The sequence below is a fragment of the Astatotilapia calliptera genome, chromosome 18 (genome assembly GCF_900246225.1).
Source record: "Astatotilapia calliptera chromosome 18, fAstCal1.2, whole genome shotgun sequence".
Taxonomy (NCBI): Eukaryota; Metazoa; Chordata; class Actinopteri; order Cichliformes; family Cichlidae; genus Astatotilapia; species Astatotilapia calliptera.
This window is the reverse complement of record NC_039319.1, coordinates 654226-715721: the sequence shown is the minus strand read 5'-3', so window position 1 is coordinate 715721 and position 61496 is coordinate 654226. Positions and strand designations below refer to the sequence as shown.

At 46.1% G+C, this 61496-nt stretch overlaps 3 protein-coding genes and 1 pseudogene across 11 annotated transcripts in view; all 4 read left to right on the top strand.

The window, feature by feature from the left end:
* Positions 1–6678: 6678 nt before the first annotated feature.
* On the top strand, positions 6679–30475 carry LOC113010228 (25-hydroxycholesterol 7-alpha-hydroxylase-like). 5 transcript variants are annotated; one of them, XM_026149211.1, is made up of 8 exons: positions 6679–7126; positions 9607–9969; positions 14764–14900; positions 19667–20263; positions 20803–21266; positions 21882–22193; positions 22289–22482; positions 23246–23943. In XM_026149211.1, the coding sequence occupies exons 2-6, from the start codon at positions 9896–9898 to the stop codon at positions 22173–22175; spliced, it is 1566 nt and encodes a 521-aa protein (XP_026004996.1). In that variant the 5' UTR covers positions 6679–7126; positions 9607–9895; the 3' UTR covers positions 22176–22193; positions 22289–22482; positions 23246–23943. The 5 variants fall into 5 exon arrangements, with proteins under 5 accessions (XP_026004996.1, XP_026004997.1, XP_026004999.1 ...); XM_026149214.1 differs by lacking the exon at positions 6679–7126 and having other exon boundaries at positions 20803–21009; positions 21088–21266; XM_026149212.1 differs by lacking the exon at positions 6679–7126 and having other exon boundaries at positions 8245–9969.
* Positions 30476–33525: 3050 nt separating this feature from the next.
* LOC113010295 (gastrula zinc finger protein XlCGF8.2DB-like) lies at positions 33526–46249 on the top strand. The gene is made up of 2 exons (XM_026149314.1): positions 33526–33581; positions 44789–46249. Exon 2 carries the CDS (start codon positions 44810–44812, stop codon positions 45902–45904), a length of 1095 nt encoding a protein of 364 aa, XP_026005099.1. The 5' UTR covers positions 33526–33581; positions 44789–44809; the 3' UTR covers positions 45905–46249.
* A 1255-nt stretch (positions 46250–47504) lies between these two features.
* Positions 47505–54807, top strand: LOC113010374 (zinc finger protein 570-like; annotated as a pseudogene).
* A 4079-nt stretch (positions 54808–58886) lies between these two features.
* Positions 58887–61496, top strand: part of LOC113010249 (zinc finger protein 391-like) — a 33008-nt gene continuing 30398 nt past the window's right edge. For 2 of the 5 annotated variants that reach the window (XM_026149244.1, XM_026149243.1), the window contains exons 1-2: positions 58888–59296; positions 60088–60369. In XM_026149244.1, coding sequence (XP_026005029.1) covers positions 59125–59296; positions 60088–60369 — 454 coding nt within the window. In that variant the 5' untranslated portion in view covers positions 58888–59124. Of the gene's footprint in view, positions 59297–60087; positions 60370–61496 lie in introns of all 5 variants that reach the window. The other 3 variants (XM_026149242.1, XM_026149241.1, XM_026149245.1) reach the window with 3 other exon arrangements.

Here is a 61496-nt window from a genome sequence, read left to right as displayed (position 1 = left end):
CCCTGAGGCGGCCCGGTGCTCAGGAGGATATTGTTATACAGGATATACAGATGTGTTACATTTATACAGATGTCACAGTGTGAGGTGAACATCTACAGAGTGCTGTGAGTGCATCAGTGGGAGCGTGGCTCTCTGGACTATCAGTGTGGGCAGTGTAACAGAGACTATGTCAGTAACCAATGTGAGCGTGTGGTGAATGTTGAGAATGAATGACATCATGGTCACTGGGGGGGATAGGGGGGTGTGGATGGAAAGGTTCAGTGGGGTGACAGCTGTGGGGAAGAAGATCTTCCTAAACCTGCTGGTTTTAGTCTGAAGGGTCCTGTAGCGCCTCCTGGAGGGGCGGAGCTGGAAGAGTTTATTGGCAGGATGAGAGGCGTCCCTGAGAATGATGCGTGCTCTGCGTAGACATCTCTTCTTGTGGACATCCTCAATGGCAGGAAGTGGAGTCCCTGTGTCCCGCACAAACTGAGGTGTGCTTGTCAGGAAGTCATGGATCCAGTTTTGAAGGGGTGGGTTCATCCTGAGTGGGCCCCGTCTGTTTACCAGCTGCTGGGAGATGTGGTGTTACATGCTGAGCTGAGCTGTTCCGGTGCGGTGGATAAGGCATCCTCGGTGGATAAGGCATCCTCGGTGGATAAGGCATCCTCGGTGGATAAGGCATCCTCGGTGGATAAGGCATCCTCGGTGGATAAGGCATCCTCGTGGAGCCGATTGAAGAGCTGAGGTGATGTGATCCTTGATCAGTCTCTACCTTATAAAGCATGTAAGTGCTACAGGTCGAAGGTCATTGCCTGAGCTGACTGAGGGTTTCTGTGGCACTGGGAGGACGGCCGACCGGCTTGAATATACCTGTGAAGATGTGAGTGGGCTGATCTTCTCCACTCCACCGTTTCAGGATTCACAGATTTCACAATGGGATTTTCTGTGGTAACGATCCAGAAACACAAAAGTCTGCCTGAGTTTGTCACTGTTCCTGTTTCCACACCTGCTGTGGGCCAGTCACCTGGAAAACATGCCCATGCAGGGCTTTCCCACAGAAAACATGAATAAGGACCCAGAGGAGCAAAGCTGCCGTGGGGCAGTGTGGGCACACCCACCTGGGTCCTCTGTGGGATCGGTGTGGGTTGCCGTCTGTGGGCCTGCACAGGCATGTTTGCTGGCACATGGTTTATAATCAGGCAATAAAAGGGAAGCATGTCTGCTGTGGAGATGATGAAACACAGAACAGGTCTTATTACAATATCAGGTGTGAGGCAGAGGAAGGACTGATCCAACACCTCCATGAAAGGAGAAAAGGAAGGAAGGAAGGAAGGGAGGAAGGGCATGTCTTCAGGCCAGATTCCATTTTCTGAATCAGAATAACCTGTTTGGTTTTTTTCATTCTGATTAGTGATGACTTGTCTCACTGAAGCAAAGATCCCTGCTTAGGGTGTGGGAGGAGGCATGAACGCCGGGGGAATGTCAGGAAAAATCAGCTCTGGATGAGGGAGCAGAGCCCACTGTGGGCCCAGTACTGGTGTGAGGCGTGGGGTTGGTTTGCTGTGCTCCAAATGTAAGAAAGATCCAAAAGTGAGAAGAGGCAAATGAGACGAGTCGACACGTCTCTGCCTGCAGGTCGTCGGCGCCACCTGCAGTGGGCTCAGAGAGGGGCGGCGGCTTCTCTGAGTGTTCTGGCTCAATGCGGCTTTGACTCGTCCGCTGAGAGGAAGCTTTTGTTAAGCTCTGTGCAGAAAAAGAAAAGCTGCTGTTGTTCGTGCTGCTGAAAGGTTACTGCAGTTCACGCAGAGGAGGCCCGGCCGTGCTGCGTCCAAAAACACGAGCGCGATGAGCTCACACAGAGTTACACAATCGTAAACACCACACATGCTGTGGACAGCTCAGAGGCACAGACGCAGCAGCAGCAGGCGAGAGGGTCGGCGAGGGTCGCCGTCCTGGTGTCTTTGGCTCGTTGAACTCTTTCTGAACCGCGTCCAAATCGTTCATCAGCAATCTGAATGCATTTTAAAGTTTGTCAGCCAGCACTGAATGTTCTGCAGCACACAACACGCTCCTCTTACTGTCCTAAAATAATCTCACTGCTCACCCTGACACGAGCCTGCAGAGAGACTTTTGTGGGATATTTCCACTCAGCTGAAGTGTTCACCGTGTCTCATCTGGAAATCTGTTTTTACCAGCAGCGTGCAAACCTCAGCGTTCTTCTGCTGCTGCACTGCCTGCGTTTGCTTTCCCTTCAGTGAGCGTGTCGTCCTCTGAGAACAGCAGAGAACAGTATCTCCTGCAGTCTCACCTGCACATTCAAATAAACATGCAGCTGTTATCCAGCGGTCCCATCGTAAACAATGAACTCAGCTCCTGATGGGTTGATGGGCAGCATTCACTGTGAGGGAGAGACTAACACGCTGACTGCGGGACCGGCTGCTGCAGTTATTGTGAAAGTTTATCAGCTGTATTTACAAATATTTGTCATAACTTCATGAGTGCATATCATTTGTGTTATTTCTGGTAAATGACCCTCAGCACTCCGTGTGCTTTGGTTTATTTTCCAGCAGAGATTTTGGGCCTGACACCCACAGCGTCAAACAAACACTGAGTTTATCGTACACTGTGGGGTCTAAGTGCCATGAGAGTACTGCAGCGCTCCAATCTCACTTCAGTTTGATTTACTTAGCATTAACTGCTGTCTCAAGGTGCTTATTGTAAAGTACAGACCCTACAGTAATACGCTGGTCACTTTATTAGGTACACCTTGCTAGTGTCAGGGTGAAGCTCAGAGCTGGTTTCATTCTTCATGGCTCAGATGTTCCTCACAGATTTTGGTCCCTGTTGACATGATATCATCACGACATCATGACACAGCTGGTGCATCCTTGATGCAACTCTCCCGTTCCCCCACATCCCAAACGGCTCTGCAGGACTGAGATCTGTGGCTGCGGAGGCCGTCTGAGTGCAGTGAACTCACCATCCTGTTTAATTCGAGCTTCAGAAGAAGCTCCAATCAGCAGCAGCCTGAACACTGAAACAGGCCAACCGAGGCTCCTCAGACCAGGAAGCGCTTTCCCACCTTGTGTTGTCCAGTTGTGCGAGTCTGTGTGAGCTGTAGCCTCAGGTTCCTGTTCTCACTGACAGCAGTGACACTGACGTGGTCTCCTGCTGCTGTAGCCCGCCTGCTTCAAGGCTCAGAGATGCTCTTCTGCAGATCGTGGTCATAACCCATAACCCCTTATTTCAGTGCCCGTTCCCTTCCTAGAGGTTGGAGAGTCCCAGCTCAAATCAAATCAAATCAAATCACTTTTATTGTCACATCACATGTGCAGGCACACTGGCACAGCACATGTGAGTGAAATTCTTGTGTGCGAGCCCCACAAGCAACAGAGATGTGCAAACACAACAACACAAACGAGCAAAATACAAGAATGGCCAACCTGAAACTAATAAATATATGTACAATATATAATAGTGTATGCATTTCTGGATGTGTATACTAAATATTTTCCTACGTGTGTGTGTGTGTGTGTGTGTGTGTGTGTGTGTGTGTGTGTGTGTGTGTGTGTGTGTGTGTGTGTGTGTGTGTGTGTATACACATTTTTACAAATTAAATAGTAAAAAAAAATAATAATAATAATAATAAAATATATAAAATATACAGAGTTGAATATGTGCAAAACAGTGGCATTACTGTACAGTAGGGAGTGCATAATGTTGAAGTTCCAGTAGTGAAGCTGAGGTGTCTATGACGTGTTCAGCAGTCTGATGGCCTGGTGGAAGAAGCTGTCTCTCAGTCTGCTGGTACGGGACCGGATGCTGCAGAACCTCCTTCCTGATGGAAGCAGTCTGAACAGTTTATGCTGGGGTGACTGGAGTCCTTGATGATCCTCCCCGCTTTCCTCAGGCAGCGCTTCCTGTAGATGTCTTGGAGGGAGGGAAGCTCACCTCCAATTATCCGTTCAGAGCACCGCACTACTCGCTGGAGAGCTTTGCAGTTGTAGGCGGTGCTGTTGCCATACCAGGTGGTGATGCATCCAGTGAGGATGCTCTCAATGGCACAGTGATAGAAGGTCCTGGAGGTTTGCTGGTGGAGGTTTGCTGGTGGAGGTTTACTGGTGGAGGTTTGCTGGTGGAGGTTTGCTGGTGGAGCTTTACTGTTGGAGGTTTACTGGTGGAGGTTTGCTGGTGGAGCTTTACTGGTGGAGCTTTACTGGTGGAGGTTTGCTGGTGGAGCTTTACTGTTGGAGGTTTGCTGGTGGAGCTTTACTGGTGGAGGTTTACTGGTGGAGGTTTGCTGGTGGAGGTTTGCTGGTGGAGCTTTACTGTTGGAGGTTTACTGGTGGAGCTTTACTGTTGGAGGTTTACTGGTGGAGGTTTGCTGGTGGAGGTTTGCTGGTGGAGCTTTACTGGTGGAGGTTTACTGGTGGAGGTTTGCTGGTGGAGCTTTACTGTTGGAGGTTTACTGGTGGAGGTTTGCTGGTGGAGCTTTACTGGTGGAGCTTTACTGGTGGAGGTTTGCTGGTGGAGCTTTACTGGTGGAGGTTTACTGGTGGAGGTTTGCTGGTGGAGCTTTACTGGTGGAGGTTTACTGGTGGAGCTTTACTGGTGGAGGTTTGCTGGTGGAGGTTTGCTGGTGGAGCTTTACTGTTGGAGCTTTGCTGGTGGAGGTTTACTGTTGGAGGTTTGCTGGTGGAGGTTTGCTGGTGGAGCTTTACTGTTGGAGGTTTGCAGGTGGAGCTTTGCTGGTGGAGCTTTACTGTTGGAGGTTTGCAGGTGGAGGTTTGCTGGTGGAGCTTTACTGGTGGAGGTTTGCAGGTGGAGCTTTACTGGTGGAGGTTTGCTGGTGGAGCTTTGCTGGTGGAGGTTTGCTGGTGGAGCTTTACTGTTGGAGGTTTGCAGGTGGAGGTTTGCTGGTGGAGGTTTACTGGTGGAGGTTTGCTGGTGGAGCTTTACTGGTTTTCGGACATTCGAGGATTCAGATATCCCAGGAATCGAGCTACCAACCTTCTGATTGGCAGATTCCTGCTCTGGGCTACAGCCACAGCTTTCTTTGCTTGAACCTCAGGTCAGAGTTAATGGCTCAATAAAAAAAAGCTGCTGTGAAAATGCAGCCAACTGCTGATGAAGAGCACTGTCTGGCTCCTTTTTAAAGATGAGGAGTGGCGCGAGACTTTTGCACAGTACTGCAGGGTGGGGCTAAAGTATTGACAGGTCAGAGGGAGGATGTGAGAGTAACGGACGCGGGTGTTTAATCATCCAGTTTCCTCCTCTGAGCGTTCGAGCTGCGATCGAGCGTACAGTCACACAGACTTCTTTATTCACAGGACTGTGTTGACTTTAAGCCTTCAGCCTGAAAGTCTGTGACGCCGAGCAAACGCTGACTCATCAAAGACTCATTCCAGCCGAGAACCTGAGCAGGAGCTTCCTGTGACGGTGTCACGGTTCTGGGTCGTTTCTTGTGTTTCGGTTTGTTTTCTGATGCTCGTGTGCTCTGCTGGTTCTGTTTCTGGTTTTTGTGTTTACGGATTTGTTCTTCGGTTGTGTCTCATGTTTAGCATAGTTTGAGGTCGATGTGTTATATTCTGTCTGCCTCTCAGTGTCGAGTCTGCGTCCTTGTGTGATGGTTTCTTGTTTCCTGTTTTATTGTGAAAGTCCGTGTCTTATGTGTGTATTCAGTTTGCCTTCCTTGTCTCGTCGTGTCAGTTACTTGCAGCTGTGTTCCCGACCTGTGTGTAATGTCCCTGTTCTCTGAGTGTATTTAAGCCGTGTCTTCTGTTGTTGTAGTCGTTGGGCCGTCTGTGTATCTGCTGTGTGGTTTCCCTGCTGTCACCATCATGTACCTTTGTGTGTATGTTTGCTGTTCAGTAGTTTAGTTTGTCTCAGTACAGATTAGTTTTGTTCCGTTTTGCCATTTCCACTTTTGTTCTACAATAAACCACATTCAATGAGTGCCTGCAATTGGATCCTCGTTCATTTCCTGACACAGTGTCATGATTCATCGTCCTCACATAGTTAACGATGACTGTGCTGAGAGCCACACGAAGACATCAGTGACGTCTTTTCAGTGTAATCCAATTTTGTGGAAGTCTACGTGAAGCTCGGAGCCGTTAATGAGAACCAGACGGCTGCTTTCCCAACAAGAGCCGGCCTCCTGCGGGAACGCTCGGATTACATCAGATGTGATGTTGAAGCTCACAGAGTTTTTTTTTCTCACACTGTTGCTCAAGCAGAGAGCTGAAGTCCTGCATCTATTCAGTGAGTCCTGACAGAGCTCCAGCCCCACGACGTTTAACGCATCTCAATAAACGCCTGACGAGGCTCCAACTGGAGACCTCAGCCCGCCTCTGAGCGTAACGGTTTCAGAAAGAATAGAAGACGCTTCACAGAAAAACATCTGGGAGGTCGCTTTCCAACAAATCCTAACATCAAGGAATGTTGTGTCGTGGTTATGTCCATCTTTTATATACAGTCTTCAGAAAAATGCAGCACAAAGCACTGGCTACACATTAAACTCCTTCTGACCTCCATACAAACGTTTCTGTTTCAAAAATAACCGAACAAATTGAAAACTGTTGCTGAGAGTATTTGGGCTTTTATTTTGAAGGCTGAACAGCTGTAACTTCCTGCACATTGATGGCACAGGAGGAAACGTCCTCTTTCCTTATGCTCTCCTTTCTCACAACCCAACCCTGATCCGGGTTCTTAACTTCCTGTTGGAAGGGAGTTTTTCCTTCCTGCTGTCGCCTCGTGTCGGCCCACAGGGGTCATCCCTCTAACACTGCAGGCTGTTGGCTGCACATACACGTGCACTGAACTCAACCCGCTGCTCGCACACTTTCACTCAGCAGAATCAGGTCAGACAATCACAGCGTGAACCCCGATCCCAGCCCAGAGGCCCGGCGAGCCGAGGGTTTGAGTCCGTGCGCCCACGCTGGCACTGTGTGTTTCTGCAGGTCATCGCTGACGTGCTGTAACTTAACAGACATATTCTGGATCTGTTGTGAACAGTGACAGTTTGTCCGCGTGAGGATGAGCACATCTAGTGCAGAACTCGGCGTTCGCCTCCAAAATAAAAGCCGTGCAGAGCAGAAGAAACAAATGTTGGTGTAATCAGAGGACATGCAACGTGAGTTTACAGGTAACAGTCTCTGCACAGGACCAGCGTGACATGACTGCTTGTGTTTGTGCTGGCAGCTTCACACAGGCTCTTATCAGCGTTTTCACTGATGTGAGTTAAGCTTCCACGTCGGGTTTCGCTCATGTGTCAACACAATGTCTGGAATTTTATCGATTTCCCACTAACTGTTATTGTCTTTGTGTTTCATTAACGCTGATAGACAAACATGTGCTGCTTGTGGCCACGGCTCACTTACAGACCTGACCCTGGTTAGACGACAAAATAAAACGATAATAACAGAAACATTTAAGAACAGCTGTTTCACTGATCGTTAATGTTTTTATTTCAGGTGGCAAAGTTCCTGATCTGTAAAGAGGAGCGGCCGATCTCCAAACACATGAGCCGCTAATGCCAGAGACATGTTAAAGCGTGTTTCTGTCTCAGAAATGTTTGAGCAATGTCTCTTTACACAAGCCGGCACTGGTCACCCATCACGCTGGGATGCCTTCACTCTCAGATTGAGATGATTTCTTTCCACACTCGTCGCTGACAGACTTGGTGGGAAACAGTCGAGATGAGAATGTCTAAAGTGGATGTTCAGAGACATTCAGCATCGGCGCTCTGCTCCTGATTCAGTTTCCTTCTGGAGTGATCGTCGAGCATCAGTTCAGGACCAACAAAAGCCTGCCTTCAGTTTGGCTTCACAGACTTAAAAGCTGAAACCTGTTCGGTCATCCAGGCTGTCCAGTACTGAGACGCTCCAAACTAAAAAACAGGGAACAGTGTCCAGATTTAGAGTCAACAGGTGAAATCTGTGAGCGAATCCCAGCGGCAAAGTTCACTGCAGAAACATGTTCCAACAAAGTTCTTCCTGTTAAAAGGAAATTCTTCTCTAAGTGTTCGTTGTGCATCGTCTGATCTGATTGGTGGTTTCTCTCTAATGTCAGAATTTCTCAGTCCGTAGAGCTCAAAACTTGATTTTGGGGAATAAATGTAATTTTTGTCTCCAGCTGAGGAGATTTTGGACTTCTGCAACTTCCCTTTAACCTCTTAAGCCCCAACACCCACCCCCCCCCCCCCCCCCCCCCCCTCCAGGGGCAAAAGGCAGGAGATCAGGTAGACTTGGCTCTTAAGAGGTTAATTGAATTATGGAGCTGTGCTCACAGGTCATCTGACCGGTTTCTCCTGCATATACAGGGAGGGCTGCCTTTGCACGCTGGACTCATCTAAAACACATTTACCTGCGCAAACACAGGTGTAAGAGCCATGATTTGTAAAGCTACGTTATCTGAGATCAGAGATATTACAGAGGCTCTTTCACCAAACTGCAGTCTCTCTTTTGTGCCCTGCAAAAACACGTCCTCCTGTTGATACTCGGTGCAGCAGTTTCATGAAGTCGTGGCCTTTGTTCTTCTCCGCTGGCGGGTGGAGCACAGCTCGCGTGTCTGGCAGGCAGAAGGTACACAGCAGGGACTCGCTGCTTCCTCTGTGAGTGGACTTTGACTCTGTGAGTGTGCACTGAGCAGGTTTACACTTACATTATGTCACGCTGCAGAACCAGAGCAGCGCCTCAGCTCGTGTTCTGTCTCCTTCCTGTTCCTAGATAGTAGTTTTCATGTCAGCACAACACACACGCACACACTCGGCTGTTTGCAGTGCTCGTTTCCTAGGCTTTCAGGAGAGGCGGTGTTTTATCAGGTACACGGCAGTGCTTCATACAGAGACAGAAAAGCCATGAATGTACCTCCAGATATCTGGTTTCGATTGGCTCGGCCTGCTTCCTGTTACAGTCTGCCCGAGCACACAGACTCACAGAACACTTAAAATGATTGTTTTTGGTTTTTATGTCACAAGTATTCTTATTGCACTTCAGCTAATTTTACAGGAACTTCTTTGACTGTTACCGATCATCAGTAACACTGTGGCGCTTTCCCCGGCTGAGAAGCATCACTTCATGAAAGCCAGTTTTCTGTCCTCTCAGGATGTAACTCGGTGTGTTGGTGCAGGCGGTGCGGACTCGGCCGTCTGACTTCTGCATGACTTTAAAGCCTTTCCTGGATTAACTGTGTGGAAAAACAAAACCTGCTGAGTCTGCAAATCCAAAGTTTGGTTAATAATGGATGCTGTTGTTCTCTTAGCTGGTCTCTGCCACAAACAAACTCTCATTGAAATGAATCGACAGATTTTATTGTCATTTCAACCAGACATGTAACACACAAACACAGGACTACGTAAAGTGCAATGTGCAAACAAATGCACAAATAAACAAGATAAGACAGAACAGGACGACACACACAACGCTCTGCAGTGTTGTGACAGCCATGAAACTCGTTTTACTTCCCAGAGACTTATTTATTAGGTCAGGTATATTTTGGTCTCATGAAAGGAAACACCCTGATCTGCCTTCATCCCTTCATCAGACACGGTGATGTGATTAGAGAGAAAGCTGCCTGAGCTCTTTTCACGGTCCCTAACAGTGTTGGTGGTCTCCGTTTTCACAGGCGTGGACTGCAACTGTCCCAGCTGACAGCGAGCTTCCACTCCAACCCCACATCCACGAAGAACACGCACTCAGTGAAGGAGATTTGAGTCTTCGCGGCCTCGTTTTTATCTTTGTTCTTATAACTTTGTATTCTGTGTGTCACATGTGGCATCCATATGATCGATAAAAACAAACTGAAGTTGGTGTGTTTTATTTTGAAAGCTTCCGGTGATGTGCGCGTGTATATGTGTGTGTGCGCGCTCCCGCAGAGTAGCGCTCCGGTGTGAGTCCCGGAGAGAGGTAGGATCATGTCCCCGCTGCTGCTGCTGGTGCTCGGCCTGCTGCTGCCGCTGCTCCTGCTGGTCCTGCGCGGCAGGACGAGGTGAGTCCGCCCGCATCTCTGTCCGGCTCGGCTCGGCTCGGCTCTGATTTTTCGTGTCTGTGTTGATGAGAAAAGTTGTTGCACGCGGAGCTCCTGGTTGGCTCTGAAACGTGTCGGTGATTATCGGCATTGTAACATTTTTCATGAACGATGTTTTCGTGTTTGTTCTGTAGTTTTGACCCGGGTCACGTTCACTGCTAGTCCGACTGTAATGTTTCCCAGCAGCGAAGCAAAGGGTGGGGTAGCCTGGGGTCACTGCGGGACGGAAGTGCTCGTTGTCCCGTTCCAGACTCGGGCACATGATGGAAGTGTGTTGAGATCGATGCTGCCACAGGAAGTGGAAGAAGATCAACACGCACACGAAAGGAAACAAAGAGATGGAGGATGAGGTCACTGAGTGAGAGACGACCAGAGGTCAAAGTGGGGAGAAGCTCAGACTCACGCACAGACCCGGTGCATCACAGAGACGCTACAGGAGCTGCGCTGAAGTCTTAGTTTGAGTCTTAGAGGCAGCTTAAGGTGGATGGTGACCTGCCCCTACCCCAGTATCGCAGGCTGGTCAGCCGTGAATCTCCTCAAAACCTCCTCCTCAGGACAACTGTAGCTGAAGGAGAGGCTTCTGCTCCCCTCGGGAGACTCCGGGTCTGATGAAGAGCCCAGAACTCGTGCAGAAGGACTTCAGGTCTGTCAGCACTGAGCTTTCGGGTATCGAGCTTCATCTCGATGATCCTCGGGTGACAGACTCATCGATAAGATGAATGAAGCAGATCAGAGAGACGATCAATGCAAAAGAAAAATACAGGCAGCAAATCAGTGAAAGTTAATGAACCACAGAAGAGCAAAACAATCAGCTGAGGTGGAGAAACCCGAGGGCCGCAAAACTCCTGCAGTGAGGGTGTGAGGACGTGTCAGCATTACCAGAGGGGCAAACCGTCATCGCCCTGCAGAGGGGAAATCGGTCCAGCGTGGTCATCCCAGTTACTAATGACAGGAACTAGGGGTGGGGGGAAAATCGATACTGTGTAGTATCGTGATATTTTGTTTGCTAATAATGTATCGATACAGGGACAGCAGAAATCGATATTTTGTTACAAAAAAGGTTTTTGTGCTCTGACTTCAGAGCATGTTGGTCCTTTTTCTGAGCAACAATCCTGACACTGTCCAAATGTGTTTAACTTTTCTTATGGCAGCAATAAACATGACCGTTTACTTATTTTAATTTAAGACATGTTTTATTTTAATTAAGTTTAAAACTTTTTTATTTAATGTAAAATTATATTTTGTTTTAATTTACTTTCAAATTCTTCAGTTGCTGAAGGGGCTGCATAGTTTTCATATTGCATAGTTTTTATAAATAGCTGTAATTGTACCAGATGTTTTCAGTTCAGTTGGACTAGACTGTAATACAAACCGTTCAGTTTGTCAACAATAAAACTGAAATGAGAGAAAGACTGAGTGTGAGACTTTGATATTAGATAAAATGAATATTGATAAAGTTTAACTTTATGGACAGAATCTGAATATCGCAAAATATTTTTAAAAATTGCAATAACATCGTATCGTGCGTTAAATATTGCAATAATATCGTATCGTGCGTTAAGTATTGTGATAACATCGTATCGTGGGATGTATGGTGATTCCCACCTCCAGCAGGAACCATGACATCACCCTCATCCTTCGCGCCGCGCCGGGCGACTGCAGCGAGTTACAGCTGTTTGCCCTGTAGACGGCGATCACTGGTTAAGTAAGTTGACTCCTGCCGCTGGAGGGAAGGAGCGTACGGTGAGGGGGAGAAATGCAGCCGTGATTTATGGGAGCCACCTGTTTCAGCTGACCCCAGATCAGCAGGTGAGACGGCTGCTTTTTCCAAAGATGAGAATGAAATGGGATGCATCCCGTCTCTGATGCAGCGTGACGTCATCCCATCCCTCCTGCTCAACACATGCTCAGCGTCCTGAGCAGGAGCGCATGGTTCTCAGCGCTGGTGCAAGGCGGACCATCATGGAGGACAGCAGCACGCCACTCACAGCCTTTATCACACGTTTTGGGAACGGCTGGCTTCCCTTCGGCTTGTGCTCGGCTCCAGCGCAGTATAGACGAATGCTTTTGCAGGTGGGACAGGTGAGATCTCTGAGCCACGTTTGGATGAATTTGGTCGGCACCGAATCATTCGAGGAGCATCTGATTGATGCGCCTGGTGTGAAGCTGACTCCAGAACAGTGTGGGGTGTTTGAAGACGCCCTCGGCTCACGAGTGACGTCGTTCACTCAGCGTTTGAAGCGAGCGGCTAACCCTGAGAATCCTGCAGCATCGACAGAAACTCTGAAGGCAGATTTCTCTGGTTTCTTTCTTCTCGCAGCAGATTTGTGGTTGCACATCCAGAGTTTCCGAGCATTTCGAACGACTGTAAGGACTTAAACGCTCAGGCTTCAAACTCTGCTGTTCCAGGACAGTGCCTCCTCAGACTGCACGCTCCGTCCAGCTCTGTCCTGTTCTGGATCCTTATGCTGGATTCCCACAGCTGAGTGGGAGCGCTGATGTCCATCTGGTGGGATGTTCCAAATATTTCTGTCTTGCATTCTTGAACTCTTTGTCCCCGCGGTCGTTCTCAGAGCGCCGATCGCCTCCACGTCTTGGTCTCTGACACACTCGGCGTCTCACAGCGGACACTCGGTGTCTGGACCGACACACAGCGCGTCATTCCTCAGTTTCCACACTTTGCAGTCTGACACAGCTGCTGCAGGTTCATCTAAACTGAGCACATGAAACGGGACGATGTCTCTGAAATATCAGTAACCCGGCTTCACGGGTTTCACCTGGATGAGACAGACGGTGTGGTCACGTGGCACAGCGTGGGATAGAAAGGCACGCAGGGATCTCTCTGCAGGGAGTGACTGGAGGTGGGAGGCTGATGTTTGAGCATGTGCAGACACGGCTTCGTTAGGTTTGGCCGCACGTTAGTGCACACACACCGGCTGTTGGTCAGGTGACTCGTTCTGCAGATGCACTCATACTTTACACCCAACCAGCTACCGGGAGAGACTCACACCCGGTTCTCTGGTCTGATTCAGATATCTGTTGTGTTTTAACCTCGTTGTGAAGCACTTTAGTTTACCTTTGGTTTTAAATGTGCGATAGAAATAAAGTTGTTTTGTATTCAGATGACGTAATGAGAGCAGATTAACTGATGGTGTCGGCGATGTTTGGCTGTCTGGCCCCAATGAAAGGCTTCCTGTCTGTGTTTGAAGACAACTGGGCCGCCTCCAGGGTGTCCCGTGACCTTTTGCTCCCAGGAGGAAGTTCCTCTCAGTGTGAGGCACAAAGACTGGAAGTGCAGGGGAACACTTAGCAGCTCAGGAGGAAACTCACAGCGGGAACCTCAGATTGGTTAAAGGGTGGAACGTTTCCAGCCGCTGCGCATGAATGCGGCGCAGTAATGACCCTGCTGCTCGGTCCTTTGTACAAGTTGTTTTCTCGAGGCAGTGAGGCGCCCTTCAGCTCGGACCCGGCAGGGCCGCGTTTCTCTTTGTTCCCCCGGAGTCACGATTCCTCTCACGGCCCGTGGGAGTCGTGCGGAGTCTTAGTTTCACTCCTTGGTTACGTTTAAAGACATCTGTTTACATCTCGTTATTTTCTGCCTTTGTGTGCGTCCTTTTTACCTGAAGGTCAGGTGAAGGTGATTAAGACAGATGTAAATGTAGGAATGAGTGAAGGAAAGCCTCGGGTTTGTGGACGTAGCGAAGGAGGACATGCAGTGACAGAGGAGGACGCTGGAACAGAAGATGTGACTCCTGGAGGGAGCAGCTCGGAGAGAAAGGCCTCACTTTGCATCGCTTTCAGAAATGCTGTGTTTGTGTTGCACTTCTCTGGGGTCACGTTGTGTGTGCTTGTTTGTGTACACGAGTCCATCAGTAGTGTGAACACAGAGCATCACTGTGACCGACGACTGCTTCGAGGTGATCCGGCTGCAAACGCTGGCAGAGAGCTGAAGTCATTCTGTGTCCTCGTCCCTCGTTAATTCAGGGTTTCGTTCCCTGTTTGCTAATTATGCAGAACATCGGAGTCTTGTTGAGGCATGAACCCTGTAAATGTGACGCTTGTTGTGATAGTTTGTTTCCTGCTGTGTTATCAAACTGAACCTTTCTGTCCAAACGTGGAGCTGGGTGGAGTGTTTCTGGCTTTCTGCACTCGCAGCTCGTTTAGGGTTTGTAACTCGGATCAAAGTGGAGACTCGGCGCTTAAACCGTTGATGTTAGGTCAGGAAGTTGAGCTCAGATTGTGACTGGCCCGGACACGTTTTCGTGTTTCCTGAGAAATGCCTTCACGACATTCGGGCTTCCACGGCAGAGCTCTGGGTAAACACCGGACTGCTCAGGATTACGGCCATTAATCCAGGGAATGGGGCACAGTGCACACACGGGCTGATGCAGCATGTTAGGCTCCTTGCATTAAATCAAACTGCACTGACTGATTCTCTGTTTAAAAGCAAGTTTACATGTGAGCTGACCGAACAGCAGCGAGCCGATAGAAAACAGATCCTGAAGCTCACAGCAGGCAGACGTCTGTTTAATAACCGCAGCAGACTCTGAAGGTGTTTTATAGGAGGGAGTGTTTTTCTGCCTGAGGTTACCCTTTATTACAGTTTCACAATCTCAGTGAACAGGAACACCTGAGCCTTCGTCCACAGGAGGATTCAAAGTTCAGATCAGACACGCTGTGTGACGCCAGATAAACTGTTTGATGTCAAACTCACAGAGGTGAAATAATGTGGTTTCTCTTGTGTGTTGCTTGCAGACGAGAAGATGAGCCCCCTTTAATAAAAGGCTGGATTCCTTTCATTGGAAAAGCTCTGGAGTTTGGGAAAGATGCCCACAAATTTCTGAAAGAACATAAGAGGAAGTTTGGAGATGTGTTTACCGTCCAGATAGCAGGTTGGTATTTCCCGCGTCCCTACCAGCCCCATTAAAGAGAGACGGCCTGTCTGCACGTTAGCAGCACAAACTCGTTAAAACAGTCCAGGGCTGCACTTCAGTCATTCATAAAAATCAAAATCCTGTAAATTATACAAGTGTGACGCACAGATTATTACGGAGCAGGTGACAGGGTGAGCCTGTGTCCATCTTTGCTTTTGACTAGGGCTGCCACGATTACATCGACTATCAAAATCGTCGATGGCTAGTTTAATAGTCGACGCGTCGTTTGAAGCTTTGTAAGATCCCAAAAGACGCAGGAATAAGTAGCAGGATTTAAGAGTGTAATAACGGACTGAAACAGAAGATGGCAGCACTGCATGTACAAGGATGCCAGCTGCCGTTAAACCCCGAAGAAGAAGAAGCTGTGTACCAGAATTCATAGCACCGCCCAGCTCAGTAGTGATGGTAAATTTGATTCTTTTTGCTGAATCGAGTGTTAATGAGTAACTCACCAAAGTGAATCGGATGTTTTGAGTCATTTGATTCACTGAGTCAGTTGACCAGAGAGTGCAAAAATTTTACATTTTCACTCAAACTTAATTTGTTTCCCTTTTCATGTAAATCCCACTGCTAAGATGAATGATTAAAAAAAAAAACCAAAAAAACCCCCCAACTATTTTATAGAGAAAAAAAGAGCAAAAACATTTCTAAAATTAAGCAATTTCTTATCAAAATTGCTTAATAAACATTTATTTTGTTTATTTGTATTTTATTAGTATTTTCCTTAAGTGTGTCAAATATACATTTTCTCATCTAAATGTCCACTGCGCTGTGAGCCAGGGGGCGGTAATGCGCCTTAACATTGGTTGCCAACCAAGAAGAAGAAGAAGAAGAAGAAGCAGCTGTGAGCCAGGAGGGAGGGGGTGAGTGAGTCCTGAGTGATTCGTTCGCTCGCTCTTTGATTCAGCACAGGAGGGAGGGGGTGAGTGAGTCCTGAGTGATTCGTTCGCTCTATGATTCAGCACAGGAGGGAGGGGGTGAGCGAGTCCTGAGTGATTCGTTCGCTCTATGATTCAGCACAGGAGGGAGGGGGTGAGCGAGTCCTGAGTGATTCGTTCGCTCTATGATTCAGCACAGGAGGGAGGGGGTGAGCGAGTCCTGAGTGATTCGTTCGCTCTTTGATTCAGCACAGGAGGGAGGGGGTGAGTGAGTCCTGAGTGATTCGCTCGCTCTTTGATTCAGCACAGGAGGGAGGGGGGTTAGTGAGTCCTGAGTGATTCGTTCGCTCTTTGATTCAGCACAGGAGGGAGGGGGGTTAGTGAGTCCTGAGTGATTCGTTCGCTCGCTCTTTGATTCAGCACAGGAGGGAGGGGGTGAGCGAGTCCTGAGTGATTCGTTCGCTCTTTGATTCAGCACAGGAGGGAGGGGGTGAGTGAGTCCTGAGTGATTCGTTCGCTCTATGATTCAGCACAGGAGGGAGGGGGTGAGCGAGTCCTGAGTGATTCGTTCGCTCTTTGATTCAGCACAGGAGGGAGGGGGTGAGCGAGTCCTGAGTGATTCGTTCGCTCTTTGATTCAGCACAGGAGGGAGGGGGTGAGTGAGTCCTGAGTGATTCGTTCGCTCTATGATTCAGCACAGGAGGGAGGGGGTGAGCGAGTCCTGAGTGATTCGCTCGCTCTTTGATTCAGCACAGGAGGGAGGGGGTGAGCGAGTCCTGAGTGATTCGTTCGCTCGCTCTTTGATTCAGCACAGGAGGGAGGGGGTGAGTGAGTCCTTAGTGATTCGTTCGCTCTATGATTCAGCACAGGAGGGAGGGGGTGAGCGAGTCCTGAGTGATTCGTTCGCTCTTTGATTCAGCACAGGAGGGAGGGGGTGAGTGAGTCCTGAGTGATTCGCTCGCTCTTTGATTCAGCACAGGAGGGAGGGGGGTTAGTGAGTCCTGAGTGATTCGTTCGCTCGCTCTTTGATTCAGCACAGGAGGGAGGGGGTGAGCGAGTCCTGAGTGATTCGTTCGCTCTTTGATTCAGCACAGGAGGGAGGGGGTGAGCGAGTCCTGAGTGATTCGTTCGCTCGCTCTTTGATTCAGCACAGGAGGGAGGGGGTGAGCGAGTCCTGAGTGATTCGTTCGCTCTATGATTCAGCACAGGAGGGAGGGGGTGAGTGAGTCCTGAGTGATTCGTTCGCTCGCTCTTTGATTCAGCACAGGAGGGAGGGGGTTAGTGAGTCCTGAGTGATTCGTTCGCTCTTTGATTCAGCACAGGAGGGAGGGGGGTTAGTGAGTCCTGAGTGATTCGTTCGCTCTTTGATTCAGCACAGGAGGGAGGGGGTTAGTGAGTCCTGAGTGATTCGCTCGCTCTTTGATTCAGCACAGGAGGGAGGGGGTTAGTGAGTCCTGAGTGATTCGTTCGCTCGCTCTTTGATTCAGCACAGGAGGGAGGGGGTTAGTGAGTCCTGAGTGATTCGCTCGCTCTTTGATTCAGCACAGGAGGGAGGGGGTGAGTGAGTCCTTAGTGATTTGTTCGCTCGCTCTTTGATTCAGCACAGGAGGGAGGGGGTTAGTGAGTCCTGAGTGATTCGTTCGCTCTATGATTCAGCACAGGAGGGAGGGGGTGAGTGAGTCCTTAGTGATTCGTTCGCTCGCTCTTTGATTCAGCACAGGAGGGAGGGGGTGAGTAGCTCAAATGTGATGTTAGCATGTTAGCAGCACGATGCTACTGTGAACGGAGGAGCTATTTTCTTGATGTGAGCTTCTACTCAGGGGTTTTTCTTCCAGTTCAGAGCAGAAATGCTTTTGTTACGAAACTGGCTGTTGTTCCCCCCCCCCCCCCCCCCCACAATTTTAATTATAAGCTAGATATATTTCTACTAATGGAATTAGTTTGCTAACAGCAACAGGGATGAGTCAGTGAGTCAGTTGGGCTTGTGAATCATGATTCACGAGTCAGTAAAGTGATTCTTGAGTATTGAACGATTCGTTCACGAATCGAACATCACTACTGCTCAGTTTCCAACAATGGCGGCAGCTAGTTAGTTTTAATGTTACTCTTATTATTCTTTCTGGGTCACAAAATAAATGTTTAACATATTTTCAGGCTTGAATGTAGCTGTGTAAACCTCAAATATCTGCTCAGTTTATCAGGACACCACATATTTTCAAAAGCGCTCCGACGTTTTCGGAGACGTCTGTTACCCACTAGCTCGATAGCTAGCCGGGGGCGAGGCTCACTAGAGCCGTGAGAACACCGGACTCCCGGCACATCGTTTTCAAACCCACCGCCATCTTTCGCTACTCAGGTTAAACATGATATATGAGTCACTTAGATAACTTAAAATGTTATTGTTTGGCTTTTTTCAGTATTTTATTTGTTCCTGAGTAAATCGGTTTGGCTGAGATTAAAGTTTTTACACAGCTGAATAAACGTCAAGCAGACAGCTGATTATCAGAAGTGTGAGATGCTCCAGAATTTACTCCGGTGTCCTGTTATATTTTAGATAGCAAGGAGTTTATTAAACTTCACCGAAACAATCTGCAAACTTCATTAAAATTGAATAAACTATCATCTTGTCTTTATTGTTAGTTAGCACCTTAAACACTTAAAGCTGTAAGCTAATGATAGTTATATAAGACCAGATGCTGCTGGTGCAATAAGCTGTAATGGATGATGATCTGATTAGTCGACTAATCGCAAAAATAATCGCAGACTAGTCGACTCAAAATAATCGTTTGTGGCAGCCCTACTTTTGACACACTCCTTCTATACCCAATCACCTGAGTGACCACGAGCCAGTGAAGCTGTGCGCTGTTTCCAGGTCATTATACATATCAATGTTCAAGGTTTCTAAATAGTCAAACTTTATATTATTTACTTGTGATACTAATATGTTTTTTCTGGGAATGATTCTGAGGAACTTATCAATAATGTAGGTGATGAATAAGACAGAATTAAGGTGAATGATGGGACGCAGACACAAGTAGAAAATGAAAAAGCTGAAATGGTAAAGCAGAATAAATTCTTAGGATTGATAATATCAGACACCTAGTCATGACCAAATTAAAGATTATAACTGTCTCTGCAGACGTTTTAGTGTCGAGCTGTGAGGAAATAATGATAAAAATGCACAAAATTATCTTTTCAGGACACTTCTTATAACACACAGATGGGTATTTTCATCATACAAATGTCTTATTTTTACAGTCAAAATAATTAAAACTTCAGGGCTTTGTTAGTTGGTGTTCGAGCTGTTAGAGTTAGATAATGTTTAGAGCACAAAGTAATCTATTACCAGTTGATATTTAAGATCCTTTGGACCACAGAGATGGTTGATTTTAACGTGCTCGTGGTGAGAACGTCTGGGAATGGTTTTTGTGAGTCTGTGTTTGGGTTAAATCGTGTATAAAGACGTGGTTTAAATGCAGTGATGGGCTGAGGCAGCATGATAATAGAACATGTTACGTACACTCAGGAAGAAGCTGCATGCCTGAGCTGAGCTACGTTACTTCTTCCCACTGCTCTTTGAGCTAGAAGATAGTATTCTCCTTCCTGTATATACGCGCTTGTATATACAGGAAGGAGAATACCATCTTGTGTATATATGTACGCACATGCTCAAAGTGATCAGTCGGCTCCTCCAGCTGTTTCTCTTCGGGACCACTGATCTTTCCAGCTGTTTTTTTTTTTTTTTTGCTCTGTCCCAACATTTTATAGACTTGCTGACCTTTTATCTTAAAAAGCTCCAGTCTGAGATTAAACACCTGATACGGTTTGCATCTTTTATAAATACAGGTAAATACATGACCTTCATCATGGATCCTTTACTGTATCCCAACATCATCAAACAAGGCCGGCAGCTGGACTTTCACGAGTTCTCCAACAGGGTGGCATCATTTGCCTTTGGCTATCCACCTGTTACTAGCAAGTTCCCCGGCCTGAAGGAGCAGATCACACGCGGCTTCATTCTCCTCCAAGGGGATAACCTCACGCCCCTGACAGAGAGCATGATGGGTAACCTGATGCTGGTATTTCGTCAGGACTACCTGGACCAGGAGAGCAGCTGGAAGACCGCCTACATGTACAAGCTCTGCAACTCGATCATGTTCGAGGCGACCTTTCTCACCATGTACGGCAAGCCGCCATCCGCCAGCCGCCACAGCGGGATGAGCGTCCTGGAGACGGACTTCATCAAGTTTGACAAGATGTTTCCGCTCCTCGTCGCTCAGATACCCATCTGGCTGCTGGGACGGACTAGGGCGATCCGCGAGAGGCTCATCAACTACTTCCTGCCGCACCAGATGTCTTGCTGGTCACATTCTTCAGAGTTCATCAGGACACGATTCGAGATGTTTGAGCAGTATGACACGCTGAGGGATTTCGACAAAGCAGGTAGATAATTAGCTGCTGTGCAAACATGTTTCTGCTGCCCTACAGCCCAGACCTCGAGTGGCTCATGTGCAGCTGTGGTCGGAGGTTAACATCCACCCATCGTGGGCGCGAACTTGTCTTGGTCATTTCAAGTTTTGAATCACTTCTTTGAACGCTTCTAATAAATGTCCCTCAGCAAATCCCACCTTGACCAAATGCTTTTGGTTTCCATCATCAAGCTTCTACCAAGTTTGGCTCTATATGATGATGTTTATTTAATGGTAGAGTTCATCTAAATTGAACTGACTCGGCTTTTAAGCACAGTCCCAAATACTTGACGGGGGTTTTGTGGAGGCTGTTGCAGAAGCGTAATGTCGGCCTGCTTTATGTGTTTGCAGCTGCTGATGGATTTAGGCCTTTCTTCCCTCCCTGTGCAGTGTACCAGTGCCACTGGCAGCTCAACAGCCCACAATATAGACAATAATTGTTTTTGTGACCTGAGTGTAAATGCTGCGTGGAAGCTTTTTGTGGATGACATTCTGCATCCTGCTGACTTTCAGCTCATCACTTTGCCATCCTGTGGGCGTCTCTGGGGAACACGGTTCCTGCTATTTTCTGGGTCACGTATTACCTGGTGAGTCACCCTGAGGCGCTGCAGTTCGTCCGTCGGGAGCTCGAGGACGTCCTGAGACTCAGCGGGGTGGAATTCAGCAGAGATAAGGATGTGATGCTGACCCCAGCGCACCTGGAGAAACTTCTCTACATGGGTACGTGCACACAGAGATTCTGCATTCGTACACTTAGAGATGTGAACCTGAAGATCATTGACCCGACTGTCTCCACAGAGAGCGCCATCGAGGAGAGCCTCCGCCTGTGCTCGGCCTCCATGAACATCCGGGTGGCTCAGGAGGACTTCAGTCTGCGTCTGGATGCCGAGCGCTCGGCGGCCGTCAGAAAGGGAGACATCATTGCCCTGTACCCTCAGGCTATGCACCTGGACCCCGAGATCTACGAGGACCCACAGGTACGCTGGACCACTTTTCAACTTAAAAGGACTCAGTGCACCTTAATACATGCATTTGTTGTTTTGAACTGATTACATACCTGCCTTAAGGTGAGACTTTAAAAAATCCAAATGACAGCGTGGCATGTCTTTCTTTGCGTTTGTATTCAGAGGGGCTGTTACCCCTGAAGCCTTGAATCCCTGCAGAATCACAGTTCTGGTTTTTGTGTAACTTTAAGGTGTTTTCATCCAGTCATGTGATCAACTCCAAATTAAGAGGAAAGTCTGGAAACCTTTGAAATCCACACAGACTGATTATCTGCTGTTGGGGGAAATGATGGGTTATTAAAGCAGCACAGGGAACAATAGTGCCATCTGTTGGCATTTTAGTCAAACTCCATCTTCCATCCATTTTTCTTCCGCTTTCCAGCTTATCAGCACCCCAGCCTGTCCCAGGAGTGACGGGGTGAAAGGTCATCATTCTGTGGCAGGGCTCCATCTGAGCCCAGGTTTATTAAGTCGGTGGTTTCTTCCTCTCAGGGCTTATAGCCGAAGCTGTAACAGTCATTTGCAGTGAAGGGATGCCACGTTTGACTGTTGTTCGTCACGCTGTCGTTCTTCTCTCTGTGCCGTCAGACGTTCCGGTTCGACCGCTACGTGCAGAACGGCCAGAAGAAGACCAACTTCTACAAGCGTGGCCAGAAGCTCAAGCATTACCTCATGCCTTTCGGCTCAGGTGCCAGCAAGTGTCCCGGACGTTTCTTCGCAATCAATGAGATCAAACAGTTCCTGTCCGTGATCCTGCTTTACTTGGACCTGGAGTTGGAGGAGGGCCAGAGCAAAGCCACCTTGGACCTCAGCAGAGCCGGCCTGGGAGTCATGCTACCAGCTGAAGATGTCCGCTTCCGCTACAGGCTGCGGCCTGTCTAACGGGGACCCCCCCAGCAGGTGAGGCTGCTCTGCACGGGCATATCCAACCTGGTGTTCGTAGAATTCTCGATCACGTTCTGCTCAGATTTTTCTAATTTCTGCTTCATTTTCAGTCGTCCTGGTTCCCTGTGAGCGCCGACCTCGCGGTGTGCACTTCTGTGCACAGCCTGGACAGCGAGAGACCAGAAAGAACCAGACGTGCTGCACATGAACGGCTGTGGAGACGCTGGACAGGTTGAAGCTTCCAGCCTGTCAGATTTTTTGCCTTAAAGCTTCGTCAGTTTTAAAAGAAGACCGAAAGTAATTAGTACGTATTTTTGCACCGTGGTTATTGTCCTTGTTTTCTGTGCCTCGGTTCTGTTTGCCAGTATGTACCTTTATGTAGCACTGGGGTGTAAATACTGTATGAGCCAGGAGCTTCAGGTAAACAGTGTTGCATTTGCATGCTTTCATATTAACACTCCAGCTCTCAAAGTTAAAGGAACAGTCCACACTGTGCAGGAAGTCTGGCCGCGGTTAGCTTAGCTTTGCGTAAACACAAGCGTCCACAGCGTACTTCAGAGTCGGCTGTGAACACCGTTAGATTGAGAACTTCTACAGTGGCGGACGTGGACAAAATGCTGTTAATTTTACTCTCTGCAGTGTTTACATACTTACACAGTTGCTGTGCCTCCACAAACAGCACTCTGTTCTGCTTCTATGCCCCGTCTTTGTTTACTCTTTCCCACCCAGGCTTCTAGGCCTCTGATTGGCCAACACGGTTAGGAATATATCGCCACCTGTTGCTTTGGCATGTTCATAGCAGCGTTTTGCTTCATTTTTGCGTCTGTGGATGGGTTTTTTATTTTTTTTATTTTTTATTTTTTTTAAACGAGAACGGAAAATCTCAGTTTTCAAAAATACGTGTGGACGTAGCCTAAAGCTGTCAGCAGACTGAGAAGGAAACTTGTCAGATCAGGAGGGTCCGACTCCAGGCCTCGAGGGCCGGCGTCCTGCAGGCTAAATGATGACCTCCTTACATGTCTTGAAGGTCTCCAGAGGCCTGGTGATGAACTAATCATGTGATTCAGGTGTGCTGACCCAGGGTGAGATCTGCAGGACACCGGCCCTCGAGGCCTGGAGTCGGACCCTCCTGTGTTTGTCCCACAGGGTGCAGCGAGTCAGTGCCACCTGCATGTAACGAGGTCAGCCGTTAACGGCACGCTCTTAGTCAGAGCGGTGGCGTGGCCCTCTGAGGAGCGTGTAAAAACAGCTGATGATAACCCTGCACCGGACTTCCTGGACAGTGAGGCTGTTCCTGTAGCGCCACCTAGTGTCAGCACGCTGAGCACGTCAGACTGCAGGTGGAAAACGATGTTTGAGATCTGTGGTGTGAGTGCACAGTGAACCAGCTGACAGATTTAATGTGAAACTGTCCCACTTGTGGATGAACTGTGCGAGGACCTGCAGGGCGCCGTTAAAGGAGCAGTTCACCTCAAAATCAGGTGTGTTGTAGGTCCGACTGCTCTTCCCTCACGGGGATGTGAGGAGATGCACCGACACCGAGCTTTTAACAAGCGTTTCATTCAGGAACTATTTTCTTTGCACTAATTACTCTAAAATGTGTTGATTTGGGGGTGAGCCGTCCCTGTACTGCAGCCTGTGGACGAGACACTGTGTGCCAGTGTACAGAGGGCCTGATACTCCACAGTAATACCCGTACATGTGTATTTTGATGCATTTCAGGTGATTTTGGTCTTTTATTATTAAAATAAAATGTAACGTGCTGTGTCGCGTGGTGTTATGTAACCTGAGCAGCACAGACGCCGAGCACGACCAGCTTCTCTCTAAACTCGCGTCTTTCTTTGGCCATGAAGGTCTAAACGGAGCAGACAGATTTAATCAGGGTGATGATTACAGCTCCACTCAGGAAATTCATTTAGCAGTTACGCCCAGTGCCAGGAGACGCACACCATCGAACACTAATGACGCAGTGGTTCCCAAACTGTTTTTACTGGCCCCCCTTTGTTTTACAACAAAAATGTTCGCCCCCCCCCCCCCCCCGCGTGCACAGGCACAAACACACCCTCCAACCACACGCCCATGTTTTGCTCCATTGTGGTTTATTTCTCACCTCCAACATTTAGTAAACAATTAAGCAAACACAAGTAATCTGCAGGCAGTAATAAAATAAACTCTTTTACGCTGCGTCCGCACCTACACGGGTATTTTTGAACACGCAGCTGTTTCGTCCACGTAAACGACGTTTCGAATCACAGAAAACAGATTTTTAAACTCCTTTTTTGCGTTTCCGTGTGGACGAGGAATACAGAGTTCGTCACGCAGCGTCAAAGGTATGTGCCTTTTCCACGTCACGCTGTGGCCACGTTATTGTTTACATGAGATGAATTGCAGAATGATAGAGACAAAATACTGTTAATCTGACTGTCTGCAGGTTTTACAGCAGTTACTGTCCCTCCATTTACAAAGGCAGAGGCGTCACGGTGTCATTATTTTACATGTAGTTGTTTTTTCCTGTGTAATAATATTCAACACTGATCTCAATACATTTTTCAAAAAATGCAAAATGTGTTCAAAAACATAAACAGCTGTGGGATCCTGTTTGTCTGTGACAGGGGGAACAAATCGTGGCAGGATCAGCCTGATGTTATTTGTATCCTGCTGCAACTTTACTGTATAAAGAGCAAACATCTCCAACATGTCAGGAGCAGTTAGTCATTAAAACAAGTGTTTGTGAACTAAAGATCAAGAATGTGGGATCCTGTTTGTCCGTGATTTGAAGAGCCCAGCGCTGCTCCCGACGCAGGGAAACTAATCCTGCAGGGAGACCTACCTCAGCAACTGTGCAGGTGAAGCCAAAGGGAAGATTTGCTTCACCATATTTTCTAGTCTTTGAATGAAGTTGGTTTAGAAACATATTCAGCGATGCTTCATCTCCTGCTTTGCGTTTGCGTGGGCGCCTCATCACAAACCTGTCCATTATGCTAGCAGTGTCCTCCAAGGGTTCTCCCCCCCCCCAATGGCTCTGAAGCTCTGGGTTAGGCTAACAGAACAAAAACTGATTATCTGTGAACGAACAGACTCCACGACAGCTTTTACAACAGCCCTGATCAATGCTCACAGCTGACCTGATTGGCTACCCCCCTGGACTTTTTGGGGGCAATAACAATAATAATAAACATGCACTCATTCTTTTATTTGTTTATCAAGTCATCCTTTTTTGCGCTTACCTTTCTGGCACTTCAAGTTACAGTGTTGTGTTTAGTTGTGCGTAGTGCCGACATGGGACAGTTTGATGTTGTTGCATTGTTGTGCTTGGTGTGACTGTGCAATGACAACAAAGACTTGTATTATGTTAACAGGCTTTGGGGTTTGGTTAAAGCAGCTAACCCAAAGAAAGCTGGCTCTCTGCAGCCCTGAGACCAAAGCTGGCAGCAGGTCAGAGCGGCGTCCGCGGCCTCGGCCTTGATGGGAACGTGCTGGCCTGCTTTTGTTGTTTTGACAGAACATTTCCAGCGATGATGTTTGCTGTTTTGTTAAACTGTCCTGCTCGTCCTGGAATGATGTTAAACCTGATCCCCTCGTGTCCGCTCAGACAGACCACATATTTGAGCAAGAGTAAGCAGTGAAGGATCCGCGTGCACGATCCCTGCTTCTGCTCCAGGAAGCAGCTGTACATGTGATTAACATTTATGTTGCTGTAATCGCAGTGATTTGGTTTGGTCACACTCATCTTGTTGGAGATGAAGTGAAGCTTAGGTTGAGATGACTTTAGGACTAGCTGTGGGTCATAGCGGGCTGCTGAATGCGTCCGGATCTGTTCGCACGACGAACACAGTCACTGAATGTTGTCAGGCAGCTTTTTAAATGCACAACAGAATCTAAATCGCCCCGAATCACACACAGATGAACAGTGCTGTCTGTTTCAAAGTTCCTCTCAGCTGCTCCTGTGTCTCGCCACAGCAGACGGAGCCACAGACACCCCCGTCTGTCCAGCCTCGTGACCTCTGACCCACGGTTCACAGGCGCAGAGCCGCAGAGCCGCTAGCCACAGCTGAGAGCTGGATTTCAAGATCCAGATCAAAGAAGCAGCTTCATCTATGACAGAAACGCTGAAGTCGGCCATTTCTTGGCTCCGCCGGGTTAAAATAGATGCTCTGCTCTGTATGAGCCAGTTGCCATGGTGAACGCTCAGAAATTAGTCCTAGCAGGAGGCCGAGGACGAAGCTGCAGCTCAGGATTTATTCACTGACTCTGCCTTCAAGCCAGCACGTGTGTTTATTGAGCATTTCCATCAGTTTGCATCGCGCTGGCAGAGGCGGCTGCAGATCAGTTAAGCATAAGTGCCACCGTGCTGACTCGAGGCTGCAGGCGCTCTGCGAACGACGACTCCGGGGGTCGCTCTCCTACGTGAGTTCACTGTTTGGATTAAAGTTACAAGAAAGTATCATCAAACCTGAACTCCCCAACATGAATCTGCCGTTAAAGGTCAACATGGAGTGCTCGACCCGTATGAGGCCAGAGGCCTGTGACCGTTCTGTGCTTCCTGAATTCTGTACATTCAGGTGGGTTTGCTGTGGCTGGTCTCCGGTCAGCCTCTGTGCACGTGTCAATGAAGGAAAACAAGGAAAGCACAGCAAAGAGTCTGAATGATGTCAAAGCTTTCCTCCGTTGGTCTTCTGGTTTTCTGTTTAGAGGAGTTTGTACTCCCAGATCAGGCTGTCAGTCGCAGTTTCTCGCTCCGTGACTTCATGGAATGAAGATGAACCTGATAAACTCCTCCTCCTCTGCAGCTTCTCAGCTTTCTGTGTGCACCAAACTGCACTTTTTCTTCTGCCTGTCTGAAGGTAATCCTCAAATAAAACAAAGACTGCTCTCCGTGACTCGGCACACAACATGTGCATGTTCTGTAATTTCACATTTACAGTTCTCGTGAGTTACGAGGAGGCGAGGAGAGGTTGGGTGCTCTGTGATCCAGCCTGCACACCTGACGATACTGTCCTCTGCACTAAACACATACTCGTGAGTACAGGAGGTTTATCTTCCCCTTTCATCAACCTGTTCCTACACTGTAAGCATGTAAACACCTGACATAAGATAAGACAAACCTGTATCAGGGAAATTTGCTTGAACATGAAACAAAGTGGACAATACAAAGATAAGAGCAGCAAAAATTAAGAAAAACAATAGAATTGAATAGAATTGTATGTCAGTTGTGCAATAGTAGCAATACTGTACATAAGAGAGACGAGAGGCGACCATTGTGTGTTGGATGTGTGTGTTGTTATCTGCAAATCAGATTCAGGAGAGTTAAAAGAAACTGTTGGATCTGTTTGCAGACCTGCTGGTTTCCCAGACGAGCATTCGCATTTTTCAGCAAGTGTCATGAAATTCTTGTCATGGCAAGTTGAGGAGAAGGAAGCGGTGCGGAGCCAGGCCGCACACATTCACTCATTATTAAAGTAGAAATCACGTCTTGCTCTGTGTGTCAGATTTCTCAGCACAGCTGTTCCAGGCTCGTGCGTTACACGCTGATCATTTATTATTATCATTATTATTATTATTATTATTATCGACTGAATGCTTCATTTTCAGCTCCTCTACAGTGATCAGATTTCTGTTCTTCTAACAGCAGCTCTGCACTGCACACGCACAAATGTGCAAATATGAGTAAAGCTCCAAGTTGTGATAGGCAGGTTGATCTCAGTGTGTTATAGGAGGCATGAGTGCTGAGTGTATTCACAAAGATGAGCACACTGTGGGCTCCTGAAGGGCCCGATCACCTGTGATGACCTCGGTCCTCTCCTGGTGATGCAGGTAGCTGCGCTCACTGGGTCTGGAAGAGGAGGGGGGTGGTCTTGTGATGCATGTTGGCATCATATTTGGACTGGGATGAAGTTAAACCTGATAGCTTCTTTCTGCTGCCTGCTCTTAAACACAGCAGCTGGTTTCTGTCCGCATATTTCCTGCTGCTGTCGTGTCTTGCAGACGTGCGACGGACTGGCGCAAGTTTGGGTTCGGATCAGAACTCGCCTTTAATCTGCTGAGAAGAAGAGAAACTCTTGGCTGTCTCTCAGAATTAAAATGCCTCAACTGGACAGAGAAAAGTTGTGCTGCTCGATCTGTCTGGATCTGCTGAAGGATCCGGTGACTCTTCCCTGCGGGCACAGCTACTGCATGATCTGCATTAACAACCATTGGGATGGAGAGGATCAAAGGGGGGTTCACTCTTGTCCCCAGTGCAGGAAAACCTTCATACCGAGGCCAGTGCTGGGCAAAAACACCATGTTAGCAGAGTTGGTGGAGGAGCTGAAGAAAACTGAACTCCAAGCTGCTCCTCCTGTTCATCACAACTATGCTGGACCTGGAGATGTGCCCTGTGATTTCTGCACTGGGAGGAAGCAGAGAGCCACCAAGTCCTGTCTACAGTGTCTGGCCTCCTACTGCGACGATCATCTCCAGCCTCACTACGATTCTCAGGCCTTTCAGAGCCACAAACTGGTTGAAGCCTCAGCAAACCTCCAAGAAAAAATCTGCTCTCTCCACAACAAAGTGAAGGAAGTTTTCTGCCGCAGTGACAAGCAGTGTATCTGCTACCTCTGCTCTATCAGCGAACACAAAGGCCACGACGTCGTGTCACTGGCAGCAGAGCGGGCCGAGAGGCAGAATGAGCTCGATCCATGTCGGCAGAACATCCAGCAGAGAATCCAAGACTTGGAGCAAGATCTGACAGTGCTTCAGAAGCAGGTGGGGGTCATCAATATTTCTGCCGATGAAGCAGCAAGGAATAGCCAGATGGTGTTCAGCCAGCTGGCCCAACTCATCGCGAGACGAAGCTCCGAAGTGCAGCAGCAGATCAGAATCCAGCAGGAAACAGAAACGCGTCGGGTCAAAGAGCTCGAGGAGAAGCTGCAGAACGAGATCGCCAAGTTAAAGAAGAAAGACTCGGAGCTGAAGCAGCTTTCATACACCGAGGACCACCACCGCTTTCTACTCACTTTCTACTCGCTGTCAGCACTCGGCAAATCTACACACACCGGCGTCAACGTCCCTCCTCTGAGCTTTGAGGAGGTGACGGCGGCGGTATCGCAGCTCAAAGACAAACTCCAAGACCTTCTGAGTCAGGGCTGGACCCAAGGAGAGGCGCCGCTGAGACCAGCAGAGCTCGAGGGTTCAGGGAAGCAACCGCATATAGTCCCAGCACCAACATCCTTCATAACAAAAGAAGAAGAAGTCAAATCAGCAGCCTTCCAACAACCACGTGTGGTTCCACCAGCAGAGCCCAAGAGTTTCTTGAAACAACCCCGTTTTCCACCAGCACCACATCTAACAGCTTTTCTGGCAACAGCAGCACGCAAAAATTCATTGAAACATGTGGTGCCTCCAGCAGAGCCCACGGCTTTGGCCCCACTACACCCAGCTTTGGTGACGCCGCCGCTACCTTTTGCACCGCCGACAGAGCCCAAGACCAGAAACGAATTCTTACAGTATATGTGTCCAATCACGCTGGATCCAAATACAGTGAGCAAATGGCTGTCACTGTCTGAGGGGAACAGGAAGGTCACGTACATGAAGAAGGAGCAGTCGTACCCTGATCACCCAGAGAGGTTCGACAGCCTTCAGGTCCTCGGCAAAGAAGCTCTGAGTGGACGGTGTTACTGGGAGGTGAAGTGGAGCAAGTTTGTTGCTATAGCGGTCGCCTACAAGAGCATCAGCAGAACAGGAAGTGAGAGTGGATTCGGATTCAACGACAAGTCGTGGGCGTTGTGGTGTCACAGTAACGAGTTCAGACATGACAGCACCACCATGTCCCTACAGGTTCCTCAGTCCAGCAAGATCGGGGTGTACGTGGATCAGAGCGCAGGTATCCTGTCCTTCCACAGCGTCTCCGGCTCCATGACTCTCCTTGCAAAGGTAGAGACCACCTTCACAGAGCCCCTCCACGTCGGACTCTGGGTTTGTTCGGGATCTGCCAAGTTGGTTCAGCTGCTGTAGGATTTCTTTCTGCTTGAACTTCATTTCTTCTGTCTCTGTCCGTCACTTCAGAAGTCAGCTAACATTCCAAAGAAGCCATTTTTCCAAGTTTCAAGCCACTCCGGGAACAGTTTCTGTACGTACTGTCAAGCCATTTAGAAATCGTTTGGACAAAGTAAATTAAAAGGAAAAAAGAGCTCTAATAATTCTGAAAACTAAGGATACTTTATCTTATGTGACACCTAATGGTTATCTATTGTTAATCGAGTAGAAATAGGGCTGATCAAAATGCTTTTGTTTTATTTTGATTTGTTAATTATTTTTCTTTCAGTGATTAAAACCAACTTCTTTTCTCCTTTTTCTAAACTGAGCACCTGATGATTTTGAACTTTTCTTGTCCATCTTGGTTTTAATTTTGAACACCCATCCCTCAACCCGAGGATCACCACAACATAACCTAACACACCTACACCTTAGTTCACAGATTCACTTTGTCACAACCCAGGATTCAGATCATGAATCCATAATGAGCTTGGATTTACATCATTATGAATGAAATACGCTCTATTTGGAAGCAGCAGGCCCCTCCCCTTTCGACGGGTTGTGTGGAGACTTTAAATCATCAAACTGTAAATTTTAAATTGTTATTGATCCTTTACCCCGACTCCTAAAGTGTATATTTATTTTCTTATATATATTGTTTGTTTACTTGCACTGCTGTAGCTGGAGCCTCGTCGTCTCGTCTCTATATGCTGGACTGTCTGTAGCGGAGATGACAATAAAGTTTACTTTGACTTCAGCAGCGCGCAGGCGCACCGAGGGCTCTCGCGCTCACTTTTCCCTATAGAAAAAACATCGGTGCAGATTATAAGTCTGTATCATGATGTCTGGTGTTTTCGTGTTTGTTATTTTGTTTTATTTTGCGAGTTGGTTATTAGATGCTGCTCCAGCCAGAGACTCCCCCGCCGCCCCGCCCTCTCCTCCCTACGCAGCAGGCGTACCTCGCAAACGGGGGGGGGGGGGGGGGGGGGGGGGCGGCGCCCTTACTCCCAGCAAATGGGCGATAGAAAACCGATCGGTGCCTGTGACATTCCCACTATGCGCTGGCTGATGTCGGGCAGCATGAGCATGGGCAGCATTTTTTTTGCCGACGCCCGTGATCCCGCCCCGGGCTGCCGCCCGTGTCGCCCGTATCAAGAACCGCTACTGGCTCCACAAATGTACTAGACCAGCATCCAGTCCGTGTTTATGACACAGCATTCCTGTCATGCTCCGTCTGCCACTGTGCACTTTGAGGTTTTATTGTTGTTACACATGAGCGTAAAATTCACAGTTTTACAAAAAAGCTGAAAAAAGTAAATCCGATTATTATTTGATTAAAGTGACACATTAAAGTTACTTACTTGCATTCCTGGAAAAAAGGTTTTAGCGGTTAAGTGATGTGACTGAGCTGCTGGCGCAACTATCGGTGTAAAAACATGAAGTCACGTGTTTCCTTGATTTAAGAGAATTACAACACGCTTTGACAGAATCTTACAGGATCCGAGTTTCTCCTTTTTATGGCAGGTAGTCTGATATTGTTTGAGCACCTCACTGGTTTATTAAAGCGTCTGTATCTTATTGTTTGGTGGCGCTACTTATTTCATGTTTGTGGAGATTTATGCTTGTGTTTTAGCGCCCTCTAGGGGACACTGGGCACACAAACCCTGGTAAAGCCTTCGGGTCACGTGTTGGTCTGTTTGTTACATTATTCCACTCGTGATACTTTTATACCTCCATGCTGAAGATGTTGGATCAGAGCAGCGTCTCCTTAAACTGCAGACAGACCACAAATCCTTTGTGGGCGTATATTCATATGATCGCGTGTTTCTGAGAATTCACAGCAGTGTTTGCAGTAATTATTGGTTACAAAGTACTTATGATCTATAGATGAGTTATATGAGTTTTATTTGCACACAGCTGAAGCAGACTTATATAAACAAGGTAACATTTATGCACAGGGAGGTCGTAGGTCAGCTGCAGGCCGAATGTTAACAGAAGCTGTGATTGTAGAGAAGCTAAGCAGACCACAGGACTACCACAACTCCATGACTGAGGACCTGCGTGCGCAGAGTTTTAAAGGCAGACAGCAGATCACGTGCCTTACATCGTTTACAGGAGGTGCAGTGTTATTTCACAGTGTGGTACAGAGTGGACTATGGACGCAGCAAGGAGCTGCCCGCTGATGTCACTACATCGCATGTGAGGCAGGAAGTGTGGTCCATCAGAGCTGAGAAGCCATTCTCCTCACTCACCGCCTCCACCACTGCATCAGCACAGGGCCTGCCCTCCTCACCGGTCTTCGGTCTGGTCCTGTCCCCAGACCCGAGCGCAGGAGATGGCCGATGCCCCCGCAGTCATAGAAGAGCCTCAGGAGTGCCCGAGTCAAAACACATAAAAACTCTTAGAATGTGTTGCATATGTGAAGATGCTGCTCTTCTCTGTGTCAGCCTGAGCTGCTGAACGACGGCCCCACAGCATCGCGCTCTGCCTCCTTCAGTAGAAGATATTGTGAGTGCACTGTGACGCTGTGCTGGGCCCATCTCTACACACGACTGTCAGCTTGTTGCCACGCTCTGTGCTGCTCTTTGTGCCCTGAGTGAAGCTAACTCAAACCTGTTTGTGTCTGTGTGGATTTATTTCACATTTCCATAACAGGACATACTTTAATCATCATCACATCTCATTATCTTTGGCACAAAGAGGTGTGCGTTTGCATTTTCAAATCTAGACGTTATGTTTTGAACTTTTTACAAATGATTTCCGCTAATGAAGACTGAGCACGCCACAAACACACTTAATTCCTCATTTATTTTAGACCCACATCAAACAATAAAATAAAGCCGTGTGTTAGTATTCATTCACGTCAGACTCTTTGGTGTTGAGTATATGAATGATCAGTAGTAGAATGGATATGATTCATTATGGATAAAAACCTGAACGAGGCCTTTTCTTTCCATTTTCTCTCCTTTATTATTTGTAACACGCTGTTTATGTATTTATGGCTCAGTTTGGTACATTTAAATAGGTTTTAGGAAGAAAGAAGGACGTTTATTCCAAGCGGAACAAAGTATTTGAACATCCTCCTCCTGCCGGAACTTCAGAGCGGGACATCCGGTGGAAGTAAACAATGAAAAGGCGGCAGTATGGTTGTTCCAGCGTGAACTTTTGGAGGCTTTGTGTTGTTGTGTGAGCTGAGTGTGTGAGCTGCGGCAGCAACGATGCCTTCAGTTCAGTATCTGAGAGAGTTCATCAACGAGCGACTAACTGCTGCTGCTGAACAAATATTCTTGGAGTTTGAAAAAACGATCGTCCAGTACGAGGAAGAGATCGACCGTCAGCGCAGACTGCTGGATATCACCTGGAAACCCCAAATCAAGCTGCACAGGACAGGTGAGTGTCCCTCTGAGGGAGCATCCTGATCACAGCTCTGCGGGACGTTAACACTAGGAAGGCCCAGAGCCCAGCCATTTGGCTTTTCTACCTTTAAAACCCGGAGAGCAGCCAAATGGCTGGTAGGCTTTTAGCTAAGCTTTAGCTTCAGGCAAGTGGAAGCTAAATTGGCTAGTCATTCATATGTAAATTGGGTTGTTACCTGGGAATTCTGGAGGGAGGGGAGTGGGGGTGTGTGGATGAGGGGGTGGGGGAGCTGCTAAAAGCGGTGAGCTTCCTTTTGTTTCATCTTGATGCATTCTCAATCATCCAGGGAAACAAATCTCCAAAAGTCACCAACTTGGAGTGTTTCAGTTTGCCATCTTAGGGAGAAATCAACACACATGGGTGTATGTCCTTTGTTGCTGAGATTTATTGATAAAAACAGTACAAAAAATCAACCATTTGTACACATTTTTACAAATAATTATAAAAAGTGAGTGAGTACATTTCAACATTTTCAGCAATCACTCACAATCCTGGCACTGCCATGGTATCTGTAGTCTGCATTTACCACATGTGTATCTGTTGCAGTGAACACATCGCACAGTGGCATGATTGTTCTTGCAATTGTGTTTGACCTGACACATGGCTCTTTTTCCAGGGCTCGGTGTGGAGGGTTGTGTCAAAGGCAACTGTTCTTTTCTTGCCTTCTTCGCAGCTACATGAGAGTGAGCTAACTCCCTTGCAAGCTCCACCAGGAAGTCCACCCGTCTTTCCTTCGTCCCGGAGCATGCTTGATACAGCACATGTGCATTCAGTGCTGCCATGTCAATCATGTTATAAAACACGGCAACTGGCCAGCGCCGTGTTCCTCTGCGGACAGTGTACTCCCGAACCATCTGGTCCATCACATCCACGCCACACTTTGTTTTGTTGTAAAGGGTGACAGTGTTTGGCTTCCTTTTGGTAGTGTTATCAGTCTGAACCACGCCGTGCATGCTGCTAAGAATATAGACTGTCTTCTTCCGTTTGGCCGCATACGCCGTCAGCGTGGCAGCAGAGGTTGAAGGAATGGAGAGTTTAAATGTTAGTTGTAAACAGCTATATCATATAATAACTGCAGCTGTAGCTGTGATCAGACATCCCCCTGCAGGCCCTGAAGCTGAGCTCTGAGGTCCTCACAAACCTGCTGGAGCCAGCTTCCATCCTGGGGAGCACGTTTTTGTGTTTCAGCGCGGGGCGAGGCACAAAACCCAGATGGTCCAGATGGACCAGATGGTTCGGGAGTACACTGTCCGCAGAGGAACACGGCGCTGGCCAGTTGCCGTGTTTTATAACATGATTGACATGGCAGCACTGAATGCACATGTGCTGTATCAAGCATGCTCCGGGACGAAGGAAAGACGGGTGGACTTCCTGGTGGAGCTTGCAAGGGAGTTAGCTCACTCTCATGTAGCTGCGAAGAAGGCAAGAAAAGAACAGTTGCCTTTGACACAACCCTCCACACCGAGCCCTGGAAAAAGAGCCATGTGTCAGGTCAAACACAATTGCAAGAACAATCATGCCACTGTGCGATGTGTTCACTGCAACAGATACACATGTGGTAAATGCAGACTACAGATACCATGGCAGTGCCAGGATTGTGAGTGATTGCTGAAAATGTTGAAATGTACTCACTCACTTTTTATAATTATTTGTAAAAATGTGTACAAATGGTTGATTTTTTGTACTGTTTTTATCAATAAATCTCAGCAACAAAGGACATACACCCATGTGTGTTGATTTCTCCCTAAGATGGCAAACTGAAACACTCCAAGTTGGTGACTTTTGGAGATTTGTTTCCCTGGATGATTGAGAATGCATCAAGATGAAACAAAAGGAAGCTCACCGCTTTTAGCAGCTCCCCCCCCCCCCCATCCACACACCCCCACTCCCCTCCCTCCAGAATTCCCAGGTAACAACCCAATTTACATATGAATGACTAGCCAATTTAGCTTCCACTTGCCTGAAGCTAAAGCTTAGCTAAAAGCCTACCAGCCATTTGGCTGGTGGCGGGTTTTAAAGGTAGAAAGGTAGAAGCCTGGGACTGCCAGTGTTAAGTCTGCGCACAGACGCGCGCGCACCGAACAAAAGGTCTCGTGCGTCCTGCGCGGTCTGGGCTCTCTGGAAGGTCGCCAACAGCTCAGCCACGTGATCAAATATCAGCTGATCGATTTGCAGCGTACACACGTGGTAAACTGTCGCGATCAACTCCGGACGTGGCCCCTGACGTCGGTCTGTTTGATGAGCCCGTCTCCTTTCCCTGACCTGGAGCGCGAGCCGCGGGCGGCCAATGAGTGCACAGGACAAACTACGTCACCACCATGTTGTCTCTGTTTGTGAAAATAAACCCGGGCTTCATTAAAGCGTGGGCGAGGACACGCCCCGTGGGCTCTCAGGCAGCAGGGATTTAAAATAGCTCTCTACCGACTTACCTGAGCACACCTGCTCAGTCCGCCTCACACCACCTCCACCCAGTGGCGTGTCTAGAAAATTTTTGTTGGGGGGGCCAGGTAGGGGCACAGATTTGGAGAAGGGTGGCAGATTTAATTGGCAGATAATGTTTTAAAAAAAAAATTCTACCAACCATTAACCATAATTCAATAATCCTATAAACCTAATAACCGAATGCGCTTTTAACTCTTATTAGAATGAGATTTTAACCACTACGGTGCAAAGTTTTTAGATACTGCGTTGATAAAGTACAAGAGATACAATCAGTCAGTGTTTACTCAGCATTCAAGGACATCAATATTTGCATAGTATTTTTACTGACATATAGTGCACATATGTTTTGGGCAAAAACATTTTTGAATATTAAAATACGAACATTTGTAACAAACAATTGACAAATTAGCCAATTCCAATGTAAAACTTTATCTGCTTATTAAAAAAAGAAGATAATCTTCTCACAAACTGGTGTTTGATTTTGAAACAGGAAAAAAGTGGGGAAACAACTGAAAAGACTAATATTTGAATGAAACCTGAAAGCAAGTAAATACTTTCTATGCTGCCTTATCGTAAACTTTGGTAATATTGATAAAGAACAACACTGGCTGATGATAAAATACAGTCAGCTGGCACAGTGACACTGCCAGTATTAACCTGCAGGGCTGGACTGGGACAAAAAAATTGGGCATTTTTACTACAGACCGGCCCACCAGGTATTAAAGCCATAAAGCCTTTGACTGAAAACAAACGCTGTTGTGACAGTGATGTACAGTCTTTTTGGTATATGTATGATTTCTATACATTTTACGTCAGATAAAAACTTTGGTTGTAAGATTTAGATAATTATTTAATAAAAGCGAGATATTTTAAATGAGAATAAGAAAGAAAAGTATGTCTTTGTGCCCACCTCTCCCTGTTAATGCCCTACATGCCCCCCTGGCAAAACCTTCCTAGACCCGCCCCTGCACAGTTACCAGCTGTCAGCTACTTAGAAAAGGATCCTGGTGTTATTTATCTCTCAGAAACAGTTCATAACTTCAACTCATCCATGTCACCTAAAAGGTAAACCTGTTTCTCCATCACCTGTTCAGCTCTGATGGTTCAGTAAGGACATCTCCTGGTTTCATCTTCATGTTTCCCTCTCACCACATATACAAACAGACATCATGACCAGCAGCTTTACAGCTGTGGCTCCAGCAAACATCAGCTGATACTAGAAATTAATATTAAATACATTCTAACAACAGCTGATCAAGCTTAAACGTGCTGCTGTTGTTTAGCGCGACATCTGCTGGTTTCCTGTTTCTGGCGCAAAGTGGGCGATAAATAAACAAGAGAGAAAAGCCGATCAGCTGATCATTGATCAGTTTCATGATTGAAGTAGCAACAGGAGAGGGAGGGGGAGAGAATGAGAGAAGAAGAGGCAGCTGTGCAGCGTAACGACAGAATAAATCCAGCTTTGTGTCTTTTTTCCATTCTAGCTAAAGTCCGGGACAAACTGCGTCTCTTCTCAGCTCAATACGAAACGTGTAATATTTTCTCTGAATGAGGGACCATTCCATTTTTTTAAGGAGCCGTTGGAAACTCTACTAACTAACCTTATGAATAAAATAAAGTTCACTATCAGTAACATCATAGCACCCACCCAGCTGTATAAAAACTCCGTCAAACTGGCTAGAACGCAGTATGAGTTATTGCAACTGACAGTAAAAAGTCAGCAACATGAAAATAAACTCCACCTAAACTTGGTTTATATCTGACCCAGATAGACTGCAGGTCATAACTTCTTACCTGAAGTTCAGTTCACCTGACACTCGGACTGGCGGCTGCTTCGGGGCTCTCCTCCTGCCTCCCCTTCCCTCATCCACCTGTTGCCTCTGTGGAAGCCCCGCCATGGCCACCACCAAACAACGGAGTTATTTCTACACATCGACCTGCATCTGGCCAATCCACCACCTCTCATTGTTCATGCCGTTACAAAAAAAATAAAAAATAAGTCAAATAAGCCCGATGGCCAGTCCAGCTATGTTAACCTGCAACCAAATCTGCAGCTCCATACAGCAATGTTACGACTTAGATTATATCTTATAACTCATAACTCTTATGTTAGCTCCCCTCAGTAGCATACTGTCTGAAATATTCCACAGCTGCAATAATTCTTTAAGTGTTATTTTTTTCCTTGGTATTCTAATTTCACCGAAGTTTACTAAACTCAACAAACTTAATATTACTTACCGGGACATTTATTCTGTCCTCATTTTCTTTCACCGAAAAATTGTTTCCTGTAGTGCGTCTTTCGCGCTTGGCTCTCCTACCTTTGCTAACGTGATGCACATAGCGCAGAAGCCGATGCTGCATTCACTTACACTCGGATATCTGAGCGTCACCGTGAAAACATAATCGGACATTTGATATTTGATTGAATTTTATTGTTTTGCCTTTGGGGTGGCACCTGGGGTGGCCAGTCTGGTTGGGGGGGTGGCCTGTGCCCCCCCAGGCCACCCCGCTGGACACGCCATTGCCTCCACCTGTTTTATAGGCGTGGGGTCAGCTCCAACCAGGCGCAGATGAGTGTCTGGATCCTTAACTGTGGGCCTGTCAGGCTGTCACATGCTGGGGAAAGAAAAACCCAGAGTTATGAACGCCGTGTAACCGTACAGCACCACCACGCCATGAGCTCGCTCTGACAGCAAACCGTGTTCACGTGCAGTCAGCTGTGCCTCGCACGCAGCTCTGGATAAATCCCTGCCTCCACCTGAGGCTCAGTCCTCAGGACCCCGCAGCAGATTATCAGCAGAGTTCTCCCTGATGGCACAAACGTCCTCCTCTCAGACAGAAACACGACCTGCGTGGGTGCTGCGTGATGTTCATCAGGTGCGCTGCTGTTGGAGCTGCGCGGCTGTCGGCTGATTGCTGCTTATTATTACACGTTGTTGCTATTGTCACCATACGTAACAGTTATTTAATCCTATTGTTTTTATCTGCTTTTTTAAGTGTTTATTGAAGTTATGCATGAAATGAAATGCACCTCGTTTAACGGCTTCCTTAGTTTTAAGACTCATAAGTACAGAGGAGCATGGTAGTCTAGGTGTGTGCACTCACTTCAGGTACTTTTCCTTCACACAGGTGTGAGGACAGAAAAAAACAACACGTGCAGATAAATGTAGTTTGTAACTACGTACATGCATGGTGACATTAGTACGTGTTACTATACAGAGTAAAAACATTTAAACATTTATTCCTTCAATCATGACAATCAGCAATATCCAGTGAAGCCGTGTCTCATACTCTAAAGTCAAGTAATCTTTTCCATCTTATAAATCTGTAACGTTACATGAGTCCAGCTGGGTAATGTTGGTGGATCCTGTGTTGGCCATCTTTTGGTCAGCAACACACCAAGTATTTATCTACACCCTGTGTGTCTGAGGGCGTGTGTCCTCTAGGGCCGCCACAAACGGTTATTGTGATAGTCGACTAATCAGATGATCCAACGTACAGCTTACTGCACCAGCAGCATCTGCTCTTATATAACTATCATTAGCTTACAGCTTGAAGTGTTTAAGGTGCTAACTAAAAATAAAGACAAGATGATAGTTTATTAAATTTTAATGACATTTGCAGATTGTTTCGGTGAAGTTTAATAAACTCCTTGCTATCTAAAATATAACAGGACACCGGAGTAAATTCTCGAGCATCTCACACTTCTGATAATCAGCTGTCTGCTTGACGTTTATTCAGCTGTGTAAAAACTATAACTTTAATCTCAGACAAACCGATTTACTCAGGAACAAATAAAATACTGAAAAAAGCCAAACAATAACATTGTTAAGTTATCTAAGTGACTCATATATCATGTTTAACCTGAGTAACGAAAGACGGCGGTGGGTTTGGAAACAATTTGCCGGGAGTCCGGTGTTCTCACGGCTCTAGTTAGCCTAGCCCCCGGCTAGCTATCGAGCTAGTGGGTAACAGACGTCTCCGAAAACGTCAGAGCGCTTTTGAAAATATGTGGTGTCCTGATAAACTGAGCAGATATTTGAGGTTTACACAGCTACATTCTCGCCTGAAAATATGTGAAACGTTTATTTTGTGACCCAGAAAGAATAATAAGAGTAATATTAAAACTAACTAGCTGCCGCCATTGTTGGAAACTGCGCTGGGTCGCGCTATGAATTCTGGGACACAGCTTCTTCTTCGGGGTTTAACGGCAGCTGGCATCCTTGTACATGCAGTGCTGCCATCTTCTGTTTCAGTCCGTTATTACACTCTTAAATCCTGCCACTTATTCCTGCGTCTTTTGGGATCTTACAAAGCTTCAAACGACGCGTCGACTATTAAATCAGTCGTGGACGATTTTGATCGTAATCGTGACTAGTCGATTAATCGTGTCAGCCCTAGTGTCCTACAAACATGGATTTGAAATCAAAGAGTAAATATGTGCTACAGATGTTTTGTATCACTTCCTGAACGTCTCTGCAGTAGTTATTAATATGCTTACAGTCCCAACACGCATGGTAGTGGTGTGCTGCCTCGGCCACAGTTGTTGTTGAGTGATTGTTGAAATCATGAAGACTTTTGTATATTTCTTAGTTTCTGACCTTTCAGCATTTAGAAAGAGTTGGATGAACGGCCTCGCTGGTTTTTGGCCTTTAATGTTTCGAGTATAAAGTTTCTTAGCTGGAGATGTCTGTAGTGGTCTCGATTTTCTAAATGAAATGTTTGCTTTAAAGTTTGGAAACTTCGTCTTCCCTCACAACGCCACATATGGAGTCCTTTTTCTATCCAGTTTTTAAACCTAGCATCTATCTGATTTGGTGTAGATTCTGAATCATATGCACACATTTCGATATTTTGTATCCTTCTCCAGCTTATTTTCTTTTATCACCATTTTACCCTGTAGAGTTGTCTGCCAGCACTGCCTGTACATGCGTATTGGTTATTGTTGTTCCATGTGATGGATCCCACCAGTGCATCATTGCTCAAGTACAATATTTTTTTGAACGCGGTGGGCCCAGCCACTGTTCTCTTTTAATGTTTTGTCATATAAATCTAGAGATCGTTTTATCCTGTTCAGTAAAATCTTTGTGATTAATCCTGAGTGGGAGGCACTGAAACATACAGAAATCTTTTGATGGTTTCTATTGTGGAGCTTATGCTCGGAGGTGTGATCCTGTCTCTTTAATATAAATGGTTGTAATTTTGTTTCCATTTCAGTGGGTCTGCTTGTTTGGGTTTTTCACATGGGCTGTAATTATAGGACCTCAGTTTACATCCTGTCATTGGACCAATGTTTTTGAGGCAGTTCTTTACCTCAGGCAGGGACTCCTCGGGTGTTTTGAAGTATAAACGTACATCATTGACATTTATTGCAACACCTGTGATTTTTTTCTGTTGCAGCAAAGAGGAGACGAGGCACAGCCTTCTGCAGTACTCTGTATCAGCACTGCCAACTAACAGAGCCAAAAGCCTCTTCAAGGATCACAGCCCGCTCTGTGTGCCGTTGTCTTGTATCATCCTGGGTTTATGTTGAAAGCCAGCTTGATCTCCTTTTTGTATATTGATGTTTCTGTGCCAATAATTTATGTCTTTGTCTACAAAGTAGCATCTTCTGTTCAGTCTCCCGAGTGTATGTGAAGTTCTTTTGATTTCTTGTTTCAGTGTATTCAGATTCTGGTTCAGTGCACGGCTGTTTTCCAGCTCTTTTTGGGAATCGTGACGTTTTTCCTGCTGAACTTTCTTTTTCCTTGAGGCTGCTGCAGTCATTTTATCTGTGAGGACACCTCTCCATTATCATTTTCTTTCATGTACTTTTGAATTTCATTCTTTCCTAAGATTAGCATCGTTAAGTAGGCTGGGCCTAAGTCTCCATGTTGTTTCTCTTTAGTCGACTACAATATTTATCAGGGCGCATTCGCTCAGGTCTACTGTTCCCACGTCCGACTCGATAGCTCTTGATCTGTCCCTGCGTTGGTCTATTCTGATATATGATGAGTGTGGAATAGGGAGCACCAATCAAACCCATGTCCTCCATCAGCTCTTTCACTTTTGTACCGGTTGTTTTGTTGGAGCTGTTTGTTTGGGGTTTAAGTGTATGTTCAGATCACCTCCACGCACCTTTAGACTGGCTAATCACCAACTTCTGCTTGTAAAAAGAGAAAGTACTGCAGGGTGGGATGTACACACCTTTTGCCTGTAACTGCCTTTTACTATTATTTTGGTTCTTATGAGGAGATTTCCTTCAGCAGACCTGGAGCTTGTCTCTGCTGCTGCCCTGGGGTGTGTTCTCTCCCGGGATGCTCCATGCTTGCTGGATCAGCTGCTCCACAGGATCCACTGGGGGGTCTTTGACCGGGGATCCTCGGTCCTTCAGGGTCTTTTGTAGCCTCATCAGCTGAGTGGTAGATTGAAGCTGATTTTCTTCAGCTTCACTTCGTTGTATTCTTTGTTTATTCAGCACCGCTGTCAGATAATCATGATCGAAATAAATCCTCCAATTTGTTGCCTTCATGTCTTTCTTAATCCGTGACTGAGAACCTTCACAGACGTGCTTTAAGCAGAATTTTGTTTCGTAGTGTGAAATGTGATCACCATCGATCTGAGTCTTTCAGTGGAGGCAGGCTTGGAGGTGAGCGCTCTGTGTGCAGCTCAGTGTCGGGTGGACTGTCCAGGTTTTCTCTGAGTTTCTCCACAAAACCTCCCCTCTTCATTTTCTGTGACATTATACATCCTAATATTGTCTCTCCTGGCTCCTCCTGGCCCATAAGTTCTCCATCGTGTCGGGCTGGAGCTTTGAGCACATGTTTCATCACCTGCTCCAGTATTTGAGCTCTGCTTTCGCCTGCTTCAGTCCGGTTTTCCACCTCTCCGATTCTCCTCTTGGTCTAAGACATCTAAGGTAAAATTACCTTTTATATCTTCGAGCTGTGTGTTTTGCTCTCCTTTTGAAATTCTTGAATTTCTTGTAAGATAATCTCCGTATTTGGCCGGCAGGTTGGAGGGATGTCTGCCTCATGTTGTCTTCAGCATTGCCAGCACATAGCAGGCCCACCAGTCCTCATCCACTTACTGCGTCACGTTCTTCTTTCTTTTCCTCTCGTTTCCAGCGTTTTTAACATCAAACAGGTTTTAAATCTCAGTTTGCAGGACATGTTTCTGTTTTTGATCGGAGGAGGTGTGTCTATGCGGCCGTCATGAGAGAGGGCGGAACAGGAAACCCCCATTGTTTGTTTTCATTCCTCCTACATGTCATGTAGCCGTCTGCCACCAGGTGGAGCATGACTCCAGAAACCCTGTCAGAGTCAGAGAGACTTTATTAAGTCGTCATAGCAACAAATATATAACCAACAACAAACGCTCGTATAAAACGAGCGTAGAAGCAGAGATATTGATAGATAACTATGAGGTGTGACTAATCCCGTTCCACATGTGTGGATCTGACACCAGTGGATGAATGACAGCAGCAGAAGGAACGAGCTCCTGTTCCCTCACACAGCCAGGCTGAAGGAACCTGTTGCTGAAACTGGGAGTCACTGATCACCTCCTCCAGGCTGGGAGCTTCAGAGCTGCACACACTGAAGGATCTGAGCCGGCTCAGACTCTTTCTGTAGGCAGCGTCCGGCCGGCAGACCTCTCCAGCTTCTCATCCAGCTCGACTCCCAGATACTGACAGGATGTGACATCAGTGCCACCAAAGCAGACAGGCGAGGGTCGGGATCTGTTGTTGTTTCTGTTAAAGGCAAAACAATTAGATTAGGGACACAAGTGGAGGTCATCATTCATGGCGTGCGGCACAATACGCCACGCTGTGTGATCGTCGTCTCTGTTTCGGATGTTACATGTTTTGTAGGAACATGCTTTCCTGTCTCGTGTATATACGGCCGCTTTATTGTCCACGTGGTTCTTTAGTGTTCAAAGGTGCCGCACGGTCAAGCTCATAAATGAGTGATGTCATTAAAGCTTTCAAACGCCTCTGATTAGACGGTTTTTGGCGTTTTCTATGAAACGCAAAAGCAGCACATGTTCCAGACATTTCCACGTCTCGCACGATTTGTTGTCTTTTAAAGTGTTTGTCCTTGTTCCTGATGTGCAGCTTCCAAACACAAAGCGTCCGGCTCGAGACGCATCTTTCACAAACGGGGCCGATATATCTCCAGATGTTCTGGGAGTGCGTTCCTCCGTGCTGTTGGACAACCACACAGCATGTCCGGGCGTTCCCTTTGCAGTGACAGGAGGACACAGCAGCTTTTAAACCAGTACTGTGCTTGTGCTGCGGGTCAGGTCCTCCTCTGTGTCACTGGGATTGTCTCGTCCTCAGAATTGATGATGCTATTGCTGGACTGGGTGGGGGTGTGGATGTGGGTGTAAAGGGTGGAGCCAGCGTTTAGGCTCGGGTGATGTGGGGCCCCGCTCGTCTACCCTGGGAGCAATCACACAGAAGTGAGGCAGTGAGGGGTCGTCAGCTGGTCACCGGTCTGTGACCAGGACATGAGCTGAAGTCCACAAAGAGCAGCGTAGCGTAGATCACCTGACTGAGGATGAGGGAATCCCAGAAATGTATAAAAGACGACGTGTTGAATTAAAAACCAATCTGTTTTATCCCGTGGCAATGAAACTGAAATAAAGATGTATAGTTGTTGTCTGAAAACGAAGCGTGTGTGTGTGTGTGTGAGGACACTGTTGTGTCATTTGTAGTTTGAACTAATGTTTTCGTGGTTTGTCTCTCTGTCTGTGAGGAGGAGCAGCTGTGTGACCTGAAGATGAACTCCAGTGAGGACCAGGAGGAGCCGACGCCTCTACACATTAAAGAGGAACAGGAGGAAGTGCGCACCAGCCAGGAGGATGAGCAGCTCGTCCTGAAGGATGAGACCGACGCCTTCTTGGTGACTGCTTTTGATGACAGTGACCACAGTGAACCAGAGGCTAACGGTCACCAGCTTCACTCTGACGGCGCTCCCGGCAGCTGTCCGGTGTCAGAGAGTCAGCGCGACGCCGACTCGAGTAAAAAGCCTTTTAAATGTAATGTTTGTGGAAAAGCCTTTAAGAAAAACTCTTACGTAAAGGAACACCAGAAAATCCACTCAGGCGAGAAGCCGTATACTTGCCAAACATGTGAGAAGAGTTTCACTCGGAGGGCTCACCTGTTGGGTCACATGAGAACCCACACGGGCGAGAAGCCGTACTCCTGTGAAACGTGCGGGAAAGGTTTTACTCAGAGCAGTCACCTGCTGAGCCACATGCGGCTTCACACAGGTGAGAAGCCATACGCTTGTGAAATATGCGGGAAAGGTTTTATTCAGAGGGGTCACCTATTGGTCCATGTGAGAACGCACACCGATGAGAAGCCGCACACCTGCGAAGAATGTGGGAAGAGTTTCCGATTCAGCGGCACTTTGTCGGTGCACATGAGAACGCACACGGGCGAGAAGCCGTATTCCTGCAAAGCCTGCGGGAAAAGTTTCCGCCAGAAAAAGATTCTGTCCGTGCACATGCGCACTCACACGGGCGAGAAGCCGTATTCCTGCACAACGTGCGGTAAAGGTTTCGCTCAAAAAAGCGATCTGACGATCCACGAGCGAACGCACACGGGCGAGAAGCCGTATCCCTGCAAAGCCTGTGGGAAGAGCTTCCGCCAAAAAAACATCTTGTCCGTGCACATGAGAACGCACACGGGCGAGAAGCCGTACTCATGCAAGAGCTGCGGGAAAAGTTTCCGTCAGAAAAGCATCCTGTCCGTGCACATGAAGACGCACGCCGGCGAGGAGCTGTATCCCTGCGACGCGTGCAGCGCCACTTTTCCGTCTAGTCGCAGCTTGTTGGAGCACCTGGACACTCACACAGGTGAGGAGTCGTAGCCTGGAAAGCTGCAGGTCGGAGCGGGGCGTTGGCATCTGCCTCCCGCCTCGACTTTTGGCTCCGACGGCAAAGGAGCTCGTCAGCTCGTGTCGTTCACGCAGCCGTTTTCCTTTGCTTCGTCCATCCAACCCTAACCGTACCGACGCGCTCTGTTCCTGTCATGTTCTCCTCCACGGTTCCTGACCTGGATTCTGTCGTGGCTGCAATCCTCCCAGTTTCATTTTACCCTTCGTGTGTCATACTTACGGTAACTTTGTATCATTTCAGACTGTAGAGGTGACACTAACAAAGTGTAGGTTGTTGTTAAAGTAACCTGTATAAATAAAGTTTCTTCTAAATTGTGATCATGTTTTTCTTTTGCCCTGTTTATGAAATAAGAGAAAGTTTCAGTCACAGCGGTCTCACCCTCACCTCGCACTCTGAGAGAAGCTGCCCTCCCCCTGAACGATTATGACCTATGAGCTGTTCCACACGTCACAGCCACAAATTTAAATGTGCTGGGGGTTTTATGTGACGGGTAAACAGAATAGAGCATAACTGAAAATGATTGAGCAAGTTCACATGTTAGAATGACCCCGTCAGAGTTCAGACATACATGGATGCTCTCCATCCACTGACTGAACTCTGCCCCCTCGAGTCAATAAAACATTGACTGACCTGCTGCGGCGAGCAGCTGGAAGCTCGTCATTGTTTGATCCACAACAACAAAATGACTCGACTCAGTTTATTTATGGTTGTTTTTGTGCACTAAAGCTCTAATCCACGTCACCAGCGTTAACCCTGGTTTCTTCTTACTGGGGCATATCACCATGGTAACCTACGCTGCAAACAGCTTTGAGATCAGCAGGTATGAAAGTGCCTGCTGACCAATCAGAGCTCCGGAAAACGCCACCATTCCTGGAAGATCCCTCGTAGGAGGTCCAGACATTTCTCCAAAGTCTCGTGTTTCTGTGACGAGCCTCTGGAGGAAAAACAGATTCTCAGATTTATCCTTTCTTCTTTTTCCTGTTGGCAGCAAACAGCTTTCTACAACTGTTAATATGTGACCCTGAAACAGGATCGTTTGTACCCGTTAAGTCCTGTGTTTGAATTCTGTTTTTATTCTTTAGTCGGAGCTCGATAAACAGCTCTGTCAGGACGGAGCGATGATAAAGCTGAACTAAATCAACGCCTGTGGGAATAAATCACAGAGCGTATGAATACTGATGGTTTTCTTTTAAATAGAACATTTGGGTTTTTCTGTCGTCTGAAAAGAGATTAAACTCCAGAAGAAGTCATAGAGCAGAAGATATAATCTCAGCACTAAGGTTTGGTCATACAGTTTATATGACACTAAAAAGGATCATCTGAGCAAGTAATGTTAGAATGTGGTTAATATAGACGGGAAAGGCAAATCTGACTTTCAGAAAAATAGAGTTCAATTATGAATAAAAGAAATATTACAAAGCGACACAGGTGATGTAGTTTCAGGGTTTTAAGAGCAAAAAAGCTGTTCTCATCCAGAAGGTGGCGGTAATGCACCGGAAGTTGAAGAAGAGCTGCCAGAACTGTGAGGACGGACATCCGGTGGCTGGACCGTTAGCTTTGCTCCGGTGTGAGCCGAGTGTGTGAGCCGAGTGTGTGAGCCGAGTGTGTGAGCCGAGTGTGTGAGCCGAGTGTGTGAGCTGCGGCAGCAACGATGCCTTCAGTTCAGTATCTGAGAGAGTTCATCAACGAGCGACTAACTGCTGCTGCTGAACAAATATTCTTGGAGTTTGAAAAAACGATCGTCCAGTACGAGGAAGAGATCGACCGTCAGCGCAGACTGCTGGATATCACCTGGAAACCCCAAATCAAGCTGCACAGGACAGGTGAGTGTCCCTCTGAGGGAGGATCCTGATCACAGCTCTGCTGGAGATCACGGCAGGTGAGCGCAGGTGGAGCCTCTGCTCCGGTTTCCTCTCGGGTCCGACTTTTTCTCTTCTTTCTTTTTTCCAAAACCTTTATTAAAAAACAGTATACAGAGAATGTGCACGAATTAAGAAGTTACATACGTTCAAATGATTTTAAATAGCACAAAATCGTTTTTATTAAGTGATCCACGAATCAATCTTATGTAAGAGAGTATCATTATAGTAGAGTTTAAATTAGGTTTTTTGATACTGTATTTGCATTTGTGGAAATAAAATTTAGCTAAGATAACTAACAAATTTATTGTAAAGTATATATCACCTTCTTTTTTGCCTTCGAAATAAACAAAATCCAACATTTTCCCGTTTCAGAGTAAAGTCCTTGTCGAGATGTCCAGTGATGAATGTCCCGGAGTCCAAAACGTTGTATGTGAACAGATCAGAGGTGCTGCGCAGTCTCAGGATGGCTTCCACAACATCCACAGTTCATATTTATGTCCCCTTTGACCTTTGTCATATAATGATTAGCAGGATAATATTTATGAAGTATTTTAAATGAGACTTATTTCACTTTAATTTTTCCCAGATACTTGTTAGGAATTTTTCTCGTTAATGTCACTGACAAAGGAATTCCAATAAGAGATGCTCTCTGGAACAAAGCAGGAATATTCGTATTAGCAGACAGATTCTTCCAGTGTGTGAACCCACAGGGTTCAGAGAGGCAGATGATATGCAAGGTTGAATACCTGTAGAAAGCATTATAATACCCGTAGGTATTGCATCAAATAATACGACATATTCTTTGGATGTGGCTGAAAATTTATAAGTGTTTAAAAATTCTGGATAAGACATAAACTGCACATTAGGATTAAACAGCTGTTTCACTAAAACAATCTGTTTCTCAACCCACCTAGAAAAAAATAATGATTTATTTTTATACACTATGTTCCTATTATTCCAGATTAAACACGTTGGGGGAGTAAAGTTGTGTTTATATATAAGGGACCAAGCTAATAGAACTTGTTTGTGAAACGTCGACAGGTTTTCTGGAAGCTTATCTATATTACAATCACAACCTAAGACAAAACTTAGACCCCCAAACTTAGAGAAAATGTAGTGAGGAATACAATTCCAGATGGAGACCTGATTTTTAGGAAAATGCTTTGTCTGGTTAATCTTTAATGTATTGTTTAGAGCAGGGAATCCAAAACCTCTGTGTTCATCGTCATTCATCACTACACTCGTGCTGATGTAATGTGTCCCGTTTTTCCAGAGGAAGTGGAAGAGCATTCGGTCAACATCCTTACAAGTTTTGCCGTCCACATGCAGAGAAATTGCTGCATAAGTCAGTCGAGACAGACCTTCTGCTTTTCAGAGCAATACCCCCCCTTTAAACTTAAATCTCTCTGCAACCACTGATTTCACTTGGTTTGAGATTTTTTAATAATTTGGGGAAAATTTAGTAAAATTCTGTTGTTTTTGTTTTGTTTTTTATCTTTGCTCATCAGACCTAAATATGTTGCTTCATTTTTAACTGTTATATTACAAAGACTCTGAACATTACACTCTTTGACAGGTAATAACTGACATTTATTGAAGTTTAGCATCAATCCAGACCCTTCTGAGAAATCCTGTAAATGTAAAGCAGTCAGCACCTGGTTGGCATTTTAAAGAAAGGTTGTGGTATCATCTGCCAACTGACTGCTATGTTTATACCTTTCACAGGGCTATTCGAAATATGAGAGGCAAGAATTTGGGTGCAAAGTAAAAAGATCCGCGCTGATCGGCCTACACCTCGATTAAGACTAAAACGAGAAGTGGTGCTGTTTTTCATTCTAACACAGCTATTAGCATTGGAATACAGAGTTTTGATAGCTCTGCAGAAGATATCACCAAAACCACATTTCTGAAGTGTAAGAAATATAAACTCATGCTCAGTTGAGTCAAAGGCTTTATGGAAGTCCAGGACAAGGATCAATGAGTCATCAGATGCTGAGTAGTCCAGAATATCCAAGACGAGTCTAATATTATTGGAGATGTGCCTGTTTGTCATAAAACCAGACTGTGTCTCGTCTACAATATCATCCAAAATATATTTAATTCTTCTAGCTAGCAATAGAGTTAATATTGTACAATCATTATTTAGGAGGCTTGTTGGTCTCCAGTTGTCTGTAGAAAGTAGGTCCTTCTTAGGTTTGGGAATTAAAGTAATAAGTCCATCCATCTTTTTCCTGAACGAACAAAAGCTCCTTCAGCTTTCTGGCGCAAATCTCATCCAGTTTAGATTGAAAGGTCCTAAGACGTAATCTGTCCTCCTCCGAGACCTCGTCTGGTGGGAGTCAATATATGACAGAACAATCTGATTTTCTTCTGCTGCTGCACTCGACTTTTTTTGCCCCACACCGTCTCAACACTTGTTTCAAATTTCCCACTTTGTGCTGTAGGAATTCTCAGTATTAGCCTCGTCGATAAAGTGTTTTATAAGGCGTGTAATACGCTCTTCCTCTTTGGAGCTTGTCTCTGCCTTTGACATCTTTTATCTTCTCACATGCAAAGCCCACCATTCTTCTGACTCCGGCAATCTGTAACGCGAGGTCATCCATTCTTTCGTTTATTAGCTTTGATAGTTTCAGCAACATCCACGCTATCTTCCTTTGAGCGCAACGCCTTTCTTTGGCGCCGGAGACTGGCTGGATGAGACTGGTAGAGGTGGAAACTCGCCCATCACATCCTCAGTTATTGGGAGAGGTAGTGAAATAGCCGAGTAGTCACGGCAGTTGTTGGTTTACCAACACGGCTGTTTGGCTAGCATTAGCCTTTAGCAGTAGCTTTGTTCTGGAGCTAGCCGAGGGTCTTTTATTATCACGCTGTGACATTTTGGCGCTTTATTCATCAAATTCAGTCCTTTTCCGGATTAAATACCGAAGAAGCTTCTAAAGTCTGAATTGACATGATGTTCCTACCGTATTATAAGCTTACGTTTGCTAAGCGCGGCAGAAAAGTTTATTGTTAGAACAATAAAGTTTTTGCATTATAACATGATGTAGCTCTGGTTTTTGTTTGCCTGAGTGGCAGCTCGACACTTCTGTAATGCAGCGCTTTTCACAGATAAAAATCATAAAGTGCTTCACAATACTAGGAATCAAAATACAACAAATAACAATGTAAAACAATCAAATACAACATAAAAATTAATTGAAAGCTTGTCTATATAAAAATGTCTTCAGCGTAAAAACAGTAGAAGAGAATTCCACAGCCTGAAAGGCCCGATCACCACGAGTTTAAATGGAGTGCGTGCGGCGACCAGCAGTCTGTGACCTGATGACCTCAGAGCTCGGGACGATGAATGCAGTTTCAGCAGGTCCGATATGCACTGGGGAGCCTGAAAGGTTAGAACTAAAACAAGTAGAAAGACCTTTGCAAAAATCCAAACCGGAAGAAATAAAAGCATTAATAATCATCTGCACTTCAGCCTTTGACACCATTAGCCTGAGTTTTGAGATATTCCTTAGACGATGAAAGCAGTTGTGTACCAAGCGACATCGAGCTGTCAAATACGACACCGAGGTCTCGAAGGCTTGGTTTAACAGAAGCTGAAATGCTGCCTAATTTCTGAGATCATATGGTCGGGACCAGTAATTAATGTTTTATCAGAGTTTCGCTGGAGGAAGTTGTCGTTCACATGAAAGTCCTCATGTTTTTAAATCTGTCACATTGTGTTTGTTCATAAAACTGCTGCTAATCAAACTGAGTTTGCTGCACTGTGATGGGTTCAAGGGTTCTCCCTCCTGCTGAATCCACTTTAACCTCTTCCCCATTTTTATTTCTCTGCTCATGTTCTACTTAATCAGCTGTCCAGCTGATCGGTGGTGTGGTGAGGAAAATGTGGGCTCCTCATCGATGTTACGGAAAGACAGAGACAGGAGGCCGAGGCCTTTTTGTTCACTTTTATAAAAAGACTTTCATTGTTGTCTGAAGATAACAGTGCAGCTGGACATAGAGGCCTTTTTTTGCTGAGCTCTGTAATCTTGTCAACAGGATCATTTAATGAAAACGAGGAATCTACAGATGCAACATCTGGAATACGGAGTGTGGAATATGTAAACAAAGCAACATAAAAACCAGTTACTCAGCCACTCATCAGAATCCAAACCTGAGAGCCTGACAGCGTCTCACTCAGGTTGAGCTCTGGACTCTGACCAAACCATCGTAGTTGCTCCATTCGTTCCTGTTTCAGCCGTTCTGTTGGATCTTTGTGCTGCTGCTGATGGTCCGAGCTTCAGCTGTGGGACAGACGGCCTCACACTGACTCTAGAACACTTAGACAAGAGTTCACGGTGCACTGAGATCATCGTCCCTCCTCCACCGTGCTGACAGCTGCTCTCAGGTGTTTTTGCTGATATGCTGGGTTTGATTTTGTGCGTTATGGACAAACATCTCCACTTTGGTCTTGTCTGTCTGAAGGATACTGCTCCAGGAGGCTTTCTCTTTAGACAGAAGAGGCCTTCCCCTGCTTTTTTTTAGTCATACTGTCATGAAGTTTAAGCTTAAACCTGCAAACTGAAGAGTCTGAGATGAGCTCTTGGGTCTGTTGCATGCTCTGACCTGTTTCATTAATCTTCTGCACTGCAGAATGATGGACTTTGGTTTATTTTGATATGATCTTATAACCTTTCCAGGTTGATGGGCAGCTGCAGTTTCTTTTCTAAGATCACTGCTGATGTCTTTCCTCCTCAGCATCATGTTAACACACACCTGAATGCTCGAGACCAACAAAACATCTGCTTTCATAGCAAGGCTCACACTACCAATGATCAGCTCATTGTGAAGCTGGTTATGAGCACCTGGCTGCTGCTTACACACTCAGTAAATATCTGCAAAGCTCTCGTGGCATCTCTAAGGTGTTCTACAGCGTCGTGGAGGAGTGTGACAGCTCCTCTGCATCAGTCCATCAGAGCGCGTGATCAGGCGTGTTTGACACTTTATTTTTAATTTGGTTTCTTCTTTCATTAAGCTAGCAGTAGTTACCCTGGAACAGCAGGTCAGGGCAGACCTGGAACAGGACCTGGAAGCACCTTCCCACCTTTGACGTGACCTTTAACCTGTACAGTCCAACAAACCTGTCAGGTCAAGCTGGTTGCATGAGTGTGCTCACACTTAGACTAATACTTTGATTTAGTCACTGCTTTCAGGCTTCTTGGGTTAATGTCTTAGTTTACAGAGAGCTCACAAAGCATGAAAGCAACCTCATTGTTGAAAGACATCAGTCAGAAGAAAGGAAAATAAATTCCACAGCATTAGATTTATCCTGGAACACAATGAAGACAAAATATGGGACGACAGTGGCGATGCAAGACCTGCAGCATCACCGAAGGAGCTGCAAGAACTTCTGTTAAGCAGTGTCAGCCGTCTCCCTTCATAAGTCTGGACTGTGGGGGATGTGTCAAAGAGGGAAGCCTTTTCGAACAAAGGAAAACATCCAAGCCCGGCTACAGTTGGCATAAAAATACAGTAAGTCTTCCAAAAACATTTTGGTCTAATGAGACCGAGGTTCAGCTTTTTGGCCACAGGTACTTCTCTCTTTGTATAGCGTGGACATGTCACCATATTCAAATGATTTGATTCTGCGTTAGAAATACACCAACAGCACAACTCAAGAGCTCTGTACAGACGACTTGAGTTAGTAAAATTTAAGCCTTAATCCAATGAAAACAGGTGAGTTGTAACAACATCGTCCACCATACAGGAGGATGTTGTATCTGTAGCAACCAAACCAGTTTCTGTATCGGGCTGTAAACATATGCATTTTACCAGGGGATTCTATGGTTTATGATTTTAACCAGAGTTTATTTGCTGTGTTTTTAATCATGTCTCTTCTTTCATTTGTTGTTGACACTCCAGACGTCCAACAGCAGCCTGTCTGTAAGGAGGAGGAGGAGGTTCTCCCTGAGCAGCAGCTCTGGAACCAGGAGAGGAGCTCCAGTGTGGAGCAGGAGGAACCAGAACCTCCACAGATTAAAGAGGAAGAGGAGGAACTGTGCAGCAGTCAGGAGGGAGAGCAGCTGGGACTGAAGGAGGAGACGGATACCTTTATGGTGACTGAAACTTATGAGGAAAGTGACCACAGTGAACCAGAAGGAGACAGGGAGCAGCTTCTCTTTGAGAGTTCTGTGAACAACAACAGCAGAGATCAGCGAGCAGAACATTATAAAGAAGCAAGATCAACTAAAACCGTAGAGTCAGAGTCAAAAAAGAAGCATCGGAATAACAATGCAGACAGCTCAGTTATGTCAGAGAGCGAGAGTACCACAGGTACAGGTGTGAAGTCTGTAAAATGTTACGTTTGTGAAAAAACTTTCAAGAAAAAATCTCAGATGCAGATACATTACAGAACGCACACAGGCGAGAAGCCGTATTCATGCAAAACATGTGGGAAACGATTCAGCCAAAACTGCCATTTATCTGTTCACATGAAGATCCACAAAGGGGAGAAACCGTTCCCCTGCAATGTATGTGAAAAAACCTTCCGAGACACACTAACACTGAAATATCACATGAGGGTTCACACGGGCGAGAAGCCGTACTCATGCACAATTAGTGGGAAAGGTTTCTGTCAAAGTAATAACTTAAACATCCACATGAGAACACACACGGGCGAGAGACCTTACCCCTGTCAAATCTGTGAGAAAAGATTCATTGACTCCTCCACACTTAAAAGACACATCAGAACTCATACTGGTGAGAAGCCGTATGTTTGCAAAACATGTGGGAAAAGCTTCATTCAGAAAAATATTCTGTCTGTCCACATGAGGATCCACACAGGCGAGAAAACACATCCCTGTGAGCTCTGCGGAAAAAGCTTCCGGTCTCGTGAACTCTTGTTAGTCCACGTAAGAACACACTCAAAGTAGTATTTCTGTGAGACTTGTGGGAAAAGTTTCAGTGATCGTGGTATTTTTACTGCCCACATGAGAGGGCACTCAGGTGAGACGCTGTAGTTGTGGGAAACTAGAAAAGGACTCACGTGTAGCAGGTTCTTATTTGATGCATACATTTTTCAAAGTAGAAAAGAAAAGCAGTCCTCATACTGAAAGCACCTTTGGACTGTGCTTCACTGTGATTATGTTAATGACATGTGCCAACAGGATAGAGTTCATGCTAATGGTGAGGTGTCAAGCTGTCCTTTGGATTCTTACAGAAAAGCATCTCATTAAGTAGTAATTTATTTATTTTTTGGGAAATTGTCTATGCAAACTTTTACAGGAAACAGGAAGTGTGTTGTTGCCACGGATTTATCAAATTATACTGTGAGCTGTTTCTTTTCATTTTGAAAAATCTAGTTCAGAATTAGTTGTGAAGTTTGTTTTTGCTGTTTAGCGTTATATTTATAGGCCTGCAGGGTTCAGGTCTGTGGTGTCCTCCTCTGTCTTGTGGCTTTTTACTGGCACAGTTTGTGGGCCATCTTATTGTGACACCTGATTGTTCTCTTATTTAGTTATAGCAGTATTTTTAAATGGTTGTACACAAATTGCATTGCATTTTTATATAAATAGTTGTTTACAAAATTTGTGCATACGTTTTCAACATGTACAATTTATATTTGCATTTCAAGTTATGAAAATAATTCACTAAACGGGTGTGATTTCTATAGTAAAAAATATAACTACTGCTAGGATTTTGTTTTTGTTTTTTATGATTTCAGATCAGTTGTGTTAACACAGTATGTCAATGAAAAAATAACTAAATTCAGAACCATGAGGTTGAGCTGAAGAGAATGATACCAAAAAAGGTCAGAACATTTGAAGGTGACATATAAATAATGTAAAACCAAAAGGAGTCAAAATAGACAATTATATTTTGGACCCCAGAGTGAGAACCTAACAAATCATGAAAAATTGGGTTTAATTTTTGTTTATGAAGGTGCAGATTTCTGACATTTTGTGTAAATGTAAACATGTAACAATGTGATTTTTCTAACAAGGCTACACAGTACATGACATGTTTATGTAACTGAGATGTTTAACGTCCTAAGACCCAAACTCTTCCCTGGCATGCATTTTTAATTTCTTATGCTATTTGGGCTGATTGAGACCAGATGAATGTTAAAACAAAGAATTACCTGATGTATTTTTTTTTTCACCTGATTTTCGTTTCTGAGAAAAATTAGATCCAAATATGAGGATATTAATTTTAAATCTCGATAGGACAGTGGCAGTGTAATGTCCTCATAAGTGGATATCAGGCCCTTATAGAGAAAACTTTTGTATTTTGGTCAACACAACCCAAAATGTGATGTCCACATATGTGGACGCCAGGTCCTAGGAGGTTAATTATGCAGGCTACAGAAAATAACTAGGTTATAGACTACATTAATGTGAAACGTGTATACTTGCTGCATTTGAATCCTTTTAGCCATATGTATTCAATTCAATTTTATTTACACAGCTTCAAATCACAACAACAGTTGTCTCAAGGTGTTTTATATTGTAATGTAGACGCTACAATAATACAGAGGAAAAGCCCAACAATCATATGACCCCCTATGAGCAAGCACTTTGGCAACAGTGGGAAGGAAAAACTCCCTTTTAACAGGAAGAAACCTCCGGCAGAACCAGGCTCAGGGAGGGGCGGGGCCATCTGCTGTGATTGGTTGGGGTGAGAGAAGGAAGACAGGATAAAGACATGCTGTGGAAGAGAGACAGAGGTTAATAACAGATATGATTCAATGCAGAGAGGTCTGTTAATACATAGTGAGTGAGAAAGGTGACTGGAAAGGAAAAACTCAATGCATCATGGGAATCCCCCGGCAGCCTATGTCTATCCGGTTGTTCAGTCTGACGTCACTAGCCATGTCTGGACCTAAACTCCGCTGCAGGTCCATATATCAAACGATCACTGTGGCATTACTGAGAGTTGAAAAACTGTCTAAAGTCTTTCATCTTTAATAAAATGATCAGCGTTCTGCTCTACCAGGTGTAACAATTGAGTTTAACATCCAGGCATCCATGAAAACGGAATTTATGACATTTAACGGAGTTAGAAGTTAGCAGGGAGTTAGCTCGCTAGCTTCTATCTAAATACAATATAGCATGTCCTGACTGCGGGGTTTTGGAAACAAATTAAAACGTACAGCTCTGTTATCACTTCCAACATAAATGAAGACAGAAAACTAAACAGCAGTGACGTTTGTAGGGTTACTGAAGTTTGGCTAGCTGGTATATAATGATGTGCTACGTGACCGCTAGCGACACAGCTATGTTAGCATAATATAAACAAGCTAACTTTTTTTCCACTCGATGAAAGTTAATGTGAGTGTTCTCGGTGGTCAGGAACAAATGTAATCGCATGGCAGGATGCTGTAAAAGGACCAAACTTCAGCCAGGAGAACAACTGAGATAATCCATCCACAATACAAGGTTAGTCATTCATATACTGCTGCATGGGCTGGGCTGTAGTTACATCCTAAGGTTTTAAAAACTGAGCTTAAATAAATGATTAGCGGTAATAAAAGCCGAGGGAGGTCAACAGTGATCACTGACTGTTTTAGGAGCTTTTTGAGATCAAATAGAAGAAAATACAAAACATTAAACATGTTAACAACACAAAAGCCATATTAAACGCAGACTACTTTAGACCCGGAAGTAGGATTCGTCGCGTCATCACTGAACAACCGGATTGCAGCATAACTAAGGGAGGATTCAGGGTCACCTGGTCCAGCCCTAACTATATGCTTTAGCAAAAAGGAAAGTTTGAAGCCTAATCTTGAAAGTAGAGATAGTGTCTGTCTCCTGAATCCAAACTGGAAGCTGGTTCCACAGAAGTGTACAGCTACGTTCTGTTGTTCCAGGCGGCAGCGTTACGGTTACCATGGTTACAGGGTGACACTCTCTCTCTGCGACTGTGTGTTTCCTGGGTGACAGAGCGCCTTTTTGTTGTTGTTGTTGGGCTAAGCTAATAGGCAGAATGCTACAGGCATCGCCCTAAAGAATGTAGCCTCATGGGCAGTGTAGTCCGTGCTGCAGCGAGAATGGACCGCCATACTCGTTATGTGTCTGTGAGCGAGGGAGGGAGATAAAGGAAAAGTACGAGCTGTCACGGAGCAGAAACGGGAGCTGGAAGCATGTAAATATAATAATAACCACTGCAGCCAAGAAGAGTGCCTGACGAGCCCAGCTGAAAGTAAGCTGTTAAGACTCGACTGTACACTGTGTTCGTGTTTTCCTCTGAAACAATAAGTTCTGTTGCAGCAGCCTTTCAACGCCTCTCTCTGTCTCTTGCTAGCAAAGTTGACCCACACAACAAAGTAAAGCTAATTTTCAGCTACGAGCCGACACGAACCCGACGTATTAGTCAGAGGTCCCTTTACTACGGTTCGGAGCCGCGGACCTTCAGTAATAGCAATAAATCAGGTTCTAGTTCCTCCTGCTCCACACTGGAGCTCCTCTCCTGGTTCCAGAGCTGCTGCTCAGGGAGAACCTCCTCCTCCTCCTCACAGACCTCCTGCTGTGGGACGTCTGGAGCGACGGAAGAAAGAAGTTACTGATGCAACCGCAGAAACATTAACAGGACTTTACAGCATGACTGCATCACTCATGAATGTGGACAGGCACCTGAGTTCACCTGTTTTGTGGTTTAAAAGCCACAAAGACGCTGTGTTTAGAGAAAATGGGTCTCAATTGTTCCCATACTGCTGACACATACGGGATCACTGAGGGTTTTTTCTTCTCCAGCTTTGACAAAAGTCCAGCTGGGATAACCACATTTACTCAGGGTCAGCTTTTCATCCATTTCATTAATAGTAATAAAAATCACACAGCAGTAATACGTCGAAGATCCTGAAGTTTGATCTGATTTCCACCAATGAAGACTCTGAGCACGCCACAAACACATTTAATGAACAGTGTGTGTAATTCCTCATTTATTTTAGACCCACATCAAACAATAAAATAAAGCCGTGTGTTAGTATTCATTCACGTCAGACTCTTTGGTGTTGAGTATATGAATGATCAGTAGTAGAATGGATATGATTCATTATGGATAAAAACCTGAACGAGGCCTTTTCTTTCCATTTTCTCTCCTTTATTATTTGTAACACGCTGTTTATGTATTTATGGCTCAGTTTGGTACATTTAAATAGGTTTTAGGAAGAAAGAAGGACGTTTATTCCAAGCGGAACAAAGTATTTGAACATCCTCCTCCTGCCGGAACTTCAGAGCGGGACATCCGGCGGAAGTAAACATTTTTAAAAGCGGCAGTTTGGTTGTTCCAGCGTGAACTTTTGGAGGCTTTGTGCTGTGTGTGAGCCGAGTGTGTGAGCTGCGGCAGCAACGATGCCTTCAGTTCAGTATCTGAGAGAGTTCATCAACGAGCGACTAACTGCTGCTGCTGAACAAATATTCTTGGAGTTTGAAAAAACGATCGTCCAGTACGAGGAAGAGATCGACCGTCAGCGCAGACTGCTGGATATCACCTGGAAACCCCAAATCAAGCTGCACAGGACAGGTGAGTGTCCCTCTGAGGGAGGATCCTGATCACAGCTCTGCGGGACGTTTCTGATTGTGAGGACTTTTTGGAGATGTGAGCTAACAAAGAGCAAACAGAGGACAGGACTGCGCTGCGCTGCATTCAAACAGCAGGCGCTGAAATCAGCCTGGATTTGAGCTTTTCTCTGACCTGGATCCATCACTCAATCCTGTGAATCGTTTGAAAAACTTTTTGTTTGGCGGTGAAACGTGTGTTTGATGGTGCGTTCAGGTGCACCTTCTAAACTCAGTAATCTAGCCTGAAAAGGTTTTTCCTTGGTTTCCTTTCTTCTTCTGCAGAGCTGTAAAGAGTTCAGTGTTAACGTCATAACAATACGTCTTTTTTATTTCTCCATCAGTGACGTCAGAGTGGTCGCCCGGGCCCTTTGTGATGATGTCACATAAAAGCTAAAGTGGTACACAGCACGTGCACGGTTCCTGTGGTCACATTTACACACGTGTGAGAACAACAAAGTCCACCATGTTGTTGTTCAGAGTCACGGACGCGACTGAAAGAAGTGACACAGAGTTTAATGTGCAGCTCGGCACAGTGACACCTAATATTGAATTTATGAACTGTAGTGGCAGTGCGGTGCTGCTGCTGTGCTGAGGGGGCTTTACCTTCCAGATGTTCGTCTGAATAAATGCAGATCTGAGATCAGTGACTTACAGCTGACTGGACGGCTTTACTCTCACACACGAGCGACGCAGTCATGCTGTAAAGTCCTGTTAATGTTTCTGTGGTTGTGACTTCTTTCTTCTGTCCTCCAGACGTCCCACAGCAGCAGGTCTGTGAGGAGGAGGAGGAGGTTCTCCCTGAGCAGCAGCTCTGGAACCAGGAGAGGAGCTCCAGTGTGGAGCAGGAGGAACCAGAAGCTCCACAGATTAAAGAGGAACAGGAGGAACTGTGCAGCAGTCAGCAGGGAGAGCAGCTGGGACTGAAGGAGGAGCCTGAAGTTCATAATGATCCTGTGCAGTACGAGGAAGAGATGGAGCGTCAGCGCAGACTGCTGGATATCACCTGGAAACCCCAAATCAAGCTGCACAGGACAGGTGAGTGTCCCTCTGAGGGAGGATCCTGATCACAGCTCTGTGGTACGTTTACTTTGAGGCTGCAGGGATGTTTCTGGAGGACAGAAGGTGGATGTGTCTCTGTTTAAACAAACATTCAGCTTTAAACTCACCCGAGGACGCTGCTGTGAGGCAGGGTTGGGGTTTTCCTCTCACAGTTCTTACTGGGTACATCACCATGGTGACTGATGGCTTTTTGCAGCATAACTAAGGGAGGATTCAGGGTCACCTGGTCCAGCCCTAACGATATGCTTTAGCAAAAAAAAGTTTGAAGCCTGATCTTGAAAGTAGAGAAAGTGTCTGTCTCCTGAATCCAAACTGGAATATAACAGGACACTGGAGTAAACTCTGGAGCATCTCACACTTCTGATAATCAGCTGTCTGCTTGATGTTTATTCAGCTGTGTAAAAACTTTAATCTCAGCCAAACCGATTTACTCAGGAACAAATAAAATACTGAAAAAAGCCAAACAACAACATATTTAAGTTATCTAAGTGACTCATATATCATGTTTAACCTGAGTAGTGACAGACGGCGGTGGGTTTGAAAACGATTTGCCGGGAGTCCGGTGTTCTCACGGCGCTAGTGACCTAGCCCCCGGCTAGCTATCGAGCTAGTGGGTAACAGACGTCTCCGAAAACGTCGGAGCGCTTTTGAAAATATGCGGTGTCTTGATAAACTGAGCAGATATTTGAGGTTTACACAGCTACATTCTCGCCTGAAAATATGTTAAACGTTTATTTTGTGACCCAGAAAGAATAATAAGAGTAATATTAAAACTAACTAGCTGCCGCCATTGTTGGAAGCTGAGCTGGGCCGCGCTATGAATTCTGGGATAGGTTGGGCCACGAAGGACACACCCGACCCATCCTTCAAATCTGGGGAAATGAAGGGTGTATTTGGAGGGGTCTCTAAATTTGGACAGCCTTCGTCACGTCGCTGTCATGTGATCAGAATCAGAATACTTTATTGATCTCTAAGGGAAATTAATCGGTCTACAATTGCGCCCTCGGAAGGATGCGGCACCTAAATTTGGACACTGCTTTTTTTTTTTTTTTTTTTCTTCCTTGGCATTTAACGGCAGCTTGTAGATGCAGTGCTGCCATCTT

Excerpts from the sequence above, each read along its gene's own strand:
- LOC113010228 (XM_026149210.1), top strand. The coding sequence starts at position 28,260 with ATGCCTCAACTGGACAGAGAAAAGTTGTGCTGCTCGATCTGTCTGGAT.
- LOC113010295 (XM_026149314.1), top strand. The coding sequence starts at position 44,810 with ATGAACTCCAGTGAGGACCAGGAGGAGCCGACGCCTCTACACATTAAA.